Source organism: Aristolochia californica, unplaced genomic scaffold (assembly GCF_029961685.1).
Source record: "Aristolochia californica isolate CCGP_79_NKW_82.1479 unplaced genomic scaffold, dmAriCali1.0.hap1 SCAF_12, whole genome shotgun sequence".
Lineage (NCBI taxonomy): Eukaryota > Viridiplantae > Streptophyta > Magnoliopsida > Piperales > Aristolochiaceae > Aristolochia > Aristolochia californica.
This window is the reverse complement of record NW_027181793.1, coordinates 16,265,744-16,337,832: the sequence shown is the minus strand read 5'-3', so window position 1 is coordinate 16,337,832 and position 72,089 is coordinate 16,265,744. Positions and strand designations below refer to the sequence as shown.

Below are 72,089 nucleotides of genomic sequence, written 5' to 3'. Positions count from 1 at the left end.
TTCGAATTCTCTAACAATGTCGTTAACTAAATGTAAGGGTAAAAAGTTTTAACTCAAAACCATCACACAGACATTAAGAAGATCCAGATTAACTAAAAAGTTATAGGGAGGATGTAGAGAAAAACAGAAAATCCAGATTTCCAGTCTCATCCTCTCTCCATTCGGCTCACAAACTTGTGTTCTTCAACTAGTTCGAACCAAATTTGATCCAAAATAATCAGTCGAAGAATAGAGGATTTGGTGTACAATCACTATGAAGAAAATAGTAATTCTCTCATGAAGAATCATCTAACAAAAGAAGTGTTCAATGAATGTTCTCTTTTAGTGTCAGTGGAGGAACTTAATTTAGTGTGCAGCAATTTTGAAACTATCAAACCTAAACATGCAAACACATATAATCCTATAAGACAATATATACTTCTTAATATCTCAAAAACATATGTTTCTAGCCACAAGTTTGTACTGAAAAACAAATACACGACTATAGTCATCTCCTAGTACTTAAAAAGACATCAAAGAAGGGTTTAAATCAACACCATAGAAGCTAAAGAAAGAGTCGTTACTGATGTCACTACAGGGCAAAAACACGCTTTCATCATGAGAGTACTCCACCATACCAGATGTCGGAGCAGCTACCGATTCTTCTTCCTTCTTCTCCTTCTCCCTAACCTGTCGATCTGTTTCCTGAAACATATTCATGTCTAGGTTGAAAAAGTCGGAGAGCTCATTTATGTTTTCAACGACCATTTCTCTATCAGGATCACGAGGCATTGGAACGTCGTTTAGTAAATGATTCTCAAGTCGCTGGCAAGCTAACTCATCTTCATCGTCTGAGTGAAGTACCAAACCAGTTGAAGAAGCCATGGGTATTGTTGCTGCTTGAGCAACGTCTTTTCCCTTTAATGATTCTTGGGGTTGGAGTGCATTTCGCCTGTAACCCGATGAGGACGATGCCGCATTGACTGGAGCATTAGTCATAAATGGAGGAGCTTGGGATTGCTGACCATGTTGAGGAGGAGTCAAAGCAGGATTGATGTTGTGAACGAGAAGGCTTTGAGTGACCTCAGGCATAGCCGAAATGCTACTTGTGTTATGAAACTGTATTGGTTGAGTGAGCTCAAGTGCAGGTGCAGAATTAGTATTTTGAAAATATTGCAGTGGTCGAGTGATGTTGGAAAAACATTCTAGTGTTGGTTGAGTGGCCTGAAGTGCAGGTGCATAAACACTACTGTTGTGAGAATATTGTATGGGTTGAGTGATCAGCTCTGAATCAGGTGCAGAATTATAGAATGGAATAGAGCTCCCTATACCAGTCTGGGTGAACTGATTTGTTGGGTGTGAAAAGTTGGAGTTGACCTCAATTCTTGATGAAAGATGTGGTCTATGAATGACTAAATTTTTGGGATAAGTTGGGTATTGATTACCCAAATGAGGGAATGACCTTTGACTCAAATATAACAACCTGCTATCACAGAGAAGAAGGTTCATATACTGCCTTTCAAGTTTTCCTGGAGGACACTGAAAGCTATGTATCCTGACAAAGAAAGAAATCATGGCTTGCTATGAGTTAGCTTAACTATGGAAAGATTATTATTATGAGACCTGGAAAAGAAAACGTTACATACCTATATGTACTTGCTTGACCACTTGTGAAGTCCTCTGTACTTTTCCAATACTTGTGTCTTTTCCGATCGGCCGACATTTCTTGGAAGAACGATGGCGATTTTGAGATCTTCCAAAGATATTAATCCTCACAATATCAATAAAAGCTGATTTTTTTTTTAATTTCATTAAGCTATCTATTCTTATATGAAGCAAGACATCACCTCAAGGTCAAGAACATTAGGCTCTCCTTTTTCCATAGTGGCTTTAAGTGCGATAATGTCGCTCCATTTGATTTCAATTTGTTTCCTGTCCTCATTGAGATTCACCTCCCAGACTATTTTACGTTTAGCATAATAAAATTTTGCAACAAGCTCCCCACGAGTATGACTATCTATCTGCAAAGCATTAAACCATTAACTTCTAAAAATATATTTAAATTCTTTTGATGATCATATAAGAAAAATATAAATTAGTCAAAGAAGCAATACCTTCCAAGCACCAATCTTTAGGGAGTTGAGGACGACATCTGCTGATGTTTTTCCACCTCTTAAAGGTGCAGGTTGTGAACTAGAGTTGCTTGATGCTAATTCTTGAATATCCGGTCCGGTCTTTTCATTACTACTCCTTTTCGGAAGACCTTTGTTTTCCCTTTTCTAGGAATCATGAATCAAGAGAACCATTAGTTGGAAGAATTTCTTGCAAAAAAAAAAAAAAATACTGAAATATTTTATGAAAACTCGTGTCTAGGCATATATACAAAAAATACATAAACCCATTTTTCTGAAAAATAAAATGAAACCAATTTTTTTTCATGCATGATAGATATGATCATGTAGAATGTGAACCAGTTTTATAGGAGTCAAATTCATTTGGGTTGGTCTAGTTGGTAGAAATCGGTTTGACTTGGACCCAAGAGCAAGACTGGGTTAGAAGTATTCGTTTGATCGGATTAATTGCACAAGGAACTGCAAATTTAATTGTTAGCATGAAGCTTATAATTTTGTCATTTCAAACTTATGTAATAATAAAAATTATATTAATAATGAAAAAATTGTACATATTAATAAAAATTATTAAAATTTGCTTTCTCTCTCTCTCTCTCTCTCTCTCTCTCTCTCTCTCTCTCTCTCTCTATATATATATATATATATATATAGAGAGAGAGAGAGAGAGAGAGAGAGAGAGTAGTGTTATGTTGTTTGTGAAAAACAATATAAATTTTCCTTCATATGTGTTTGTTGCAAGCACTAGCTTAAAATTTGATGAAACAAAGAAAAACTATTTTTTGTTAAAAGCTTCTCTCATGGTAAGATAGCCTAAGAGTATTCACTTTCCATTGATTTTTTGGTCATAATGACACTAACCCACCCCAACTCCAAAAGAGTTAAATGCTCATTAACAAAATGGCCTGAAAAGTTAAAATATCTTCAACTAAGTATTCTCATAAAGAACAACAGTTAAAATATTGAAAAATAATCTCATCTTTGTAAATATAGAACTATTCATTAATATTTTATCCAACTTCAACCCATCATGAAATGTGAAATCTATCCACCCATCATGAGGTAAGAGATCTATCTGTCCATAAAGAAATATGAGATCTATTTTGCCCCCACAACAGCCACAGATCTATTTAACCACAGTGAATGAGATCTATTCACCCATCAAGAAATATAAGATCTATATATCCACCCTTCATGAAGTATCAGATCTATGCATCTATCAAGAACTATGAGATCTATGAATCTATCAAGAACTATGAGATCTATGCATCGTAAGTGAAATATGAGATCTATCGACCCGTTGAGAAATATGAGATCTACTCACATTTACGTCAATGGATTTTATAGGAAAAATGAGTTTCATTCACCATTACAAGTCAAGTGTGTTACATGCAGGTCACTTATGCCATAGAACTGATGGTAGATGCTAAAATAAACGCAAACATAGAAGGAGAAGAATCTGTGACAGTCAAAAGAAAACGAATCCAGGTAATGAAGATCGCATCTTTCCTGTTTAGTAACACAAGAAACATGCATTTTTACAAAGAAACGAAAGGATTTTGAGAAGGTAAAATAAAAAGAAGAGATCATATGCCATGCGATGAAGAAACAAATGACAAAAGGAGAATTAGAGAGCAGACTGTAGGAGGATTCAGTTCAGTCTTCTTACTCGTTGCGCCTTCAGCTGATCAATCCGAACTCGTTTCCTCTCACTAGCTGCAACATTAACAGCAGCTAATTCCGGTCGTTTCTCGTCGGAAGTACTCCCACGTTCAGCGGCGGCAGTAGCAGCAGCAGCAGCGGCGGCGGCGGCGGCGGAGTACTTCTCGTAACGCCTTCGATCAACGGCACGACTGCGGATTTCAGAGGCAGTGGCACGCCGACCCATGTCGCCTTTGGTCACAAAATTGAGTGCCGATGTTTCTGTTCGTTAGAAAAAGTTGCAGAAAACTCCGTTAGAATGGCGAAGACGAAAAGCAGGAAAAATGTAGACGATTTTCGACACAACCGAGAACTGAGAAACTTACCCATGAAGCGAAAGAGAAGGCTACGAAGACTAACTCTGAAATGGTGGCTGTGAGGGAGAGAAAGAGAGACCCATTACCTGGTCTTATAGCGAGTGAGACGAGAGTGTCACCGGCCATGGAACGACGCGCGTGCGTCGGCCTTGTAACGTCTTCCTTGCATTCGCTCCGCGCGTTCTGACTGCCAGTAAATCTGTCCTCAGAGAATCTCCTCGTGGCACTCAGTTTCTGGAATTTGTTGACAGTTACTTGAAACCACCAGAATAACATATATTTCCCAGCATGTCCTCTCCAATTTTGCATTCGATTTTTAATGTTTAGCCTTGAAGAATTGGTCCTTGTGCACTTCTTATAACAATGGTGTAAATTACTATGGGTGTGGTTGCATCAAATTTGTGAGCCATTATTGGGTACTCTTCTTACAAACTACATAATAGATAACTGGTACAATCATATTAATTAATTTACTAAATTCAACACTTTGTATCTCAATAACGGAATAAACGACTTTGTCGCATATTGTCCTGTTCAAATCAAACCGTTAAAATACGTTTTGACAACTTTTTATACTTTGTTTGGTAGTTAAAGAATAGAAGTTGAATTCTTTCTAGTACAACAGAATCACGATCTGTCGATATTGTTCTGACACGTTGACTTAATGTATTGATCTCATCTAAAATATTAAAAGATCTAAGAAGTAATTAAGAAATAGTTGGATCTACAAAAGATTTGTTTTGTTTTATCGTGTCGATGACTTATTCCCAATCAATGTAAACTCTGACAGCCATGCAAGCATTAGAAACAAATTAGGAAGTATTTTTACATTATAGCCACTAGTAAGTAGAAGGAAGGAATTTTTTTTTGATAAATTATAAGAATATATATTATGATATTATGTAAAATATTGAGGCATACATTGCAGGACTAGGCTTGGAATTACATACTATGTTACATCTTTCTTAAAAGGAGAAAGATTATTGATGATACCCACCCATTTTCTTCTATCGTGTAAATTACTATGTGTGTTCTTACATAAGTGTTGTATCAAATTTGTGAGCTATTATTTGGTATTCCTTCTTACAAACTACATAATGGATAATTGGTACTATCATATTAATTAATTTACTAAAGTCAACACTTTATAGCTCTATAATGGAATAAATGATTTTGTCAAATATTGTCTTGTTCCATTCAAACCGTTAAAATACATTTTGACAACTTTTTATACTTGTTTGGTAGTTAAAGAATAGATGTTGAATTCTTGCCAGTACAACAAAATCATGGTCTGTCGATATTGTTGTGACACGTTGATTCAATGTACTGATCCCAACTAAAATATTAAAAGATCTAAGAAGTGATTAAGAAACAGTTGGATTTATAAAAGATTTATTTTGTTTTATCGTGTCCCTGACTTGTTCTCAATCAATGCAAACTCTGACAGCCATGCAAGTATTAGAAACAAATTAGGAAGTATTTGTACCTTATAGCCTCTAGTAACTAGAAGGATGTAATGTTTTATATTTTTTAAATTTTTTATAAATATAAAAACATAAAATAATGATATTACATAACATATTGAGGCATACATGTTTCATTGAAGGACTGTGCTTGGAGTTACATACTATGTAACATATTTCTTAAAAGGAGAAAGATTATTGACGATACCCTTCCATTGTCTTCTTTCAAAATTGTGAGCCATTATTGTTATTTCATCTTAAAAATTAAGTAATGACGTATTTTTATGTTAATAATTTATTAAATTCAGTATTTTACAATTATATGTAATAGATATAATGGTTTTGTCAAATATTTCCTTATTTGATTGAAGCTATTAAAATGTGTTTGTTAGGTTCATAAATGGATGTAACATTTGTGTTCATATGGTAGAATCACTATTGAGCAATGTGATTGTGGCACATTGTTAAATGTATAAGTTTGCCACATGAAATATTATAGTTTTTTTAAAAAGCAATCAAGAAACAATTGGATATGCAAAGAGTTGTTTTGTTTCATCGTGTCGATGATTGTAAAAGCCATGCAAGTAGCATGTATTTTTTTACAAACTACTATTGAGTGAAAGTTTTTTATGATTAGTTTCTAGTATTTATTTCTAAATTATCTTAAAATTTTTAAAAATTAAACATATTGACGTATATATATATATACATGTTTAGTTGTAGGACTAAGCTTCGATCTAGCTATATGCATGCTAGGAGATAGATGCTTGCAAAGTTGTGATTTTATATTCCACTAAAGATCTATTTCACGAGTCAAAAAAATTCACATGCAAACATAATATAGAGCACATGATAACTATCATACAATATTGTTTCGCTTATGTACAAACTTTGGTGTGGGCATGGGCAAAAACTTAAATATTCAAACTCTTTCAACAAATATAAAAACTTAAATATTCAAACTCTTTCAACAAATATTTGAAAACAAATTTAATAGCACTCAAAATATTTTGTCATGTTTCTTTGCCATCACTAGAGAGAATCTTTCATTTTCAGTGATAACACAACTTTAAGTTAATATGTTATAAAAACTAAGTCATAAATAACTGCAAGTCTAATGTCATATATTCTAATTAAAAGTGCCAAACATAGACCTATTTGTTTCAAGTCATTAAATTATGTTTTTTTCATTATGTAAACTTTGTTGTGGTAGAGAAAACTTCGGATGTACCATACTTTAAAATTCAAGAAATTTTTGTTTATCTAAATTAGATTCTAGGGCACCAAGAATTAACCTTGTGGATTCTCTTAGTTAGATTTGTGGAAGAAGGAGTCAGACAGAAGAAAAAGGGGCTGGAACATTAGAAGAGAGAATGAGAGAAAAGAGGGATGCTTAAGGTTAGAGCATGAGATACTCCTCCCCCTCTCCCTTGATCTTTATTTATAATATTCACTAAAGAAAAATTACTCAAAAAACATCACAACTCGACCTTATCTTATGTTTAACTCTCCAACACTTATCCTCAAGTTGATGCATAGACATTATAGACACCCATCTTAGAACACGTGGAATGAAGAAATCCTACTACAATTGCCTTGGTGAAAATTTTAGCAGCCTAGTTGTGAGAAGAGACATGCTCAATGCATATAATGTTAGCTTGTAATTTTTCTTGAATAAAATGACAATCAATTTCAATATGTTTCCTTCTTTCATGAAAGATCGATTGGAATCAAGACAATCTGGGTAGATGCTTGATTGTTGCAATGATGTTTCATTAGTATTTTCTTATGAAATCCAAGTTAAGAGAGGAGAGACTTCGCCCATGACATCCCACTAACAACATATGTCAGTACTTTGGATTTTGCTTTTGCAGTAGATTGTGTGACCACATTTTGTTTCTTACTTATCTAGGTCACCAAATTACCACCAACCAAAGTACAGTTTCATGAGGTAAACTTATATCATCTCGGAAGCCATCCCAATCTACATTATGTAGAACCCTTGAGAACATGATGTTCATGACACTTGATGAAGCCTTGTCCAAGAGATTTCTTCGGATTTCAAAGTATTCTTGACAATGGTTGCCATGAGACACTTGATGTTTGTGCAAATGCTACTGACAACACTCACAGTAGAGGACCTGTTAGATCTGATTATGGTTTAATAAATTCACTTGCCTATCAATCTTTGAAACCTTCCAACATCCATATTTTCAATAGAGACCATACTTAACTTCACATAAGTGTCCATTCCTACAGGTTGACATCCAAGCACAACTATCTCTTTGAAATTAAGTACATATTTTCTAAGAGACAAAATAATTCCATACCTGGACTATAGCACTTCAATTCCAAGGAAGCATTTAAGTAGCCCTAAGTCTTTAGTCTGAAATTCTCTATGTTTCCCATCTTTCACCATTTAGATTCCATGTAGATCACTTCATATGAAGATAATGTCATATACTTAAATTGTCGTGAGTATTACTCCCTTTTTAGTATGTTTAAAAAAATTTGAATGATCCACAACACATCTCCTAACGTCAATCGAATGACTACTCTGCTATATTTATCAAACCATGCTCAAGGTGATACAAGAATTTCTTTAATTTGCTCTCAACTTCCACAAAACTAGGTGGTTGATCTATATATGCCTCCTCTTGGAGATCCTTAATAAAGGATTACTTACCACGCTAACTGCATATGAAATATCTGGCCTCGTTACACTGAGGTAAATAAGTTTTCCCACCAATTTTTGGTATTTTTCGACATCTACCTCTTCTCCAGTACTGGCAAATAATTTTGTATTTGAGTCCATAGGAGTTTCTGTTGGTCTGTATCCCATCATTTCAGTCTCCTCCAGTAGGTCAAGGACATACTTGCTTTGAGATAATATAATTCCATGCTTGGATTGTAGTACTTCAATGCCCAAAAAATATTTGAGCAGTCCGAGATCCTTTGTCTTGAATTCAGCACATATCCTTTCTTTTGTTGTTCGAATGCCCTCGGGATCACTACCGGTTATAATAATATCATCAACATATACTGCCAAAACCACCTTGCCCTTCGTTGTGTCTTTAATAAATATGGAGTGATCTCTAGAGCATCTGTGAAATCTGGTGCGTATGAGTGTTTGGCTAAATTTTTCAAACCATGCACGAGGAGACTGTTTCAGACCATAAAGAAATTTTTGTGTCGACATACGAACTCCCCCTCAACCACATACCCAAGTAGTTGCTGCATGTAAATTTCTTCTTTGATATCCCCATTCAGAAAGGCATTGTTAACATCAAGTTGATATACCTGTCAGGAAGAGTTAGCTGCCAATGATAATAACACATGTATCGAGTTCATTTTTGCCATTGGTGAGAAGGTTTCCTCATAATCAATGCCAAAACACTGTGTATAGCCTTTAGCAATGAGGCTAGCCTTCAGTCGAGCCACACACCCATCCGGATTGTGTTTCACAGTAAACACCCATTTGCAATCCACGAGTTTCTTCTCTGATGGAAGTGGGACTAGAGCCCATGTCTGATTTTCATAAAATGCTTGCATTTCTTCATCCATTGCCGCCTTCAACCCTGGATGTTTGAGAGCCTCTTAATAGGACTGTGGTACAAACATGGAGGATATAGTCGAGATAAATTGATAGCATACAGGGGACAGACGGTGATGAGACACAAAATTTGTAAAGGGATGAGAAGTAGAGGGCATGGTGCATGTTCAGGGTTCTTTTCGGAGGGAAATAGGACGAGTATCATATGGTGGGCCAAAAATAACTAGAGAAGATGGACTTACCTCGGGGGGATCTGTAAACTCAGTAGGTGAGGTGTCTGCCAATGTTACTGGGGACTGAGTCGTTTCTGTAGCATAAGGCACAACCGGCTGAGAGGAACCTGGTACTGAAGATAGACCTGGAGGAGAATTGTCAGAATAATATGGAGAGTCTTCAAAAAATATGACATCCCGGGACACAAGTAATCGTTGAAGAGTGGGATTGTAGCAAACATAACCCTTATGGGTGCGTGAGTATCCGAGAAAGATACACTTGATAGCTTTTGGATCAAGTTTACTGTGTGTTGGGGAGGAAACGTGAATAAAACATTGACACCCAAATACTTTCAATGACAGTGAAAAAGGATCATCATGAGGTAATAATAGAGAGTAAGGGGATTTGTTACCAAGAATGAAAGATGGTTACCGGTTTATAAGAAAGCATGCGGTAAGAATTGCATGCGTCCAATAAAAGTATAGACCTTTCATGGCACATAGTAAACCACGAGTTACCTCAAGAATATGACGATTCTTTCGTTCAGCTACACCATTTTGTTGAGGGGTGTAGACACATGAAGTTTGATGAATAATGTCATTTTCTTGACAAAAGAGTCAAGGTCTTTGGAGATGTATTCTTTGGCATTATCCGACCTAAGTATTTGAATTTTTTTACCAAAATGAGTGAGTACCATAGCATGAAACGATTTAAAAATCAATGGTATTTCAGAATGCTCTTTTAATAGAAATAACCAAGTGGTACGATTGAAATCATCAATAAATGTAATAAAATACTTGACTTGAGAAATGTTTGAGACGCTCAAGGGTCCCCATACATTAATATGAATTAAGAAAAATGGAGTGACACTTTTAACCTTTGGAAGGGGTGAGTATGTAGACCTCTGATGTTTACTCATTTGACAGACTTCGCATTGAAACTCTGACCTTGCTTTAAGAGTAGGGAAAATATGATGAAGAGATTGTGCAGACGGATGTCCCAACCGGTTGTGCCATAACTTGGTGTCAGTTTCACTTGTGGAAACGGTATTTATTTTTGTCACATCTAGGTAGTAGAGTCCCCCTTGTTCACGACCTCCACCAATCACCTGCTTCGTTATGAGATCCTGAAAAACACATGAAGTGGGTGAGAAGGTGATAGAGCAATTAAAATGTTTAGTGATCTTACTAACTGATAAAAGATTTAAAGGGAATGTAGGAACAAAAAGAATATCAGTGAGCGGAAGTGATGGTGTAACAGAAGTGGAACATTTCCGTAGAACTTTAGTTAGCGTATCGTCAGCTATGGTAACATTTTTTTGTGACAAACAAGGAGACAATGAGTGTAGTAAATTTTTTTTACCTGTGAGATGCTCGGAGGCCCCTGAGTTAATTATCCAGGATGAAGAGGAGGCAGATAGCATACCTGAAGCCGAGCAGCAGTGGAGGATGAGCTTGGAACATAACCCAGTAGTGTTTTCATTTCCTGAAATAGCTCATACTCATCATTATTAAGGGTTTTCTATTCTATTGATGTGGTAGGTTGTTCCTCCTTTGTTGCAGCACTTAATAAGGCTTGATTACCCTTCTTACGACATATCTCTTCAATGTGGCCATATCTTCTGCAGAATTTGCATTTCTTGTCTGAGAAGCACCTATCAATAGTGTGGCCAGGTTTCCCACACTTAGTACATTCTTCGTTTGAATAGCACATTTCTATAGTGTGACAAAATTTCCCACACTTAGTGAATTCTTTCCAATCTGTTCTACCATACCCATTCCTTCCACCTCTTCCAAGTCCTCCAAAATAGCTACCACGAACTCGACCACGGTCAAATGATGGTCCCTTATGCTCGGAGTACATAGCGGATGGTATTGTAGGAGTAGATGAAGAAGTGTCTGGAAGACGAAGTAATGTGGCACATACAACATCAAATGTGGGGATGGCGGAAGAGCTAAAAAGTTGACTCTTAGCAACTTCAAGATACAGTTTGATGTTGGCAAGACATATGGCGTGGAAGTAGGCTAGGTTATTTTCCATTCTTTAAGAAGCCCTCTAAAATGAGCCAAATATTCATGGATATTATCTCCTTGCTTATGGTAAGCATTCTTTGGAGAATATCATATGGTTTGTGTAAGTTATCGGAGCTAGAATATAGCTTAGTACATATCTCAAAAATTTGTTTAGCTGTATCAAGATGAATAACACTATTGGAGACATGTTCTTCCATGCTGTTTATAAGTCAACTAATCACCGAGGTATCATTCTTCAACCGCTTGTTGTAAAAAATATCATCTTCATCAATAGGTGGTCCACAAGTGGTGAGATGACCATGGAGGTCTTTTGTTATAAAAAATCAGCAAACCGATGTGGAACAGTTCATAAAATTTGATACCCCTCGTAAGGGTACAATAGTAATCTTGAGTATATCACTCTTGTGTCCCATGTATTCTTCAACCATAATAGGAAAAAAATCTTCAATCAGCTACTAGTTAAAAACCAAGTATAGGTCTTTAACCAAAAACAACTAATGGAGGAGCTTTAGCATAACGGCTAAATAATCATATTTCTGAAAATCTTCCAAATAATCACTCATAAAAGGCTAAATATCATTCTTCTTTATCTTGGAGTCTTGTTCCCACAAAGTTATAAAAATTTTCAACCTAAACTGGTCACAGTCAACAAAATTTTCAAACAGACAAAAAACTATCTTGAAGACTTCTTCTAATCCGAGATGAAAAATATTTCCACAACTTCATGAGATGAAGTAATGAATAAAAATCTCTCTAAACCATCCGTTTAATATCCAAAAAACCAGTAGCATAAAGAAAAAAACTTATCTCATGAGCTTCGATCTTGCTTCATGAAGAGCCTTCAATGATCATATCTTCTTAGAGCATTCCTTTGACATGGGGATCTTAAATTGGTTGCTCTGATACCATATTGATTTTAGGACCCCATGAATAATAAATCAATCAAGTGGAGAGAGAAGAGAAAAAGAGAAGAGGGAAAAAAGAGCTCTCGGGTAGAGAGAGGAGAAGAAGAAAAAACTAAAGAGAAGAGAAGAGAAGAGAAGAGAAGAGAAGAGAAGAGAAGAGAAGAGCTTCACGTGAATGAGAAAAGAGGAGAGAACTACTCGATTTTTTTATTGACTTTGATTGAATACAAGCTCCTCTATTTATAGTGGAGGACTATAAATTCAACTCAATTTAGAATTTACTCAAATTCTAACTTACCTAAACTCTAACTTACCCAAATTCTATCTTACCCAAATTCTCACTTACTCAATTCCTTCTTTCACGAGCTGGCTAGGCTGAGGATGCCAGCTCATGCTATATTCTTGTGGGTTCCATTAGATCTTCCAGGTCATGGGACAAAAATGCCATCTCGTGGTATCTTTGTGGGTCCTACTAAATCTTTAATTCTGCCAACTTATTCCAGCTCGTCATCGAACTCATTCTAGCTTGTGTGTTGACCCATCTTGGCTTCTCACGTCCTCGTGGTGGGTCCCACCAGCTCATGCAACCATGGTGGGTCATGTGTCTATCGGCATTGCTCTGAAGTGTCCACCTCTACCACCGTGTCCCTCCACAAGACAACGACTCTCAAGTGGTAGAGTAATATATGATATTCATAGGAGAAGTAACATAAATATAATAATAAGTTCCTCCGTCATGGACTTCCAACTAGAAATATTTTTTATATTTTTTATGGGGATGAAGTTCCTCCGTCATGGACTCCCAACCATAAACAGTTATGATATTTTGTTACGGGGATGATGTTCCTCCGTCATGGACTCCCAACCACAAATAATTTTGATATTTTTGACGGGGATGAAGTTCCTCCGTCATGCACTCCCAACCACAAATAATTTTGATATTTTTGACGGGGCTAAAGTTCCTCTGTCATGGACTCCCAGCTAAAAATAATTTTGATATTTTTTACGGGGATGAAATTCCTCCGTCATGGACTCCCAACCATAACTATTTTTGATATTTTCGACAGGAACAATAAATAATGGTATGAGGCTACATCTTCTTCAATAATAATGTCTCATCAAAAGAGACATATAGCAGTAGTTGAAATGGGCTTGGGCCCATTTAACACGACCAAGAATAATCCTTGTAAAATTTACCCATTAAATAATCTAATGCACATATTTGTACCAAATAATATGCTAACCAAGGAATAATCTGTCAATTCTTCAAAAAATAATAATCCAGCCATAGAAAAAGATTTATCGAGTTGCGTCGAGTCAAATAGTAGACCAATATATCCGAGTCATGATAAAAATATGTATAAGCTTTGGTCCAAGCATGTGTACTGAGGCAGATAATAAGTGGCCCAAGTCAGCTTGACCCGGACACAAGTTGACTCGGTCCGAGTTGGTCTGGGTTGACTCGATCTGGCTGGTGGAAAAACACTAAGGGGGGTTAGTCCACAATGAAGTGGAATGAATTCCCCCACATTACTTAGTTGATTAAATAATAGCGTTAGTGTTGAATGAATTACATTGAAGTGAGATTACACCACTTCATTCGCTCAAGCAAATCGGGGAAAGCTGATTCTTACCTTGCAAATCAACAGATTGAAGCATGCGATGCGCGTTGCTCTTCCCCTCTCCCCCCGTGATCCTTCAGCTAAGTTTTTTTTCTCCTCCCTCCTCCCCCTCCCCCATCGGCCTTCCTCCCTCTCGGCCTCCCTCTCAACCTCCGTCGTAGAGCACGGGAAGCCGAGCCTCTATCGCAGAGTCTCTCGGCCACCCACTCCCGTCGGCCTTCCTCCCTCTCCTCTCCTCTCCCTCTCGACCTCTATCGCAGAGCACGGGAGGCAGAGCCTCTCGGCCTCCCGACTTCTCTTCTCTCTCGGCCTCCCTCTTTGCTCCCTCTCAGCGTACCATCAGAGCATCGCCGTTGCCCGCTGGCCCGCCACTAAGGAAGATGACGCGCACTAAGGAAGACGATGTTTAATTTTTTCAAAGTTAGGAAAAATTAAATCATCGTCATAATTGGTTTAATTATCCAATTAATTAAACCATTAGTTTTTCATTTTTTTAATATATTATTAAGTAATAATATGTAAAATATATATTATGTTATTGATAAATTAATATATTTATTTATTTATTATGTATTTATTTATTTTGTATTAAAATAGTGAGTTTTAATGTTAAACTATATCTTATGTTATTAAAAAATAATTTATTTATTTATTATATTCACTTATGTTATTTTTAACTTTTTTATTTATTTTAAATAATTTATTCTAGTCATATGTAATTATTTTTTAATTTATAATAAACTATAATCATTAAGTAATATAATATAGTTTTTCATTAATTAGGATATTAATATATTCTAATACTACACGTTAAATCACTTATAAGTGTATTAATCATGTTTATTTTGGTTAATTATCTGTTTAGGCATATATTGTATTTAAGTATATTATAAAGGATACTCATTCTCTTCTTTATATCATACTTTTCATTTGGGGGCACTAATACTGGAATCTATTTTCTAGTGCGTTTGAACTTGTCTACACTAACACCCAAAGATGAGTAGAAGTTGAATCAATTCATTTAAGTTCAATTTAATTCTTCACTTCAATTCAAGTTCTTCGTGGACTAACCCCCCCCCCCCCCCCCCCCCAAGTCTCGGGTCAGCTGGGAACTCGGTGCGGTCCGAGTTGGGCTGGAACGGGCGCGATTTAGGGTTCAGGGTTTAGGGAAAGAAGCATATAATAGGACTTCATCTACCCATATGTCATGCGAAAATCTCACTCTATTATCGTACCAAAGATGAAATTGCAACCGAAGAATGGCTTTCCAAATAGATGATGTTATATGTGGAATTCCCATCATATGGAAACCAAGAATCTAGAGAATTATTATACTTTAAGCAAAATAATTTCCTCCAAATGGATTGTCATTCCACTACAAATTGCCAACCATTTTGTCAAAAGTGCATGGTTCATAAGACAAATGGAACAAATTCATGCCAATTTACTAAATGAAAATGAAATTGGTTAGAGGTCATCACCATAAAAATCTAACCATATGGAGTCAATCCTAGACGCAGTATTGGACATGAAAAAAATACAAATAATAATTTGGTATTTTGGCTAATGTAACCATCAAGTGGGATGCCTTACCTACAGAGGTTAAAAATCATCCCTTCCAAGTTCAAAGTCGGCTCACAAGTTTCTCTACAAAATGGTACCACAACTCTTCAGTAACCAACCCAAAGGAAAAAAGGGAAGCTCCAAATATTGAACGAGAAATATGCAACTTTAAAACTAGACACTTCCACAACCAGCCCTGATCATCCCCATCAAGATTAACACAAATAAGAGATACTTTTTATGAGTTTATCCGCTTATCTGATATTGACTCATATTTTGACAATAAAGACCACAATGAAGACTTGATCCATGAAGCCCACACAATAACACATTGTATCGTGATGAAATTGATGCAAAGGTGTATTGGACAATAAAAAATGACTACCCCAAACCCTAATCTATGAAATTTTATGATATTCCAAGAAAAAAAAAAGAAGAAATGTGGGACGACAAAGCAAGCTGGAAAAGAATAATTCAAAATTCCAGAAGACGATAGTTACAAATCCCTCTTCTCACCTTTTTATAATTTAAAACACAAATAAAAGACAAAAACTTACTCTACTTTATTTAAACCCTTAAAAAAATGTTTTGTGTGAAAAAAAAATTTAAAACCTAATTAAACACAAATTACATCTTCTAACACTTGCCCTCAAGCTGGAGTTTAAAACTTCAGCTTGTTATTAACATATCATTATAAAAATAAAAGAAAAAGTATAAAATTTTCTATACTTGGTTCTTCAATGTCTTTAATGAGCTCTCAAATTTTCAAGTTGCACTTGGCCGGTTCTCAAAATTTGCATCTTCCAATCTCCTTCTTAGATATCTTGAGAAAACTTGATTGTGGTAACCATCTTCACACAAAAAAATTATGACCACTTGTAAACTCTTCCAAGTACCTTCTTTCCTTTTACTCCTCTTTCTTCTCCCCCTCCAACTCGCGATCTATGAGACCCAACTTGCCAATAACATATATGAGAGAAAAAACATTACTCCTAGCCAAAAAACAAATCTCATACTCAAAGAAATAAGTGGATTGACATCTATCAAGCACGTTTGGAAGCATAAACTCCTTGTTGAATTCTTAACTCTCCATAGCCTGTTAAAGTGATGAAATCAAAGCCAAGAAAGAAGCTCACGATTATCGACTCTCGTTAAATGTACTCATAAGCACCAAAACATGTGCACATCCTTCATTTCTTTAGAAAAGGAATGTCAAAAAAGGCTATCATGAGTAATGGATGTTGGGGCATTGTTTTGAAGTGAAAAAAAAAAAAAAAAACGAAATTGAGGAAGTAATACTAGAAGTTTCATAGCCTACCATTGAATAGAAACTCGGATATTGCTCTTCCATGACAAAATTCTAATAAAGTTACCAATTTTGCAATCAAGAAGAGAAGTAACTGCACATATCATAATAAAACAACAATACCTTTAACTAATACAACACTACTCTCTCAAAATTTTAAGTTTTTCAAGGACTCCAAAACTAGGAATCATAGGTATAAACCAAAACTAGAGAATTTTCATTTTTCACCAAAATTCAAACACCTTAACTAGACAGTAAGCACATGTATTCAAACACCTCAAAAAACATCTACGAATTCAAAGATGTGAGCATATGTCATATTGAAATGCCAAACACCTCCTTCAAAAAGAAATAAAACACAATAGCACAATAGCGATTCACCAAATAAAAAAACATACTAGGCCAGAGATAATCAAAGAAGTCATGAGGAAGAAAATATGAAACTCACGTTACAATAAAAAACATGAAACTTTAAAAAATATGAGTGATTAAGTTTGGCTACAACTCTTTGGTTAAACAGGAAATTACCGAAAAAAGTAGGACTTTAAGAGAATAAGGAGGCTCAACTCACAATGCTTCGAGAAGAAATACGAAAAAAAATTGAGAAAAAAACAAGAGCGACTTTCTCCATACTTGACCTTTGTTTCTTCATATAAAGATACCTCCCAAAATATAGCTAAAAATTACAAACATCTTATTGCTCAAGAACTATACTCAAAGACCTTTAATTTGATACCCAATTTGATATACAAAGATTTGTCCTTGAATCTTTTATGACCATTCATTTTTCATCATTTTGTTGCTTGATCCTTGCCGGATCTAATGAGAATATCTCCTTATGGAGAGATCGATTAACATTAATTTCTCTGCTTTTGAAACTAGACTTGAATATACTTTATTGAAGTACAATATAATTGCATGAAATTGTTGAATTTATGGAAAAGTGAAAGACTTCATTGACATCAATAACTTATTGTAATCAAAGTACATGAACCTCTATTTATAATAGAGGAAGGTAGTAGAGTCTAATTACCATAAAACTACCCTTGTCCCAATTACACCCAAACTCTAACACTTAAAGATAAGTCCTAACAGAATTAAATAACTCAATATAGATAAAAGACAAACATAACTCAAATTAAAACTCTTCTTGATCGTGACCCTAAGATAAAGATACTTCTGTGAGTCCTTCTTGATCTTCCAACTGATTTGATAAGAATGCCAGCTAATGGTAATCATTGTGAGTCCTACTTTTGTAGGGTTTGGGCCCATCTTGTGGGCCTTCCTTGGTCGTATGGGCTTGAGCTTATCTTCCAACACTCCCCCTCAAGCTGGGGGTGAGAGAACAAGATGAACTTCCAGCTTGCTACAAATGATGTATAGAATATTTTTTTTTATAAAATAGCACATCTTCCAATATGCCTTCATCTTCCAATACTCTCCCTCACGCTGTTGCGTCCTTCATTGACGCCCTATGACATTATTTAAGTGAGAGTAAAAATCACTCCAAGTCGGTAAGCCATTGCTTCATACTCCAGTCCTAATGCTAGATGTAGGGCACACTTCGTCTTCTATCGATAGTGTGTCTATCGGCATTGCTCTGAAGTATCCACCACCGTGTCCCTCCCCAGGACAACGAATCTAGAGTGGTAGGAGACATAAAAGCCATTACAGGGGGGGGGGGGGGGGGGGGGGGGGGGGGGTATTAAGTTCCTGCGTCATGGACTTCCAACCACAAACAATTTTGATCTTTTTGACGGGGATGAAGTTCCTCCGTCATGGACTTCCAACCACAAATAATTTTGATCTTTTTTATGGGGATGAAGTTCCTCCGTCATGGACTCCCAACCACAAACAATTTTGATCTTTTTGATGGAGTATAATAAATAATGACATGAGGCTACCTTTTCTTTAATAGTAATGTCCCCAATAGACATAATAGCTGCAGTTGAATGTAACACGACCATCTTCCAACACATATAACACGAACTAAATAATAAACTTTGTAAAAGAACCCATGAAATAATCCTATATAAAAATTTATTCTTAGATGCACAAGCTTCATCTTTTGTGCTCCCCTTTTCTTGAATATTTTGGTCACATAAACTTATTCACAACATATGAAATAAAATAATTCTTTCTTGTACTTCTTCTACTTCTCCCCCTCAAGCTGGGAGGTAATGGCAGTGATCCTAGCTTGAACCAAATATCGTTGATGTAGCAATAAGCCCAAATAACAAAGATGTATAAATAAGCTCTCAAACCAGGGAGAATTGAGATATTTTTCTGATATATCAACTCAAACAGTGACGCAAAACAAATCGGCTTAAATTCGGATTTTCAATGTAACAGAATACCTGCATGACCTTTGATTCTTCCAATTCGAATATATCTTTCAATATAGATCAGATTCACATGAAAAATTTTCATTATAAAAGTAGACTTAAATAAATTTCATCCAAGTATAACTTAACTTCATAAAATATAATTTTTAGAAGATAAATAATCTAATATATTTTGGTATCTGTCATCTTGCTGAACTAAATACTGTTTCTCCTATTTTTCCAGAATGACCATTGACTCTTCAAAGATCAATATATCCTTATAAAAAGATCATAATAAGGATTGGTTGAATAGGTAAGAAAATAGACTTACGTATATTTATTTGATATATAATTCTCCACATAAATTCTCTTTCTTGATAGCATAAAATACCTCGGAATTTGAAGTTTTCTACTACCGCTCGAACCTCTTTTTCAATCCAACCTTTGTTGCTTCAAATATCGATTTCTCTTTGTAGATAACTCAGATAAACAATTAGTTGAATAGGTAAAAGAATAGACTTATGGATATTTATTTTTATGTATATTTCTCCATATAAATTCTAGTTCTTGATAGCAAACAAATACCTCAAAATCGAAAGATTTCTACTACTGCTAGAACCTTTTACTCACTCAAATATCGATATCTGTCTGTATATAACTCCGATTGGAACAAATATGTTTTCTTTGGAATATAGACTCAAATATCTTTTCGTCAATATATAATTTTAAATATAAAAAACTACGTATAGAGGTAAACAATGCAAAGAAAATTACAGGTGTAGGGACTGAAAAAAATAACCACGAACCTAGACTAAGGGTTTAGGGTTTAGAGAAAAGGATCACATTACCTCCGTGAGTTGACCTAGTCAACTCACAGAACCTGGTCTGATACCATGTTAAATTTATAGAAAAGTGAAATACTTCATTGACATCAATAACTTGTTGTAATCAGAACCTCTATTTGTAATAGAGGAAGGCGGTAGAGTCCAATTACAATAAAACTACCCTTGTCCCAATTACACCCAAACTCTAACACTTAAAGATAAATCCTAACATAATGAAATAACTCAATATAGATAAAAGACAAACATAACTTAAACTAAAACTCTTCTTGGTCGTGACCCTAAGATAAAGATACTTTTGTGAGTCCTTGATCTTCCAACTGATGTGATAAGGATGTCAGCTCATGGTAATCAATGTGGGTCCTACTTCTGAAGGGCTTGGACCCATCTTGTGGGCCTTCCTTGGTTGTGTGACCTATCTCGTAATAATCTTAGATATGTGGGTCTTCCTTGGTCGTGTGGGCTTGAGCTTATCTTCCAACAGATACACTTCTTTTGAGGGCAATAATTGGATAGATTTTAGACTTTGCAATCTGGCTGAACTACTTACTCTTCATAAGTGAGGGAAAAGGATAGTTCCACCATGACCATTGACTCTTTATAATACTGATGTCTCTCCCTAGAAAACTCCAATTGATAAATGCTTTGATAAGTTAGAAAATAGACTCACATATCTTTCCTTTTACACATAGTTATTTCTATAAAGGCTCATTCTTGATGTGTCAAATCATCTCACAAACTGAAGCTTTTTGTTGTTGGACCTTTGTTACTTAAGATATTGTTTTCACTTTGTAGGAAACTCCAATTTCAAATTTTATTTTGCATTGAAAGCTTAGACTCATAAATATTTATGATAATACTTAATTTGTAATATGATAATTCTGGTATGATGGTGCAAATTATAAGGAAACACATGAGCAAGAAGAGGAACTCAAGGAAAAGAAATTTTCTTCTTCTTCTTCTTCCCTTATTCTCCATCATCTTCTCCTTCTCCATCTCAGGACCATAGTTGCTCTAATCCCATATGAAATTTTATCATATTACAAGAAAAAAGAGAAGAAACGTGGGAGATATTGTTTTCACTTTGTAGGAAACTCCAATTTCAAATTTTATTTTACATTGAAAGCTTAGACTCATAGATATTTATGATAATACTTAATTTGCAATATGATAATTCTGGTATGATGGTGCAAATTATAAGGAAAAACATGAGCAAGAAGAGGAACTCAAGGAAAAGAAATTTTCTTCTTCTTCTTCTTCCCCTTATTCTTCATCATCTTCTCCTTCTCCATCTCAGGACCATAGTTGCTCTAATCCCATATGAAATTTTATCATATTACAAGAAAAAAGAGAAGAAAAGTGGGAGGAGAGAGAGAGGTGGAAAAGAGTAATTCACATACAAATTTTGGAGAGGGTAATTTGGGTCCTTCTTCTCACCTATTTATAACACAAAACTAATGAAAGACAATAATACCCCTACTCCCTTTACACCCTTAGGAAAAAAAAATTTGTAAGAAAATACTTTCCTAGAACCTAAGTAAACACAAATTACATCGTCTAACTTAATTGACGACCGAAATTGAACATGACCCCTAGTCGTTCACCTTTATCTTAAAAAAGCATAGGAGATAGTGAACAACCTTAATGAATACCTTTGGGACTCTTGGAAAAACCTTTAGGGGTTGTATTAACTAGGATAGAAAAGGAAGCTAAAGAAAGATAGTTGTTATTTTGAACCTTCACCTATGATTAAATCCTAATTTTTGCATGGCAAAGTCTAAAAACCGACCAGCTAGCTCTCTCAAACACCTTTGCCATATCAAACTTATTCCAAGGTAAGCACTTCTTTGAAGTAGACACTAAGTCTAAAATATTTGAAGGTTATGGATGAAGGCACTCTAAGTTAGGCTTCTCAAAGAAGGGAGAATTTCCTAACATGATTTGCCAAAACTCTACAATTAAGTTATATGAGATAGAAAACAAACTAATTGGCCTAAAATCATTTGGATTCTCAAATGCAACCTTCTTAGGAACCTAACCTGGAATGACCCACCCCTTCCTTGGACTTTGGTTTGAGAACCGTCAGCTATGGTAACAAACTTGTGTGAAAGACACGGAGATAAAGAATGTAATAAAGTTTTATTACTTGTAAGATGCTCAGAGGCTTCTGAATCAATTATCTAGGATGAAGAGGAGGCAGATAGCATACCTGAAGCAGTAGTGGCAGAGGGGCTAGGAGAAGACCCTAGCATGGTCTTCATTTTTTGAAATAATTCATACTCTTCATCATTAATGATTTTCTGTCCAACTGGTGTTTGGGGATGGTCTACTTGCGCATCACTTATGAGGACTTGATTAGCCCTTGTTGATTCTGACTTGTCATTAGCCTTATAGCATATTTATTTATAGTGGCCATATCTACCACAGTAAGTGCATGCCCTATAACGACACTGATCTATAGTGTGGCCCAGAAATTTACAATGAGTGCATTTAATATCATCTGATCTACCATCACTATAGGGTCTATGCAGTGTATCAGGGCATGAATATTGTTTAGTACATGTCTCCAAAATATGTTTAGGAGTGTCAAGATGAATAACCTTACTAGAGACATGTTTTTCCATGCTATTTATTAGCCAACCAATTACCAAAGTATCATTCTCCGGCCATTTCATATAAAAAATATCATCTTCATCAATAGGTGGTCCTCGGGTAGTGAGGTGACCAAGTAGGTCTTTGGTTATGAGAAACCTCCTAACCGAGGTAGACCTGCTCATAAAATTTGATACCCCACGTGAGGGTATGGTGGTGATTTTTAGTGTATCACCTTTGATATTCATATTCTCATCCGTCATGATAGGCTCTTCTTCTTCAAAAAACTTCAAATAATATCACCAAGTAGCACTTCTTCAATCAACTCGGTATATGTAAATATAGCATCAATGCTAAATATTTTTTTTATTTCAGAAAACCACTCATAAGAGACTCAATAGCAATCTTCTATTAACATGAAAATCTTATCCCACGAAAAAAAATTTCAATAATCTAAGCATGGACTGGTCTCTGTAAACAGAATTTCCAAACAGATAAAATTGTTTTGATAGCTCCTTCTAGATAGAGGGGCATGCATATGCATAACATAATAAGATGAAATTATTCACATATTCATCCTTGAATCATCATCTAAAAATGAGAATCAGTAGCTTAAAAAAAAATTTGAACACTTATCTCTCGGCTTGTGTTCTTCTTTCATACAAGAGCCTTCTTTGAGAGGTGTTGATCATCACTTCTCTAGAGCATTCCTTTGTCGAGGGATCCTAAATATGTTGCTCTGATACCATGTTGAATTTAGGATCCCTTTTCATGATCACAAACAAGAGAAGGAAGAAATAAAACCAAGAAAAGGGGAGGAAAGCTCTCGGTAGAGAAGAGAAAAAAATAAAAGAAGAAGAGTGGGTTGCGCCAAGTAAGGAGAGGGAAAGAGAGAACCAACTCGGGATTGAATGTGTGACTTGATTAATTTTGACTTATAAGACCTCTCTTTATAGTAGAGGAGGAGGTAGAGTCCTTATACACCTTATCATTCAATCCTAATTATATTCCAACTCTAACTCTTCAATATAAGTAAGTCTATTTAAACTAAACAACTAGAACATCAACTTGAGTAGAACTAGGAGTCCTTTATTATTCACATGAGGGGAATGGATAAGCCAGCTTGTAGCCATATCCTTGTGGGCCCCTCATGATCTCCCAGTGCACCTTGATAAGAGTGCCAGCTCGTGAGATCTTTGTGGGTCCCACTTGATCTTCAAGTCTTCTAAATCAATTCAGCTTGTGCTTCTTGCTTCCTTAACTCATGCTTGCTTTGGGAGAGGACTCTTCTTAGTGTCTCACATCCTCTAGGACTCTTCTTGATGACCTACGCCCTTTCCCACCAACTCGAGCACCATGGTGGGTCCCACATTGTAACAGAAGGCATTGACTATACTGAGATTTTTTCTCTACTAGTGAAATTGACTACTATTAGAACGGTGCTTGGACTAGTGATAAATGAAGACTTGCACTTAGAGCAGTTCGATGTAAAGACAACCTTTCTTCATGGTGATTTGGAGGAAGAAATTTACATGATGTAGCCACAAGGTTTCAAAGCACAAGGAAAGGAGAAATTGGTGTGTAAACTTCAAAGAGCTTGTATGGTCTTATACGAGCTCCAAGACAATGGTATAAGAAGTTTGACACCTTTATGAGTATTAGTGGTTTCTTGAGGTGTCAGACTGATCATTGCTATTATGTGAAGAAGCTTGATGACTCCTACATTATTCTACTGCTATATGTTGATGACATGTTGATAGCAGGTACTTGCAAACAGGAAATAGATAAGTTGAAAAGGGAGTTATCCAAGAAGTTTGCAATGAAGGATTTGGGTGCTGCAAAACAAATCCTTGGGATGAGGATTACTAGAGACATTGATGTCTTGAAACAGTCACAAGAAGAATATGCGAAGAAGGTATTGAGTAGATTCAACATGAATGATGCAAAACCAATGAGTTCTCCTTTGGCTAGTCACTTTGATCTATCTAAGGAGCAGTCACCTTCTACAGAGCAGAAGCGAGCCAACCTGGTCAATGTTCCTTATGCTTCTACTATTGGCCATCTCATATATTCCATGGTGTGTACTAGACCAGACATAGCTCATGTAGTGGGAGTTGTGAGAAGATATATGAGTAACCCAGGTAAACAACATTGGGAAGCAGTGAAGTGGATTCTCAAGTATTTGAGAGGCACTATAGACTCAGCCTTATGTTTCAGAAAGTTAGACTTGGGAGTAAAAGGTTATGTAGATGCTGACATGGCTGGAGACATTATTGACAAGAAGAGTACCACTGGATATGTATACACATTAGGTGGTACAACAATTAGTTGGGTCTCTAAGTTGCAGAAGATAGTTGCTTTTTCCACCATTGAGGCAGAATATGTCATCGTGGTTGCAGTCTTGTTGGGAAGAATTAGGTCTCAAGCATGGGAAGATTGTGTTGTATTGTGACAGTCAGAGTGCTATTCATTTAGCAAAGAATCTTGTTTATCATGCCAAAACAAAGCAAATACAAGTGCGTTATCACTTCATCAAATCGGCTCTGGATGATGGAGTCTTAGCACTTGAGAAGATTCAAGGGAGTCAGAATCCGACAAATATGTTGACCAAGACAGTTACGATCAAGAAATTAAAGTTGTGTGCAACTTCAGTTGACTTCTCTCTGAGGATTGAGAAGTTGTTGCCAATATAGAGGATATATTGATGTTAGATTAGTCTCCAAGTGGGAGATTGTTAAGTTGTGGATCCTAATTGACACCTTATGTTGAGTTGGTCACGAATCAATGATATATTGACTATTGTTTCATTAAGGGCAGTTTGGGAATTTTATTCTGGTAATGTGGTTGCTATAACTTTCTCTTTCAATTGGGGGGCGTCGTTATTAGGGTTTTACGATCTTAATCTGAGCATCTCGAGTTGCAGCCCAAGAGGTTAGAGAGAAACACCTATAAGTGTGTGATTTCTCTTGTAAACTATTTCATTTGCATAGTGGATTACTGCAGTAGCAGAAGACAAGACGTAGTCTCACCTTGACACGAACCTATACAAATCTTGTTGTGCTTTTCCATGCTTGTTTTCTCTTCTTCTATGTTTATTATTATTGCTCTTGTTAATTTGGAATTAGGGCGTCTAATTCCTAACATTATGGAAGGCGGGTTCAAGTCCACCTGATCAAGGAAGGCCCACACATCCAAAAGAGGTGTGTTAGAGGATAGTCTCTAGCCCACATGTCCAAGAGATTTGGAAGATGGGCTCAAGCCCACATTACCAAGGAAGTCTCATATGTTCAAGAGAGGTGGCATGATGGTAAATAAGAAGTCATCTCATAAATATAGCACTGATGTTATTAGTTTAAGTTTTATTGTCTCTTCTTCACTCTTCTAAGGTGAACAACATAATTGTAATATTATAGTTTTACTCATGTATAAGAGCTTCAGAGAGAGGGTTAGGACACACTTCCATAACCTCATTCTTCCTCATGTTTTTTCCCCAACATATCTTTTCTCCTTTTGTCCATGATATTTACAAATTGTCTAAATAAACAAATATTTACCTTTTTATCTAGGGTAAAAAAAATTATAAGAAAATAATCCTACAAGAACCTAACACAACTTGATTGTTCAAACTTAGAATTTCATGATATTTAATCACAAAAGAAGAGGATTAAGAGTTGAGAAGAAGAAGAATTGTGGAGAGGAAGTTTTAGGAGGGGAAGAGGAAGAGTGATGAATTTGGAAAAAAATAGGAGGAAGATTAGGGTAATAGACTTATCCAAACCCTCTCCCTTAAGTTGTATTTATAGATATCAAAAGTATTAATATTACAAGAATACCCTTCAATCTAGTAAGAGTGAACAAAAGACATAAATCATGTATGAGATGAATCTTTATTTACCATCATGCTACCATTGTGTGGGCCTATGGGCATTCTCCTTGGCCTGTGGGCTTGAACTCATCTTCCAACACTCCCCCTCAAATTGGGAGTGAGAGAACATCATAAATACCCAACTTGCAGTAAATGGTGTATAGGATCTTCCCGTATAATATGGCAGTCTACCATATCTTCCAACACTCCCCTTCAAGCTGGTGCTCTATTTGTTATTTTTCCAAGAGATTCAACTGACAAAATATAATAGAGAGTAAAATCACTCCTAGGCATAAGACATCACTCCATACTTCAGTCAAATGGTCATAGTAAAAAATACTTTCTGCTCAATTTCACAAGCGGAAAAGTAGCCCTATTGCAGGGCACAAAGTCTACCCACTTTCTCAAGGTAGCTAATAAAACACCTCTTGGTGAATAATAGATTTGACTCATGTTGGATATTGGGCACACTCCTATCCTCTGTAGGTAGAGGGTCTATAGGCATTGCTTAGAAGTGTAGTAATAAATTACTTCATCACGGTGTCCCTCCATATGGCACCAATTGTCAAATGGTAGGAGTAAAAAAGCCAAATAAGGGGGTAAAGGATAATCACCGGAAGATAATATTTTGGGGCAACCATATGCTTTCTTCTTTATCAGAATAACCAATGTTTACCACAATCAACAACCAAGAAGTCATTCTTCAATAATAATATCTAAATCATAGAGACATAATAGTAGTAGCTGAAATAGACTTCTGCTTAAATAACACGTACCAAATAGGCAGTTATATAGCAATGGATAACTAGTAGGTATTAAAAGTCCTTAAAAGCAATAAGGATACATAAGATAATCTGCAACAAGTCCATCCTTGAATAAGGAAGTTATGCACCAAGTAATAGGTTGAGGATAATCCAAGATAATAATCCAGGGTAATAATAAAGTCCTTAAGAGCAATAAGGATACATAAGATAATCTGCAGCAAGTCCATCCTGGAATAAGGAAGTTATGCACCAAGTAATAGGTTGAGGATAATCCAAGATAATAATCCAAGGTAATAATCAAGTCGGTGTCAAGCCAATAGTAGATAGTAGCCTTGACAGTGAGTGAGTGAGTCAAGTTGAGTAATAGACAACCAATAATAAGTTAAACCAAGAGCTATTTGATAATCAATAAACCAAACTATCTCTAATGTGCTCATCCTTCATATGTCTCCCTTCTATTCTCCCCTCAAGCTGGGAGATAATGTCAATGATCCCAGTATGAAGTCAACAAATATTTTACAAACTCAAGTGCTAATCTACCTCTTGTATGATCAAGCAAAAGAAGACAAGTATCAATAACTTCACTAACTCAAATATTGTAAACCAAGTAACTCAAGCCAAAAAAATATTTCAATATTTTTTTGCCTTCTTAATTTTTTAGACAAGGATACCAAATCAAATTCTTTGTAAAAATACCAACAAAATATCAAAAAATCTTCTAATAGGGTGTAGTTTCCTCCTTCAATTTGTGCCAACTCAACAATCAAAGAAGACAACTTTCCTTGCCTTTTTTCTTGAAATCTTTAGGCAAGTCAATCATTGACAAATAAATCAAGTAAAGTTTCAAAAAATTAGATGCTCTTCTAAATATTCTTTCCAGACATTATTAGTTAACAAACAAAAACTTTCCAAGGGTATATCATGAGATGTTTTTCTGATATTGTTGATCAATAACAGCAACTTAAAAAGTTAAGTAAAAAATTTGGTTTAAATTCGGATCTTTGCATGCAACAGTATACGGACCTGACCTTTGATGCTTCCAATGCGAATATCTCCTAAAATATAGATCAGATTGACATAAAAATTTATCCTTTTGAAACTAGACTTAAATACCTTTCAACCATATATATATATATATATATATATATTTATAAAATATAATTCTTTTGAGATAAATAATTTGATAGATTTTGGACTTTGTAATCTAGCCGAACTGAGTACAAATTTTTTTGGTCAGTATGACCATTAACTCTTCTTAGATTGCAGAATGAGAATTGTTTGAATAGGTAAGAAAATAGACTTACATATATTTATTTTAATATATATTTCTCTATATAAAATCTCGTTCTTGATGATATAAAAAAGCTCGAAAGTTGAACCTTTCTATTGTTGCATGAAAATTTTCTATTGATTTACCTTTGTTGCTACATATGTTGATTTATCTTTCCAAAAAAATTCTGATTTCAACAATTCTTTTTGTTGGAAGATAAACTCAAACCAACACGAACAAGGAAGACCCACATATCTAAGATTATTATAAGATGGGTCACACGACCAAGGTAGGCCCACAAGATGGGCCCAAACCCATAAAAAGTAGGACCCACAATGATTACCATGAGCTAGCATCTTAACACATCAGTTGGAAGATCAAGAAGGACTCACAAAAGTATATTTATCTTAGGGTCACGACCAAGAAAAGTTTTAGTTTGAGTTATGTTTGTCTTTTATCAATATTGAGTTATTTAATTATGCTAGGACTTATCTTTAAGTGTTAGAGTTTGGGTGTAATTGGGATAAAGGTGGTTTTATTGTAATTGGACTCTACTACCTTCCTCTATTATAAATAGAGATTCATGTACTCTGATTACAACAAGTAATTGATGTCAATGAAGTATTTCACTTTCCATAAATTCAACACTTTTAGAGTTGGAAACTAGACTCAAAGACCTTTCCAATGGTATATATATATTTTTATGTGAAAAATATGGAAAAAAGATTGAAAAATTAAGAAAAAAATGAGAAACTCCTCTTGTTACTTTTTCTTTTTCTTCTTTTTCTTCTTCTTCCCTTTCTTCTCCATTTTCTCCATCTTCTTCTCTTTTTACATCTTAGATCATTGCCTACTCTGATACCACATTGAAACTTAGGATTTCATGATGTATAATCACAGTAGAAGAGGATTAAGAGACGAGAAGAAGAAAAAGAAGAGTTGTTGAGAGAAGTTTTAGGAGGTGAAGATGAAGAATGACGAATTTGGAGAAAAGAGAAGGAAGATTAAGGTAATAGACTTGTCCAAACCCTCCCCCATAAATGGTATTTATATATAGCAAAAGTTCTAATATTATAAGAATACCCTTTACCCTAATAAGAGTGAATAAGAGATATAAATCATAAACTAATTACGTCAATGTTATCTTTATGGGATGACCCTTATTTACCATCATGCCACCATTGTGTGGTCTTGCGGGCCTTCTCCTTGGTTTTGTGGGCTTAAGCCTATCTTCCACACACTTGGATGTATGTGCCTTTCTTGGTCGTGTGGGTTTGGGCCTAAAAGCTAACTAAGGTCTAGGTGTGTTTACTTAACCCAATGAGAATGGGTCCAAGTTTGACTTTGACACTACGATTATAGGGTCTTGTTTAATTGCTACAAAATATGAAAAGCAAAGTAGCTTAGATTGATTCAACATATTTAAATATGATCAAACCAAGCCAAACAATTGGACATTCTTATATTTTACTATTTATAGGAACTTGTCTGCTAATATTTTTCCAAAAAATTGTATTTTTCTTATATAGTTATATTTATATCTTACATAAACTACCTAAACCTGAAGGGTCTAGGTTTTGGTCAACCGATTTAACAAATTAGTTTAAGAGTTTAAATCGACCTGCTAAGGACTCGATCTAAACCTAACCCATTGCCGCATCTAGGTAAAAGTAGGGGAAACAATTTTATCTAATGACCAATTCTAGTTTTGTGTTTGTTCATTTAGAAAAAAGGATTCAAAATAATATTGTTTATATGTCAGGATTTACTTATTTACCGTTTTGTGAAATAGATTCGATATTGATAAATATTATCTTGCATACAATTATCCAATTATCCAAATAAATAGATAAAAAACTTTGTGATTTTTTGGCCTAAGATTTTGTTGTTATACATTGTGAAGACCTATTTATTTATTAAATAAGCAGGTAATTAAAGAACTTTACCCCTTCATGTGAAGTGGATTAAGGAAATAACCCATTCTATTTGTTGTGATCCCTACTTTTACATGTAGCATGAAGTGTGTAAAATAGTAAATCTTGAGTAATTGGACTGGATAACTGAATCAGCCTTGTTTTGATGATTATCCTTGAACTTTTTATTTCCACGTTCAGTCCGTGGCATGAGCGTACGCCGTTATCCAACTGATATTTGCTGCCAGTTTGGATTTCCGTCGCAAATCAACGAAGGCGTAATGGATGGCGCAGTTTGCGGATGACGAAACTCCGCGTGTAACCACGGGCCCGAAGCTTTTAATTGTTCCTGTTTACATGACAGAATTAAATGAGAAAAACCACGAAAAGCAGGAAAAGAACAGCTAAAAAATCTCTTTTCATTTTTCATATCTGATCCGTTGAGGAAAAGAAACTGGCCCCAGAAAAGCCCCACCAACCGTTGCCGATCATTTTTCTGCGGGCTCTTAATTTTGTTAGGTAGGGGGGAGAAAATACCAGAGCTATTTGTGTTCCACATCTGCCCCTTTTGTTCTTCTCGTTCACTTTCCGCCGCCAATGCTCTAACTGGAGGGTAGCTAATTTGCAATTAGTGGAGCAAGAATGGGAGTAGAAGTGCTCGCGCTCTCCCTGCCATCCCCCGCTTCCCAATGTAAGCTGTTTCTTATTCGTTCTTCTTCTCTTCCGACTACCCATTTCTTTATGTTGCCAAATTTTCTATTTGCCTCGTTTTAGTGGCTTTTGGAAGAAATTAATCTTTTTTCGCTAGCTTTTAGTGGTCATTTGGATATTTAAGGCTGATTACTATTACTGTTTTTTTAACGATGGTCATGTCCTTTCTGGCCTTATGTTCTAGTTTGAGATGTATTGTTTTGATGGTTGTTTCTATCCTCACGTTCTGATCAGTGAACCTTTTGCCTATGTGGATTTCATTACATCATATATACTATCTTTGCAGCTCTGTAAGTTCAGGGAATTTTCTGAGTTCCCAGCTTTTGTAACTAGGGTGTGCTTCATTGTCAATTGAAGTTCTACAACAGTGTATTTCATGCATATCGTATCTAATTTTCCATGAATGGCAGGGGAGCGACTATCTTCATCTCATCAAGCAAGTACTCGGGGTGTAGTTGAGATAGGGAGCGTAGAATTAAGAGCTACCGCTGTTACTTCTCAAGCTCCCGTGTCATTCAGGTATCTGTTTTGTTCTAGAATTCTGGTAGATGATACGAGATGGCACATTTACTTTTTTGCCAGAACAAATATTAATCTTGTTTTAATCACGAGTAGGTTAAATTCTAACATAACATTTTAGTCTATGCTCGATGTTCCAGATTTTGTTTCACAGTGTGTAGATTATAAATTCAATAAATAAAAGGCAAAGCAATCCAAGTTTATGATCTTCACAAATTAGGAAGACATTTCTTTTTCTTTTTCAACGAGATTATTTGCTATTCAAAAAACTTAAGGAGAATATTCTTACTTTGTGTTATTAATATGTCATGTATTTGAAAATCAACTTATCTAAGACATTTCCTTTTCCTTTTCAATGAGATTATTTGCTATTCAAAAAACTTAAGGAAAATATTCTTACTTTGTGTTATTAATATGTCATGTATTTGAAAATCAACTTATCTTTTTGAGCACTATGTCAATGAACAGGTTAACCTGCAATGGTTGACATGGTTATAACAAAGGATTTTGTGAAAGGAAAAATGGGATTAGTGAAACCTAAGTACATTCCTTGTACTCATATTATGTTTCCTTGTTCATTCCTCTTGCCACATTGTAAGATTTTTTTTTTTTTTTTTTTGCCTTAAGTAGAGATTTTGTATAGTTCTTATTAACATGAGGTCCTATCCATCCTAAAATAATTAACTAAGTTACTCTCCTTTTATGTGTGGGCCTTCCTTTATGGCTTTTAGACATGGAAAATTTGGGTGGATACCCATGTACAAGCACATGTTGTGATACCATGTGAAAATTACAAAACCAAAGAGTATAGGAGAGAAACAGATGAAGAAGAACAGGAGAGGAGGAGAGAAAATCGTGTGTGTCTCTTTCCTCGACTCTAGCCTTTATTTATGATAAAACTGAAAACCAAACTTGGAAAGTACAACTCTTCTTAGTTAAGAGATTTAAACCCAAGTCCTAGAACAACACTAACTAGGGAGCATAACAAAATAAGAAACAAACCAACCTAGAAAACTAAACTTATCTCCTAAATACCAGGAGAGTGACATGTCTACCACTGGCCAAAAGATGGCCTTGAATTTGTATTTAGTGACTAACATTTTTAGCTTGTTCTCCGGTTGCTTTGGTTCCATAAGGGATGCCTTTTCATGATATGCGTTCTCATTCTCATCCCTGCCTTGACCCCGTGACTTGGTTGACTTCCTAACCCTGTCCCCACCATTTCAATGTAATCTTTAGCCTGTCTCCACCCACCCTAGTAGTCCCTTTAGTTTTTCTTATTTCTGTCTGAAATGAATCGTCGAGTGTGTAATCTTTTTTAATCTTACAATGGTTATTGATTTCAAGAAAAAAATTCTTCAGATAAGGAAACAGAGCATATTTTCTGCATGATGATTTTACCCTTTATTTTTATAAAATGTTTTGTCAGTAAGCAATGGATGTAATTTTTTTTGCGTCGCGATGGTTATAAGTAGAAATTTTGTTGTTGCATGAGGTAATAGTGGTGTAAAAGAGGAGGAAAAAGAAGATAGAGAAGTGTTTTGAGAGAGAAAGAAGAAAAAAGAGAGGAAGAGGACTGCTTCCTGCGGCGGTCTCACAGTACTCATTAGGGGTCAGAATACGACCCTAACTTCCTTTGTTTCTTTCTTAAGAGAAAACTAGTACAATCCCAGGAATGCCCTTCCGACTAATGCATATACCTTATGACTCCAGAATACAGAATTAGTACAATATAAAATCTCCTATCACTTTCCTACTAAACCTAGGAGAGTGGATGAAATTACGCAACTATCCTCAAGTTAAAATGACCAAAATGACCCTTAGGTAGTAAGTTATTCAACTAAATGCAATAATATCACTAATAGCCTCAGTTAAACAAAGGGATACTTGAGGTAGTAATTACTTGGTTATTGCAGGTTAGTTTAGGATGAAAAAGGATGAGAAAAGTTGAAAGTGACTTCTCTACAACTTTATAGCATGCATTTTTAACCTTAATATTTAATCTTGTTTATATTTGAAATTAACATTTTTCTTGAAATATGTTTGAATTTAACATTCAACTGCAATTTCTAGAATTCTAGAAGACATTATCGAAACTAGTTTTTGAGCTTATTAAGATTGAACTCAGTTTCATCACAAAATGACCAGCCACCTGGGAAGCCTGTTGCTCGACTTTGAACAACAACTTTTCTTAACTTATTTATGTGGAACTATTCCTTCTTTTTTTTTTTTTTTTAAAATGTTGATAATTTTATTTCAAAGAAAGAGAAGTTACATCAAGGGAGACCTCCCCTAACAACCAGAGATTGAAGAGGGGGGAGCTAATTTAGTGCACAAATTAGCAGCCGAATTGGCTAATCTAAGTACATGAGACCAAGTACAAGAAATGGTGGATACAATGTCCAAAATATCAAGAAAAATCTGCCAATGATGCCATGGGGGGAAAAATGAGGTGGAGCACCATCCGATGACAATCTTGGAGTCTCCCTCCATAATAAGGGGACAACTGAAGTGGTTTTGAAAAATTCGCAAGCCATGAAGGAGACCGGAGAGTTCAGCAGTGGGCGAGTCAGCAATTCCGAGAGGGCCAGAGAAAGAGAGGATGGTTGTGCCCCCTGGGTAAAAAATCACCCCACCAAACCTACCCAAACCTGGTTCCTAAAGGAGCTACCATCAAAGTTTAGCTTATAATATCTGGAGGGAGGAGACTCCCAAACAGTAACTCTGCAGGGGGCAGCGGGGATAGACATCTGAGCGATAATCTTCCAATTGATGCGGACCGGGGCACAAGAGAGGTAGGCAAACTCTTTTCAAGAGCGGATCTAGGTAGATATGAGCCCAGTGGCAGTGAAGGAAACCTTAGCAGTAGAGCGGAAAGTACAGTCAAACCGTCTGGAGTTCCTTTCCTTCTAGAGGCACGAAGGAACGAAAACAATGTAGACAACCAACAGAAGCTTGCCCAGGCTGGGCTGGCGGGTTCCAAAAGAAAAAACGATGCATGGTGCTCAGGTCAAGCGGGTTGCAGAATCTGAGTTCCATGTTGTCAATCATGTAGGTCCAGACCTTCCAAGCCAAGTCATAGTGGAGGAGGAGGTGATTCACCGTTTCAGCCACCGTCCCTCAAAAGGGGCAGAGAGGATCAGAAGTGGTGTTGCCACTCCTAATAAGGTTGTTTGCAGTAAGGATCTTGTTGTGGCAGACACTGCAAAGGAAAAATTTCACATTGGGCAGGGCCGAGAGGCACCAGGCAAGAGCAGTCGGATGTGGGGTTGGAGGTCAGGTCCATCCCATAAGATGACGGTAGGCCAAGGAGACCGAGAATCGCCCACTGAGGGCGAACCATAATTCTATTGAGAGTATCAATCAAACCACAAATAGAAATGACTTCCTCATCAATAAGACCGTGTCTAAAGCAGAGATTTCATGAGCCATTTTGCCAAGTGTCAGAGACAGATAAGTTGCGGCTGGTGGTAAAGATGAAGCAAAAAAACCATCACCCGACCACCAATCCGTCCAGAAACGCAGATTGGAGCCATCTCCAACAAAGGACCGAATGGTAGTGATGAGAGAGGAGAACAAACGAAACATGGTCTTCCAGATGGGCGAGAGATGACAACAGTTGCCGCCAGTGAGCCTTCTATCACCAAGACACCGAAGCTTGAAGGCAACCATTGGCTTCCACGAAGCTCCCGAGGAAGAGTTGAGCTTCCAAAACCACTTGAGCAAAAGAGCATGTCCCATTTCCTTGGTGTGCCTGACCCCAGCCCTCCCGAAGATTTTGGCTTACACACTTCATCCCAGCTGACAAGGTGATAATAAAACTCATTTCCAGTGCCATGCCACAGAAAACGTCTCTTGATCATGTCAATGTGCCGACTAATAGAGGCGGGGCAAGCTAGGAAAGAGAGGGAAGTAGTTGGGAATACCCACGAAGCATGATTTTAATAGGATCAATCTACCAACCTTGGAGAGCATCTTACTGTTTCAAGAGGAGAGGTGTCGCTCAAGCCGCTCAATCACAGGAGCCCAGAGACTCATCCGGGGTCTACTATCAGTAAGAGGAAAACCTAGGTAGTATGTGGGAGCAATTGCAACGGAACATCCTAGAGTCTCTGCCATAATCTGAAGCAGGGGGGGGGGGGGGGGGGGTTTATGTGATATCCCATTATGGTTGACTTTCCCCAGTTAATTTTCTGACCAGAAGTGATCTGAAAAAGGCCGAGAAGGGCCTTAATGTTGCGGACCTAGTCAAGTGTGTTGACGCCCGAGCAAATGGTGTCATTCGTGAACTGGAGCAGAGGGATGTCAAAGCAACTCTGTTTAGAGACGGCCTCTAACCAACCAATGCTGTGGGCATAGTAGAACATAGAGGATAAGTGCTCAACTATGATGTTGAAGAGGAGTGGGTAGAGGGGGTCTCCTTGACGAATGCCTCGAGTGCCCTGGAAGAAGCCACAAACTGTGCCATTGAGGAGCAAGGAGTAAGAGGCTGAAGAGATACAACTGCGGATCCAAAATCTTCATTTGTCTCTGAAGCCCATACGTTGCATAATGTTGTCCAGGAAGGACCAACTAACTCAGTCAAAAGCCTTCTCGAGGTCCAGCTTAAGGACAAACTGTGGCCGGCCCATCTTGGCAAAATGATCCACAATTTCATATGTGGCCATAGCTAAGTCAAGTATATCACTGCCTTTGATAAAAGCACTCTGGCCTCGGTGGATGATGGTAGGTAGAACAACCTTGAGACGAGGAGGCAGGATGCGGGTGACGATCTTGTAGGGGCTTGAAACAAGACTGATTGGCCGATAATTTTGAGGGCACTTCACAATAGTTTTCTTGGGGACCAGAGCAATAAGAGAAGCACCCATGCTCTTAAAGGTGATTCCACGATCATAGAAGTTTCGGACCATGGAAATGATGTCCGACCTCACAGCGGGCCAGCAAGCCTTGTAGAATTCCCCGTTGAATCCATTAGGCCCTAGGACCTTATCCCGGGAGAGTCCTAGTACAGCATCCTCAACCTCCAAGTCAGAGAAAGGAAGCTCAATGAAACTCATTCTTTCTCACATCTAGGCTTACACATACAAAGCTCAATCTTATAACCAACAATTTTTCTTAACACTTATATATGTCAAATTATTCCCAGTAACAGAGGTGAAATTTTTATGTGACATTTTTTATGCTTGTAAACCTTTCTTATTTCTCTTCCAACAACATATCTAGTTATCATTTACTAAACATGCTTACTGTTCTATGGGTAATAATGTTAAAATACTAAATTCATATCCATGTGAGACATGTTCATCAAAACCGGCCCCCACAAAAACCTCATGTGAATTTTTGTTTTAAGAACCATCTCTGCCACATGGAGTAAATAACAAATGGTATTTTCTCAGTATCCTCTTTCTACCAGTCCAGATTACCTGCAGTCCAGTCTCATGACACTATGCCTGCCAACATATGGAAGCTTCTTGGTCCATCCAATGCTCTATTCTTCAACTGGTGTTCCATACTAAACTTTGTAAGTGTGGAAGAGAACACTGATCACCTTCTCATCCTCTGCCCCTTTATTCACGAAATCGGGTGCCATTTAAGTTAACTCTTCAATATCAGTACCTGCCTTCCCAACTCCTTCAGAAATCTCATTCTTTAGTGTGCCTTTATTCCCCCTTCCTGGCCTTGGCAATCTCCTCTGGTGCACCCTCTTCATCAGTGGCCCTGGTGTATTTTGAATGAGAGGAATAGGTGCACATTCTCTGACAAAGAAGTCATGAAGAAAATTATGGAAAATTATGAGATTTACATTTTCCTGTCTTTGAACTAAAATGGAATTTGGAGTTATGAGTTAGCTCCTCTTTTTGCTCTCTTAATAAAATCACATTTCATAAAAAAAAAAAAAAAAGGAATTTGGTGGGTTTGAGAGTTGCACATTTTTGGAAAATGGGCAGTTACTACTGGGACATTAAAGTCAATTTCAAAGGGTGTTTTGTTGGTAATCCAAGGCCTGCAGGATATGGGTATCTCTTCCGTGGCTCCTTCCATTCGCCATTCCGTGTTAAGGGTGATTCAGCTACTATTATCAGCTTTTATGGCATGCATACCCTTCCTCTGTCAACTCATGCACATCATGGAAGAAATCAGTGACATTGCAAAAACCCTTCCCATGACTTGGCTCCACACCACAAGATCAGTAACATGGCAGCTGATACTCTTGCCATGGACGGACTTTCACTCGTGGAGTTAATTGTGTGTGGTCATTGATTGCTTATCAGTTTTTTTCATTTTATTTCTATGTAGTTTTATTTTTCTTTTGTTTTCTCCTCTCTTGAGTTTTAATTGCATTGTGGTATATCTTTGCTTTGTTGCATTACATGCCTCTTCTCTTCTCTTAATAAAAATTGTCACTCGCTGCTAAAAATAATTTAAAAGAAAATCTTCCTCTATGCTTTATTTGGGAAAGGTTAGGATAGTTTCCCTGTTTAACCTGACCCATTGCCAACCTCTGTCTGAAGCTGTTCTATTGTTCCTTCTTTATGCCTCTTCGGTTAGAAGGTGACTTTGGAGTGGTAATTATTTGGTGTCATGCGGTCCTTGTCTTGGTGGTTTTGTTGTTTTTTTATCTCTAGGGAAGCTAATATGTTGGCTGGTTGCTTTGCTGGTGGCAGAGTTCATTTTGCAACATCGTCTTGTTAGGGACTCCATTCTGACTGTTCTCAACTAGAGATTGTGCTTCTTCTCATTTTTTTCAGCTGGATTAAACACTATTGGGAGGTTCTGTGAATTAATTTTGATTGCATTTGTTTTTATTTTCTTCTCCATGGGGAGGTTCTATGAATTAGTTTTGATTGCATTTGTTTTTATTTTCTTCTCCATGGGGAGGTTCTGTGGATTAGTTTTGATTGCATTTGTTTTTATTTTCTTCTCCATGGGGAGGTTCAATGAATTAGTTTTTATTGCATTGTTTTTATTTTCTTCTCCATAGGGAGGTTCTGTTGTTTAGTTTTGATATCACTTGCTTTTATATTCTTCTTCATAGGGAGCTTCCATTGATTAGATTTGATTGCATTTTCTTTTTAACTTCTTCTACATAGGGAGCTTCTGTTGTGTTGAATTCTTTCATTGAACAATTTCTTTTCTTTTTTTTTTTTTTAATGAAAGGTTTCGTCTCGCTGTTATTAAGAAATTATGCCAGTCTTTGATTCTGATGTTTCTCTTTCTCAAAGGTTCTTCACATTAGGTTCATCATTAGTTAATTCTTGATGACTTCCAAAGGATAGCTTCACAAGCAACCTCTAGTGATTTTACATATTTCAGGTCACCCATCTTAGGTCGGAGTGATTCATGTTTCTCGAAGAGTCATATAGTTGCTGGACTACTCCCTGGATGGCATGAACCACCTCCAGCAGGTTCAAAGCGATCATTCAAAAAACTCAGTTTGCCTTCAGGCACACTGGTGGCATCTGAAACTCAGGAGTCCAATAAACCGTTTGTTGGAGAGGAAAAGGTGGGTGTTTTACTGCTTAATCTTGGAGGTCCTGAAACTCTAGACGACGTGCAGCCTTTTCTGTTTAATCTTTTTGCAGACCCGGTAAGTGATATCTGCTTTTTATTTTGATTTTTGATTAACTGCAACATCACAATGTTCTTCTGCTCCCTTGTTATGACTGGGTCTTCTCAAAGAGTTTTGTTTATGCATGTTTTGATAATTTACGTTTATCTTTCTGTAGATTAAAGAAAATGAGTTTACCTTTTGAATAAAAAACGAGTATACTTTTGATCAGTAATTTCCCTTTTTATGTAATCTTCTTTGGCTTTTACTAGCTGTCAGTGTAGACCCTCTTTTACATTTGCTTCTTTGGAATGTGAACCAACTGTTTAGGGCTTTAACTGGAAGGTTATCATACTATGGAAATGGGCTTGCTGCAATAGGATAAAAACATGTTCTTTTTAACCCCATATTCAAAGTTATCTTTGATGTTAGGCTGCTAGAGAAGCATAAGTTTGTTGCCATTAACATAAACTTGCTTAGCACTTAAGACAATGGGCAGCATAGTGTGCCTGTTCTTTCTTGGAGTTTATCTCTAGTAATTCTTCTTGTGTTGGCTGGTGCAAACATTGACAGGATATTATTCGTCTACCAAGGATGTTTCGTTTTCTTCAGAAGCCCTTGGCACAGTTCATCTCTGTTCTAAGAGCACCCAAGAGCAAAGAAGGTTATGCTTCCATAGGTGGTGGTTCTCCTCTTCGGAAGATAACTGATGCACAGGTGTGGCTGATGTAAAGTATAATGTACTTTCTTTATCAGCTTTCATTCTGTGTAAAAGTTATATTTGTTTGGGATTCGTATTCTTTAGTTGAGAATTACTATGTCTTTTTCTTGGTACAGATGATTTCAATTTCTAAATTATTTCAGAGGTACAACAAGCTAGATATGGGCCCTAATTCTATGAAAGAAAAAAGGGTCAACAGGATCATTATGAAGAACTTGGATTCAAGAATTATTTTGCATTGTATTGCTGTGATAGGTGCTTCTCAATCAAAGAAAGTATAAACGTTTTACTCTTTATATTAGCTAATAAGTGCAAAACTTTAATTTCTTGAACAAAGGGTATTAAGTTCAGTTTGTAAGGCTATATAGTGTCTTTTTTCTGTTTCTATTCTTAGTTAAATAACCAATTAACTAATAACTGAGAAGGGACATCTTTGCAGTTGTAGAATGGATAGTTAAGTGAGGTACAAAACTTCCGTTTTGTAAGGGAATAGGTGACCACATTGTTTCATACACTACCCTTAGACCTCTTCCTCATCTCACTTACAGAATTTGAAAGTGAAGCTATTGTGTTTCTTCTCTTTTCTCTCGTTAATTAGCTAACTTTTATGTAATTGAGAGATATGGGGCATTTTAGATGAATGGTTGTGTAGAATTGTACAATTGAAGAAGTAAAGAGGGGAGGTAGGAAGAAAAAGTGAAGAAAGAAAGTGGAAAAAGCTGCATTCAAAGAGAAGCAGCTGTCTGGGATCAAAGTCGATCCCTGTTCTGTTTCTGTATTACTTACAAGTAAAAGACAGCGAAGGCCAATGTGGAGCAACCGCGAGATTTCAGGCCTATTTGTCTCATCTCTAGCTCATACAAAATCATTGCTAGACTTTTGACATGCTGTTTGAAGACCTTCCTGCCCTTAGTGATACATAATGGCCAAGGGGCTTTCCTCAGGGGCCGGAATATTCATGACTCGGCTACGGCGGCTCATGAATTATTTGACCACTTCTCTCACTCCAGTGCTCCTCATTTTGCTTTGAAGCTTGATCTTGATAAGGCCTTTGACCAGGTGAACTAGGATCTTTTGGATGACTTACTAGGTTGGATGGGGCTCGGTGATCGGTGGCATTTCTAGATTAGGAGCTGCATCTCTTCGGCTTCCTACTCTCTCTTACTTAATGGGACTGTTTGCAGTTTCTTCAAGGGGTCCTAGGGAATAAGACAAGGAGATCCACTCTCTCCTCTTCTATTCAATGTTGTTGCTGAGCTCCTATCTTCTATGATCTACAAAGCTAAGTATGCAGGGTGGTTGGATCCGATTAGTTACATGACTGAGTTTGATATGCTTCTTCTTCTGTACTCGGATGACATGCTCATTTTTTATGTTGGTTCACTGGAGTATGTAGTGAAGATCAAGGCCCTGGTTGGGTTATTTGAGATTGCGTCAGGACAGAAGGTTAAGTGGTAGAAAACCACACTTTTGGGCCTCAATATCTGCCTGACATGTCTTCAATCAATGGCGGATGTGTTGGGATGCTCAGTATCCTCGATCCCAACCATATATCTTGGTATCCCCCTCTTTACCTCTCGCATCAGTAAGGATCTTTGGATCCCAGTTATTGAGCGGCTGGAACCGCGTTTGGCCACATGGAGAGGTTGTTTCCTCTCAAAACCTGGAAGACTTGTCCTTCTTAAAGCTTGCTTGGCCTGTATTCCCAACTATTTCCTCTCCTCGCTCCACTGCTTGGCTTCAGTCCGTGTGCAAATTGGCAGGTTGATGAAAAGGTTCCTTTGGCATGGCACTTCTTCTGACTTTTTAAGTATCATCTTGTGGGATGGAAAGATGAGTGCATCCCCAAATCTAGGGGAGGGTTGGGTATATGGCTCACCAAGAATATGAACAACTCTTCTCCTTAAGTGGATTTGGAAACTCAACAATGCTGGTAGTAATCTTTGGAAGGCGATGGTGTCACATAAATTCAACCTGCAAGATCACTAGTGGACTTCGGGAGGAAGGAGAGCTTCGTTTTCTCCAATCTGAAGAGCTATATTCCTTCTCCTCCCCCTTTTCAGCTCGGTCTTCACTTTTATGTTGGCAATGGTCGTATGGTTCGTTTATGGGAGGATTGGTGGGTTGGGTCGGAACCTTTGAGGGCCTCCTTCAGTTGTGTTTGGCGAACCTCTTCCCAGCGTTGCCTCTCTGTTGTCAACGCTTGGAGATTTGGATCCTGGGATCTTTGCCTCCGTCATGGGCTGGATGACTCAGACGCTTTGCTTGCCTTATACCTCCTGGAGACTGTCTCTTCCTCTAGGCACAGGGAGACCATTGGTGATTCGATGAGGTGGCCGGAAGCTAGTGGTAATTTTTAGTCTCTTCTGCCTACTCGCTCATTATGGATGGTCTTCATCAATGTTTGATCATGAGGTGGCCTTCATTTGGCATGTAAAAAATAAGAAGAAGAAAGGTTGAAGAGAGAGAATGAGAATGAGAGATCTTGGAGAAGAAAAATTGAGAAAAGAAACTGAAAATTTGTGGCTGGACTTCCTCTAGCTTCTATTTATAGATTTAGGGTTGAGTAGGTAGGGTCAATTTACAACATTGCCCCTACTTTAAGTGAAAAACATTAATTATCTATATCTCCTATTCTATGCGTCCCCTTTACATGAAATTTGGTCCGTAGACATAGTTGGACATGTAGAATAAAATTACATCTAGAAATATAAATAATGACAAGGTAAAATGACCAAACTGACCTTGTTCTTGTTTTTCAACACTCTCCCTCAAGTTGGAGAGTATATGTCGAACAATCCTAGCTTGCCACAAAAATTCAGGAATTCAAGCTTTTTTAGTGCTTTAGTTAGGATATCGCCTAGTTGACCACTATACCGAACATAAGGAGTAGTGACTTCTTTCCTCTTTACTACATCTCGGATGAAATGACAATCTACCTCAATATGTTTTGTTCTTTCATGAAAGACTGGATTATTTGCAATGAAGATTGTTTCCTGGTTATCACAATACATTGTAATAGGATCTTGCTGATCAAGGCCAAGCTCCTGGACAACAGATTTTATCCACATTAGCTCATTGACAGTGTGGGCCATTGTTCTATATTCCGCTTCTACACTGGACCGAGCAACAATATTTTGTTTTTACTTTTCCAGTTGACTAAATTTCCTCCCAAAAATACATAGTATCTAGTGGTTGATTTCCTGTCAAGCTTGGAGCTTGCATAATCAGCATCAGAGAAAGCTTCAATCTTTAAGTGATTATTAGGTTTGAAAAGGAGGCTTTTTCCTGGTGCTTCTTTTAGATATCTCAAGATTCTTTGTGCAGCTTCTAGGTGAATTTTATGTGGATGCTCCATGAACTGGCTCACTACACACTGCAAATAAAATATCTTGTCTAGTAACTATAGCATAGATGAGTTTGCCCCTCTAGCCTTTGATATATTGTTTTATCTTTTAGTTTTGTACTTTGAACATCATGAAGATCAAGTCCTACTTCCATAGTTGTATCCGTAGGTTTAGCCCCCAGAAGACCATATTCTTGAAGCATATCAGTAACATATTACCTTTGAGTCAATGTTGTTCCTTCTTTGCTTCTCACTACCTTAATACCTAGAAAATATTTCAACTGACCCAGATCTTTAGTTTGAAAGTGATTCACCATATGGGATTTAGCTATGTCAATACTTGATTTGTCACTCCTAGATAGAATGATATCATCTACATATTCCGGTAAGATAATAATTCCAGATGATTGTTTCAGAATAAATAATGAGTGATCACAATGGCTTCTACAAAATCCCATAGATATAACCACTTGACTAATTTTCAAACCAAGCTCGCGGACTCTTTTTAAGCCATAAGGAGCCTTAGTCGATATACCTTATGTGTTTCCCCTTGAGCAACATACTCTGGAAGTTGCTCCATATAGACTTCTTCCTCAAGGTCACCATATAAGAAGACATTTTTAATATTTAGATGTAATATAGAGCAACTATGATGGACTGCAACAGAAATAAGTATAGGAATAGAGGACATGCGAGCAATTGGAGAAAAAGTCTCAAAAACATCCGCCCCAAATGTTTGTGTATACCCTTTTGCAGCAAGATGAGCCTTATACCGTTCACCTAATCCGTCTGAGTTATATTAATAGTATAGACCCATCGACATCCAAGTACATCAGCAATTGGAGGTAAGTCACATAACTCCCAAGTCCTTCTATCTGTTAATGCTTTCATCTCAACATCCATGACATTCTTCCAATGAGGTTGCAACAAGGCCTCCTTCACTGAAGAAGGAATAGTGCAAGTGGAGATGGACCAAGCAAACTTACGATAGTTATCAGACAAGGAATCGAATGAGACAAAATGAGATAAAGGATGACGGGTACCTTTACGAACACTTTTTCGAAGGGCAATAGGCAGGTGCAAATCACTTACCTTAGGATTAGGAGACGATGAAGAATCATGGTCGGATGTGTGGAGGGGGTCTAAATCAGAATGAGAAGGTTGTTGTCGGCGTTGATATACCTACAATGGTTTTTTAGTAGGAGCATCTCGTGACGCTGGAGCACATTCATCAACTGGAAGAGGAACAACCGGAGTAGGTATAGAGGGTTCAGGTGGAACCAATTTAGATGTAGAAGATTCAAAGAAGGAAACAATAAAGGTAACATCAACAGAAACAAATGTTTTCAAGTCCATAATTTTTGCTAAAGGAGAGCAAGAGAGAGAGAGAGAGCGATTTAGGCAATTTTATTCGCGTAACATGCACCGATTGTGATTTCGCTTAACATGCGTTGAACATTTTGAAATTGTGAATGTGCGCCAAAATCCAAAAGGCTAGAGGGCACCCCGGACAGTCATCATTCCCACGGCCGGCTACTAGACCACTCCCGACGGCCACCGCCACTCTGGCAGGGCCACTGCAAACATTTCCGACACCGGTAGAAGACGCGACGATGCTGCGACGAGAAGAAATGTCTCTCCACGGCGAGGAAGAAAAAACAACAAACGGTCGGATCTGTCTAGGCACCGCTCCGGCAAGCTTCCTGAATCTCCGACGGAAGACTACGAAGCTTCCTGGATGATGGTCTCCTAACGAAAGAAGCAAAATAATATTTTCCGCTTCAATTACGGAAAATGTAGAGTTATCGTCGAGAGGGTCGTTCGAAAATCTGGTCCGGTGATTTGTATCTCCTCAACCAACGGATCAAAACTCTCATTCATCTGTGTCCCAGTAGAAGCTATCCACAACTTCAAGCTTCAATTCCAGAGAGCAACCACAGAAACTGAGAAATCCCGTAAACTCTGGTCACGTGACTCGATTTTCCTCTTCACAGGACTCCAAAGCCTCTCCCTGGCGCTAGATCCAGCAAAATCACCAATCCTCCCTAGTGATGCCAGAGTAAGATTCCCACACCTCTCCTCCCCGCAACCCCAACCCCCAACATCCCCTCCTGCTCCTCCTCCTAACAGCACCCCCTCCTCCCCAAAATTTCCTGTTTTGCCCCCCAAAACCATACCTCAGTCCCCCCTGCTCCCACATAAACATTTGAAATCATCCAGATCCCACCAAACCTTCTCCATGACGGGCGCAGAATTTTGATTCGCTCCATTTTCATCCAAACATCCCCCGGTGTCATCAAATCCAACATTCTCCACTGGCTGATTGACGAATGGTATGATGCTCTCTAAGGATGGTAGATTGATCCTCTTAAACTCCTCATGGCTTGCAAATTTTTCAGAACTGCTTCAGTGGTCCCCTTATCATGGAGGGAGACTCCAAGATTATCATCAGATGGTGTTCCACCTCATCCTTCCCCCCATGGCGTCATTGGCAGATTTTTCTTGATATTTTGGACATTGTATCTACCATTTCTTGTACTTGGTCTCATGTATTTAGATCAACCAATTCAGCTGCAGAATATTAGATTCCTTGTTTTTGACAAGCCAAGTCATCACTTGACTGTCTTCAGCCTCCCAATCATCATCCTGAAGAACAGGAGGGTCATCTCTAATAAATTTCAAATTTTTCCTGCCCTTCAAATACATTCTAATAGATCTGGACCAAGTATGGTAGTTATCACTATTCAACTTATCAGAAGTGATAGTGATAATACCTTTACCATTAGGATAATATGACCCCTTTGCTGGAGTGTAAACCTCAAGATCAAATAAACAGATTAAATAAACCCTTCAAAAATTCCAAATCAACCAGTTCAAGTGGGCCCCCCCACGTAAAAAAAACACAATTAGGGCAGTTATAAGATGTGCCCAGATCAAATAGCCCAGAAAATCCAACAAGGGAATTAAATTCAGAAGAAAAAGTGCACTGGAACCTACACATGGCTGATGTCAGCAGTTACAATTCTGGAATTTTGGCGCACACTTCCAAATCAGCATGAAAGAGCCTCTTTTTGCAGTTTAGAACATCAAAATATGTTCTTAGAACAGTAGGACTAATAACCCTAGGGTCATGGCAGAGAAAAAAGGAGAAAAAATGGATTTTTACAAACCAGTAACCAAAAACCTTGAAAAAGATCTTCCTTTATGTAGATTTATGCTTCAAAGAGGAGAAAAAACTCACAAAGATCCTTCCCAGATGTGATCTACTACTCTGATACTATGTAAAACGTAAGAAGAAAGGTTGAAGAGAGAGAATGAGAATGAGAGAGCTTAGAGAAGAAAAAATAAGAAAATAAACTGAAAATTCGTGGCTGGACTTCGTTCAGCTTCTTAGATTTAGGGTTGAGTAGGTAGGGTCAATTTGCAACATTGCCCCTACTTTAAGTGAAAAACCCTAATTCTCTATATCTCCTATTCTACATAAAATTTGGTCCGTAGACATAGTTTGATATGTAGAATAAGATTACATCAAGAAATATAAATAATGAAAAGGTAAAATGACCAAAATACCCATGTTCTTGTTTTTCAACATAGCACTGATGTGCTCCCCTGAAGGTCAAATTTTTTCTATGGGGTGCTGGTCTTAACAAGATCCTTACTGCTGACAATCTTCGTCACCGCGGTAACCATAGTGCTTGCGCTTCATGCCCCCATTGTGGCCTTGTGGATGAGACTATCAATCATCTTCTCATCTCTTGCCCTTTTTCATGGTCGATTTGGATGAGTATTATCAGTCGGATTGGCTTTCAGCTATGCTTGCCTCAGGATCTTCTCTCGGTCTGCCGCTTGCTCCTTGGAATCTCCTTGCCCGAGTTGGGCAAAATGCTCATCTCTGGTTGTGTGGCATGGGGCATTTGGATGGAGCATAACAATAGGCGATTCGGCGCCAAATTTCTCTCTTAGGATAGGGTTGCCTCATCTATCATTGGTTCCATCTCTACGTGGCTCCACTCCAGAAAGGAGTTCTCCTCTCTCCAAGGTTGCCCTCTCAAGGACAACTGGCACGCCCTTGCCCAGATGGGCTCACCAGCTAGACCTCCTATTATGCTGGTGTGGCAACCTCCTCACCTGGGCTTCATCAAGTTGAATTTTGATGGTAACTCCTTTGGCAATCCTAGCATGGTGAGCTTTGGTGGCATGTTTCGGGACTCAAGCGGCAATCAGCTCATGTCCTACTCTGGTCCCATGGTCATCTCTGACTCCACCTCTGCTGAGCTCCAAGCCCTCCTCAATGGCCTCACCATTTTTCGGCATAGTCTCTCTAGACCTCTTCACATCGAGGGAGATTCCGCGGTGATTATTGGATGGTTCTCCTGCCCCTCTACCCTGCCATGGCAACATTGGGATGCTTTTTATTCTATCATGGATATTATCCCCCAAATTACTTGTATTTGGTCCCATGTTCCCATATCTACTAATTCTGTGGCTGATGCCCTAGCTAAGTAGGGAGCCTCTCTCCATTCCCTTGTTGTAAGGGGTGTGCCTCACTTGTTTGTTTGTTCATTCTCTTTGATTAATAAATTATCACTTCTTAAAAAATAATAATAATAATAATTATAGAATGGACAAGAATGTCCTTCCCTAACCTCATATCTAATATAGCTCATAATCACCCATAAAAGTAATAAAAATTGCATCCTTAGCATCTTAACTGAACTTCCTACTAATAAAAGCACTGACAAGCATTAAAAAAATTATAAAAATGCCCTTGAACTCTAACACATTTTATGGAACAAGGTAACAACTTGTTAACAATATTATTTAAAGATTTTACTAAGCATGTGGAACCAAAACCTTGAGGACATACACCAAATACTTAGTTGTGAGGTTATAACACTTGTATAGGAAAACATCCTTGTAGAACAAATGATGACATGGTACTAATCGAATAGCAAAAGGTTATGACCTCTACCTCTCTTGTTTCCCAGTCCGTACCAACTAAAAGATTATTGCTCAAATATCGATCCCCTCTGCCTCCCCGTCGAGTTGTTGTTTGGGAGCCTTCCCCCACCGGGCATTATAAGCTAAATTTTTATGGTAATGCCTTTGGGAACCCTGGGTTTGGCGGGGTATTTTTTATCCGGATGGCACTGCCATACTCTCTTACCCTAGCCCTCTGAAAATTGTTGACTCGACCACTGTTGAGCTCTCTAGTCTCCTTCACGGGTTGCTTATCTTTCAGGACCGCTTCAGTGTCCCCTTATTGTGAAGGGAGATTCCAAGGTCGTCATCGGATGGTGCTCCACCTCATCCTTCTCCCCATGGCATCATTGGCAGATTTTTCTTGATATTTTGGATATTGTTTCCACCATTTCTAGTGTTTGGTCTCATGTACTTGGATCAGCCAATTCGGCTACCGATTTGTGTGCAAAGCTTGCCCCCTCACCTCTTCAATCTCTTGTTGTTAGGAGAGGCCTCCCTTGATGTATCTTCCCTTTCTTTGAAATAAAATTATCATCATTTAAAAAAAAAGAAAAAAGGTTATGACCTCATCCTCGCAAAAGGACTTGGGAACATGCATTTAGAACAATAAAGTGTGTGCAACCTCGACATTGGGCTCCATACATCAGAATGAATTAGTTCAAAAACACTAGAATTCTGACTAGAACTTGTTGGAAAACTAGCTCTATGGTGCTTCCCAAGTTGATGTGATTCAGACTCAAACGAGAGATCAAACGACAAATAAGGAAGAGATGAATGTAGCTTAGCCGGTGATGGATGTCCAAAGTGCTCCTTTCCCATTTGATGCACATTGAGTTTTTAGTTTCTTTATGGCTTTTATGTTTTGTACATGTGCTTGAGTTTCTCAGCACCTTTGCTTTTTGTCTCTTGTAATTCTCCCCTTTTCCTTCTTAATGAAATTCTCGCTATTCTAAAAAAAAGGATGGTGAAGTGTTTGTTGAGAGTGCCACAACCTTTAGAATAGACACATCATCTAGGGTAAAGAGCTCACCTTGGTTATGCCTGGAATTAATTTCGTTTGCAAACCATGAAAAACACAGATGTAGGAAAAAAGGTTACAGAGCCGTTCAAAGACTTAATAATATTACATACTGACAAAAGGTTCACTGGGAAATTTAGAAGAAATAAAACAGAGGACAATTGCATGTGTTGTATAGTATGTACAGTACTCTCACCACGAACTTGTGAAGTGGACCCACAACTAAGGTGACAATTTTATAGTAGTGTGAAGGAGATATAGATGCAAAACAAGGTGGGTTACCTGACATAAGATGCTTTGGAATCAATGACTTATGAGGGGCTAGTGGACATGTTTAGTGCAGTCATACCTGAGCTTGCCATAGTGGCATTAGAAATGGAAGAGGATCTGATGTCTTGTGATGTGGGGGATGATGATGTGGATGTCAACTGACCTAGTTGCTGAAGCAACTGTTGAATCTTTCCTTGGGTCTCATTAGTTGATATTGTCTCATTTTCAATCACACCATAGTTTGCCCATGCCGTTTTTCTAAAGTTATCCCAGCACTTATTAGAAAAATGGTAGGTCCTTCCACAATAGACATACACTCTATCACCACTTCCACGTCCATGACCTACATTGTCTTTACCACAACCTTGTCCATCCCTCCATGGCCTCTAGGAGTTTCAAACCTAGTGAGGGCAGAATTCAGACTGAGGGCTGTAGCTTTGGTTGTTTTAGTGTGCTTCTCACTTTTAGGCACCACTACACTTTCAGGTTGGATAACCTGATTTAATGCCTTCTAAAGTGTAGTCACCTCATCATTGGCCAACATTTGAGCCCGGATTGCATCATGACTCCAACCCAAATTCTTCTAGGAAATAAGCAACTTGAATTAGATTCTTCTCTTTGCGAAGTTGAATTGCATTTGTAATAAAGGGGTGGAACACACTAATCTCTTGCAAGACACCTCATATCTCAGTAAAGTAGTCACTAACAAAACAGTCACCCTGTTTCATGCTGAACTAAATACAAATCATAAATTTTGAATAGATTGCTCTCTTGAGATAAATGGATTCGAGTAAAATCCATATTTCCTTAGAAGTTTCACAACTCATAACCTGGTCACTGAACCTGGATCATATACTATTAACAAGCCAAGTCATTAGTTAATCATAGGATTAGGAGGATAATCTTTAAGGTACTTGCCTTTCTCTTGGCTTTTAAAAACATACGGACAGATCTGGACTAGTTTAAGTAAATCTTTCCACTTAGTTCACTGGGGTAATTTGAATAGACTGAGAATCTTTATTTTTAGAATATTCAAAAGGTTTAGTTGGAGTAATAACCTCTCTAGATCAGCCATTTTTACCACAACTCAATAGGACAATTCGCAATAGACAGCAGAATAGATTTCCTCAGGGGGCATCTGAATTCCTAACTTTTTTTTCTCCTCTTTGCTTGTTAAGCTTTTGTAGCTTTCATAGCTTTTGATACCCTTCTTTTTCTTTTCTTTTTTATGGGAAGTGTGAATTTTATAAAAAAGAAAAAGAGGAAAAATACAACCTATAGGGTGGGGCCACCCTCCATAATTGTTCTTGGGTGCATAATCCCAAATCCGCCAATCACCTTGTGGACTTCCTAGTTTTTTTTTTTAAACGATGCTAATTTTTATTAAGACAAAAGCTCAAAAGAGCAATTTACAAAGGAGGGAAGTCTTCCCAAACAATGAGAGATTGTTGGGAAGTTCTGAATTTTGCCAATTTATCAGCCAAAGAGTTGCCTGATCTAGGAATGAGATTCCAATTACAATGAGTAGAAGATACAATGTCAGCAATACTATCAATGATGGGCCAGTGGTGCCAAGGGGGGAAGTTGTCTTTGGAACACCAACTAATAACGGTCTTCGAGTCGCTTTCAATGATTAACTTGCCATGGAGACGATCTCTGAAGATTTGGAGGCCGAACAACAGAGCACTAACTTCAGCAATATTAGAATCGGCAATGCCCACCGGACCAACATAAGAAAGAATAGGGTCTCCATTGTGACCTCTGAACACACTGCCTGCTCCAGCCGGCCCAGGACATCCAATAGTACTACCATCCAATGGACTTCCATGCTTTTGATACCTTTCTTCTTCTCTCTCTACTAATTTTTGTTTCTCTACCCATATTTAGGTGCTTTCCAAAAGCGTTTTTGAGGCAGTTCTCCAATATATTGTTAAAGTTGGGTACAAGTCCATCCCAAAATGACTAGCTGAAGTTAGGAGGTCTCTTAAGCACAACATTTTTCATCTTTCTAATCTTAGATCCATCTAAGACTATTCTTCACATTTCCCCTTACTATTGGTCCCTCTTTCTCTATGATTCCTATTAAAGTTGGGTCAAGGTCCATCCTAAAATGTCTAGCCGAAGTTAGGAAACCTCTTTCTCAATTAACAAACCCAATATTTTCTACTTATTGATCCATGTGGGACTACTCTTTAGAACTCCCCCTCACGTGTGGGCCTTCTTTGTGGCTCCTAGATGTGGAGTGTTTAGGTGGAGCTCTATTTATGTGTCTTTGCTCTGATACCATGATAAAGTTGGGTCAAGGTCTATAAAATGGCTAACTGGAGTTAGGGGAACCTCTTTTCTAATTAATAAATCCAAGATCTTTGTATTCACTGATTCATATATTAATAACTCCTACATGTGGATAATTTTGGGAGAGGCCCACATACAAGTATCCACTGTAATACTATTTTAGATGGAAAACTAAAAGAGGAGGGGAAGGAAAAGGTGGTCGAAGATAATCTGTTTGACCCCTTTTACTTTATTTATTATGGTGAATTACAAAGTCTCCTATTTTAAGTAGGGCACCTATTTTGGAATTTAACTAAAACAAAACTTATAGGAACAAGTTTCTATCGATGTAGGATTCTTATTTCACACAGTATTCTCCAGTTAACATTTATGGCAGTATGATAGGCTATCTAACTTTGGAACCTCCCTGCAATCTCTCATTGTTTGGGATGGTTCCCCCTCCTTGTAATCTTGTTCTTTTGACCCTTTTAATATAACTCAGTATTATTTAAAAAAATAAATTTACGGCAGTGCCATGATATCCATTTTACCATAAAATAATAAAATTATTAGAAATATCTAAATGAACACTAATCATTAAAGCATGACATAAAAATAACCATGATATCCATTTTACCATATAATAATAAAAATATTAGAAATATCTAAATGAAAACTAATCATTAAAGCATGACATAAAAATAAATCTAGAAAAGAAAAAAAGTCTTACGTCAGTCTATTCAAAATTTGTGGTTAAATTAAAAATCAGGTGCACCAAACTTAGGTGGACTTGGATCTATACTTTTTTTTCTATATGAATATATATGGGTAAAAGGAGTATGGACTCTACCCACTTTTCATCTTACTTTTCCATTTCGCACAACAAAAGTTTGTTCTTGTCCCTCCCTCCATTGTCTCATCTTCGTCTCCAAGCTCCCTCAAGTTCTTGCCTTTGATAAGGTGAAATCCATCCTCCATTGTCTCTGCCTTTATCATCCTTGTGAGCATGTTGAGTTATTGTGTAATCGGATAGAAGATATCAGAACCCTTTACCTAAGGGTGTAAATTTTATACATTAGATAACTGGAAACATCAATTTTGGACAATCGGCTCTGTGATTTTGCAATCAAGTTAGCACCATAGGTGGAGATATTAATTTAGAAAAAAATTGTGATCTCAATAATTCATCCATAACTGGAAATATTTATTTAGGAAAATTTTGTTATCTCAATAATTCATCGATAACTTGAACTGCTGGCCTATTCTGCGAGTTGGATCTTATGCCCTCTTAAAAAATGTACAACAGAGAAAACCTCCATGAATACTTTTGCAGGACCTTTACCCTATTATGTGCATGGAGTATGCTTACTGTATACAGGTAAATCTGGACATGGGAGTTGAACTTCCATTGATCCCTATTACCTTGACTTGACAAATTTGCACTGTCACCCTATCTTTGACCATGTATAGTTTTTTACTCTTTTTTATAAAAAAATGAAACATTGGTTTGTTCTTGTGCTTTACTTTTAGCTAACTGTTTTAGGCTGAAGAGCTGAGGAAGTCACTTTGGGCCAAGGATGTCCCTGCGAAGGTTTATGTTGGGATGCGTTATTGGCATCCTTTTACTGAGGAAGCAATCGAGCAGGTAATTACTACATTTTGGTTGAGAAATTTTTCATCGAATTGCAATATCATCTCCTGCTTGGTTTAAAGGAGAATTATACAGTGTGACACTTCATTAATACCAACTTCAACTTTTTCAAATAAAGTATATTGTAATTGACTTGAATTTGGTGTGGAATTTTCTATTTTGTGATATAATTATTTTTTTTATATTCCTATTAAACAAGCATGCTTTTTAACTTCCACTCAGTATCGTAAATACATTGAAATGCCTGTGTATTAGATTGTAACTTGCTTCAGTTCCCTTAGATCATGTTCCTCTTTCTAATCAACCTCTCTTCACTAATTTTCTCACTTCCTCTTGCCCTCTTACTTCAGTATCTGTCTCAATGAATTTTCTCTCTTCCTATACCCTATTTTAGACTCATTTATTATCATCCACGCCTAAGAAAATTTGCCATGGCTCAAAATGTTGATTACCTCCGGTGCTACAGATTCTGACCCAAGAAAAGATCCATTTAGAGGCTGCATAGAATATTGAGGTATCTTAAAGTGGAGTCATGAGAGGCATATTATATGAACCTTATGCAGCGTCTAAGTTAGACAAAAAGTCCACCAGTGGTTGCTATATGTTTTTTGGAGGAAATTTAATTAGCCGGAAGAGCAAAAAATAGATTGCGGTGGCCTGGTCTAGTGCAAAGACAGAATATCGGGCAATGGCTCATACTGCTAGTGAACATTTATAGGTTAGATCAGTTTTAGCGGAATTAGGCTTCTCCACAAAAGTTGCTATGGTTAGGCATTGTGATAATCAAATTGCCATCTTCATTATTAGCAGTATGACATGCAATAAAAGGACCAAACATGTGGAAGTAGATTGTTATTTTATTCATGATAATCTGATGAGTGGTGTAGTAGTCACCTTGTAGTTTGTCTATTGATCATATTGAAGATTATTATTTTATTTTTTTGTTGAAGACCACTTGTATTCTCATTTATATGTTTGGAAAACTAAGAAAAAAAGAAGGTTTAAAGAGAAGATTAGAGGACCAGGGAGAGAAGGAAGTGGACTAAAGAGATTGTGTTGAATTCAGTCTCGTTAGGGTGTCTGGTCGACCCCTACTCTTATTAAACTGCTTTAAGTGAATTACAAAAAAAATATCCGTATTGCCCCTATAACACATATACCGCTTACAACATTAAAACAGTAACAAAAAATGATAAAATTACATCATTGGACTTCCCTAATTAACATATTACCAAGATACAATATATTATAGTAAAATTAGCAAAATACCCCTGAACTCTAATACTCCCCCTCAATCTAGGGCATATATATCTACCAACTCCTGCTTGGAACGAGAATTGATGAAAGGACACTTTACATATGGATAGTCACTTTTCCGCTTAACACTGCATCATGAATAAAATGACAATCCACTGCTACATGTTTGGTTCTCTCGTAGAATATTGGATTGCTAGCAATGAAGATTGCTGCTTGGTTATCACAATTAAGTTCTATTGGACCTCTTCCCCCTAGACCGAGTTCTTGCAAGATAGATTTTACCCACATAAACTCACTTACAGTATGTGCCATTGCTTGATATTTAGCTTCAGTGCTTGATTGGGTAATTATATTTTATTTTTTACTCTTCTATCTAATAATGTTACGTCCCACAAGTAGGGGTGGCATCGAGTCGTGCCGAGCCCAAACCTGCCTATGTTTGAGCCGAGCTTGATTTAAATATTTCGAACTCGAGATCGAGCCGAGCCTAGGCTTGAGCCTAAAATTGTTATCGAGCTCAAGCCTAATAATTTTAACCGAGTTCGAGCCAAGCTCGAGCTTTAACATTCATTTAAAACTTTTCAAAAAATACATGTCTCGAGTTCATGCTCAAACATACATTTAAAATTTTTCAAAAAATACATGTCAAATAAATTGTATATAAAATTATGCATACATTTTACATAAAATTGGGAATGACCTCTACTTAAAATTGGGCATAAGGGTGGCATCGAATCTAGTTGAGTCCGAACCTCGTTCAAGCCGAGTTTGATTTAAATATTTTGAACTCGAGCTCGAGCTGACCCTGGCCTCAAACCTAAAATTGTAATCGAACTCGAGCCTAATAATTTTAGCGGAGTTCGAGCTCGAGCTCTACTCGAGTTTGAGCATAACCTACATTTAATACTCTATATAAAATATATGTCAAATAAATTACATATAAAATTATGCATACATTTTAAAAAAAGAATGATAGGGGAGGTTCAGGATTGGATTTCAATAATGGATTAAAACGCACCAATATTAATCTTTTTTACTCCAAATGTTTGTTAAGCACCTAGCCAATACTACCCAAAAGACCGGCCTGTAAGGAGCAGAAGACATAGGTACTTAACCCCAAGACCATAATAGTACCCCGCCCTTCCCCGAGCCGACGACCGCGGAGGCTACCACAACAGAGCAATCGGAGCCGGGTCGAACCCGGGTCAGTCCAGGCGCGTGACCACCCGCATCCGCCTTGGGGGCGCCGGGATTCAAAGTCGGGATGCAGCGCTAGCTCTGATACCAAATGTTAAGCACCTAGCCAATACTACCCAAAAGACCGACTTGTAAGGAGCGGAAGACATAGGTACTTAACCCCAGGACCATAACAATGTTGTCTAGCTTGTTTTGTAATTTTTTAATCTGGCCATAAATTTACTATGGCCTCCTTAGTGCCCCTGGTTGAAAATTTATATTCTAGGAAAAACTAGAAATGTTTTTCCTATGATACATATTTCCAAAAAAACCTTTAAATAAAATCCTATTACTATTAGTGACTTATTACAAAATTACAAGAAGTATTTTAAAATTTTCTTAGGAAAGTTAAATGGACCTCTTATTGCCTCTTCTAGGGAAATAAATAAAAATTAATAATCAATCTAATATATTACTATTCTTATTGATAAATTTGTAATCAAATAAAATGTCAAACACAAAATTACAATGAAAATCGCCTCATGCTAAAACTATTACAACATCAACTGTTAAATACTTATTCAAAAAATTTCTATATGGTTTTTTAGCCCATCTTGGCAAGAAAATCTTACTTAGAAAATTATATGATTTTTTAATAAGAATTTTCAATTAGAAAAATGTTTACAAAAAAATGAGACACTAATAGTCCCTAGAAACTTATTTCTTATAAAATGTATTTTCAATTTCTTCAAGAGCCATGAGGAAGGAGAGTTTAAGGAAAAGTTTTTTTTTTCACTTTATGATCTCGCTCGTGTGAAATCATCTACAAGCAGGGGGGGGGGGGGGGGGGGGGGGGGGGGGAGATTATTTCTCCTCTGAACTTAGGTATCTGCCGAGACGACGCGGAGGAATGGGGTTACAGCGCCGGCGAGGACCTGTCGTCGGGGATGACGACTGCGACGGAGGCGGTGGTAACGGAAGCAGCGGTGATGGAAACAGAGGCGAAGGCAAGGGGAGGAAGAAATCGAACGGACGGTGACAGAGGCGGCCGACGAGCAGCTGTCGACGGCGACAAAGGCGGCAACAACAGCAGACGGGAGAGGCTCGGCGGTGATGAGGGGAGGAACAATTTTCCCCCCCTTCACTCCCGGTCCCGACTCAACTCGTTAACGAACCGTCGAGCCGAACCAGGATTCGGTCGAGCTCGGCTCGTTAATTTAAACGAGCCGATCCCGGATCTCGAACTCAGCTCGAGATCCAAGGATACCGAGCCGCTTGCGAGCCGGCTCGGTTCGAAGCCACCCCTACCCACAAGCACACTGTCTTGTAGTAGATTTTTTGTCTAACTTTGATGCCGCAAAGTCGGAAAATGAAAAACATATAATGTTTAAGTGTCCATGTGATTCATAACGCTACCCTTTAGGAGCCCCTTTCAAGTACCTCAAAAATCTTTGTGCTTCACAAGAGGCACTTTCCTAGGAATATGCATAAACTGATTTAGAACTCGAACTACAAATGATATGTCTGGTCTAGTAAGAGTAGCATAAATTAATTGGTTCACCAGTCTCCAATACTTAGTTCTATTTGTATGTGGTGGTCTATTGTCATCAAGCTAGAGTTCATTTCTATCGTTGTGTCTGCAGGTTTTGGACCCACTACTCCATGTTCGCTTAGTATTTTAACCACATTCTTCCTCTAGGATAAAATTATACCCCTCTTGCTTTTGGCTACTTCAATTTTCAGAAAGTATTTAAGTGTACCAAGGTCCTGTCTCTCAAAGTGCTGCTTGAGATGTGTCTAATGTCCTCAATACTTCAATATCATCTCCATTGAGCATGATATCATCTACATATACCACTAGCACAACAATATCAGACTATCATATGAAAAATGAACAGGGAATGGTCACAGTGACTTTTGATGAACCCAAATGACATCGCCACCTTATTGAATTTCTCGAATCATTTGCGTCAATTCTGCTTCAAACCATAATATAACTTTCTAGAGCTTACACACCTTCTCCCCTTGAGCCACATTTCTTAGACGTTGCTCTATATACACCTCCTCGTGCAAGTCTCCATACAAAAATGTATTTTTTTATATCAAGCTGGTACAAAGACTAACCCGTATTTATTGCTAAAAAAACCAAGATCCAAGTAATACTAAGCTAAGCTATTGGGAAAAAGTGTCAAAGACATTTATACTCTATGTCTGGGTATATCCCTTAGGCACTAACTTTGCTTGATATCGTTCCACACTGCCTTCAACATTTTACTTAACTATATAAACCCATCTACAACCAATGACAGTAACCCTTGGGGCAGATCAATCAAGACCCATGTTTTTTGAGCAACCAAGGCATATTTCCTCATCCATGGCCCTTTTCCACTTCGAAGAAGCTAAAGCATCCTATACTTTAATAGGAATAGAAATTCTTGACAAAGATAAGCAAATGATCTATATGTAGGTGTTGGAATTTTAGGAGAGAATAATTTGTTGATTGTTGTTAATTGAGTACATTAGGTTTCTATTTATAACAGAGAGAATACATAAACTCTTTGAGTTGAATTAAACTATCCTTATCCTAGTTACATCCTACGAACAACTTTAAAAAATAAGCCTTAAAACAATTAAATAACTCTAACATTTAAAAGTTTAATAATACTAACATTTGCCCTCCTCCAAAGCTTCTTCTTATAAGACTCTTTTCCAGGAGAGTCATGTAAGATTCTTCCCTATTTGTTCTTCAACACTCCCTCCTCAAGTTGGAGTTTGTAACTTCAGCTTGCAAAGAAAAATATTCTTGGTCTTTAATCTTGGTTTTCAATTTTCTTTTGCTGAATTTTTTTTCTTATTGATTTGCTTGCCCATGCAGATTAAAAAGGATGGAATTACAAAGCTTGTTGTGCTACCATTATATCCTCAGTTTTCAATTTCAACTAGTGGGTCAAGTCTTCGGTTGTTGGAGAACATATTTAAGTAATAAGTCTCACCACTATCTGACTCTTGTGATATATGCAAATCAAATTTCATATTAATATGCGTGATACTATAAAAATATTCTGCTACCTGACAATCTTTTGTGCTGTTATGGCTTCTTTTTGAGATCTTGACATATATTTGGATAATTAGGGAAGATGAATACCTCGTGAACATGCAACACACAGTTATACCTTCATGGTACCAACGTGAAGGGTACATCAAAGCAATGGCAGATCTAACTGAGAAAGAATTACAAAAATTTGATTTCCCTGAAGAAGTAATGTCCTTTTGCACATATCTTTCAATTTTTGTTATAAGAAAGCCACAGTACTGAGATTATTTAATTGCTGACTCAAAAATGTGTAATAGGTTATGATATTTTTTAGTGCTCATGGAGTTCCACTTGCTTATGTGGAAGAAGCTGGTGACCCATACAAAGCAGAGATGGAGGAGTGTGTGGACTTGATTATGGAAGAATTGGAGAAGCGGAAGATAACAAATGCATATACATTAGCTTATCAGGTGCATTTTTTCTTTGTAATTTCTTATGCATAACTATGTTCTAAGAAGTGCTCCCAAAATACTAACTAATAATTGTTTTATATTGGCCACAGCCCATAAGTGACTTGAGGTACAGATTGTTTTTCATAAATCCTGATATCTACCTCAATGGTACCTTGTTTATTTATGGAGCATCATAAGTAACATTGGCCTGAACTCGTTTAGAGTCTGAGATAATATACTGGTGGGATACAGTCGGAAATATGAGACTGTGTTGACCATTATAAGCTAGTCTTCAGTTTATCAGAAATATAATATATGAAAGGATGATTTCTTCTACTTATCCATCGGCATCTCTGTCCTCCAATCTGCTTATTTCTATCTAGACCTCTAGAGAGAAATTCTTTTGATGTCCTAGTGTCTAACGGATGTTGAAAAAAAAAAAAATTATGTGCTTACCACATACCAACAATCCTTTGTGGCAAAAGTATTTTCTGCCAGTGTCGCAGATTGGTACCAAAGAGTGATGGTATGCCGAATGCAGATCTTATAGGAGAAAAAGAAAGTGTGCAAAAGAAATCCCGTATAGCCTATGCCACTTGCAGTCAGAAATAAACTGAAGCATTACATATGCCATGCTCATGAGATATAGTTTTTTTTTTCTGACAGAATCTCTTGAATTTTCATTTTGTCAATTTTTTTTATTATATGTAATATCTACTTGATATAATTCAATTTGGCCACCTGTATATTTTCTGTTTTCTTCTTCTTATGCCACAAATTCTTAGCATATTGGCATTCTTACTTTTACAGAGCCGAGTGGGACCTGTTGAATGGTTGAAGCCATACACTGATGATACAATTATTGAGCTTGGCCAAAAGGGAGTGAAAAGAATGCTTGCTGTTCCTATTAGGTCTACAGAGTCCTCTTTTTTAACTCTACTCTTTTGATTTGTAAGGTCATCATAGAGGTTAAGTTTGAGCATGAGGTTCTTTGGAAAATTTCTTCTGTAATTAGGCTGGGAAGAGGAGTTAAAAGTACCACAAAATCAAGCATAACATAGAGTTGACTCAATCTAAAAGAGAAGCATGTATAGTTATATCATGTAAAGCAGAATTTTCACAATTGTCATTTTGTACGTCTAATATGCAGCTTTGTGAGCGAGCACATTGAAACTCTTGAAGAAATTGATGTAGAGTACAAAGAGCTGGCTCTAAAATCTGGCATAGAGAAGTGGGGCCGCGTTCCAGCCCTAGGAACTGAGCCAACATTCATCTCCGATTTAGCAGATGCAGTGATTGAGAGCCTTCCATATGTAGGAGCAATGGCTGTCTCCAATCTGGAAGCTCGTCAGGTCTCTCTCTCTCTCTCTCTCTGTATATGTCTTTTTTATCTCTCCACAATTGAATGCTTTTTTGAAGTCAGAAGAATGCATACCAACTTTTGCTCTTGCTTTTGACTGAATGACTTCTATTTATCTCTCTGTCCCCTATTCTCTTGTCCATTTGTCATTAAGATTGATTGCATTTTGGTACTGAATGATTTGTAACATTGGCATTTGCTGTAGTCACTTGTTCCTCTGGGCAGTGTTGAAGAATTACTGGCTGCATATGATTCACAACGCCGAGAGCTCCCAACCCCAGTGACATTTTGGGAGTGGGGTTGGACAAAAAATGCTGAAACTTGGAATGGTAGGGCCGCCATGTTAGCCGTACTCATTTTGGTGGTCTTGGAAGTGACAACTGGTGAAGGGTTCCTGCATCAGTGGGGCATTTTGCCATTCCGTTGAGAGCCTTCTTCTCATTCTACTTGACAAGAAACACAGCACAAAGGATGGTGGCCTTTTATCAGTGTTAATTGTTTCTACCATTTTCTTGTGTCGAAAATTGTGATTTTCAAAGTGCCATTGACCGCGAAGATCAAATGAACTACTTCAGCTATAATGTATGAGGATTGCTACATACAGCCTCCGGTGCTACGGGCGTTACATAAAAAATAACACCCGATACACATCAGATAAGTTGTATATTTTGCTCTGCAAGTTATCCCTTGTGATGAAGAGATGTGTAAGGAGTAGACCGTTTCAGACTGAAAAAAAAAACAAAAGAAGAAAAAGAAGGGATGGGGGTGACCTTCTCCTTGTCGTCCGGAAGGGGATTTTTAACCTTAGCTTATTGGCTCTGATATATTTTTGTACTCAACAATGTCTATGTTTTGTAGAGTTCTCTGCAACTGACTGTGAGAGTTTTCTCTCATAACTGAGAGTAGTGTTGTTAAGCTGAACTTGTTTTCTGGTTGAGTGAGGTGATTGCATCTGATTTAACGCAGTTCAATTGGGTTTGATAAATCAGTTGAATTGGTGATGATGTTAGATATCATTAGTAAAAAAATTTAAAGTAAAAACTATTTTAAAAAGGATCAAGGGAGGAAGTTTCCTTTGATGGACTTTTCCTTCCCTTCCTTTTTTTCTTTGCTAATGGGCAGCGAGGTTCCCCATCCCCTTTTCTCTTCATTGATTCACCCCACCTCATCTTGGATAGCTGGGAGGTAGCTTTAGTCAATGCTAAATATGGAAAAAGAAAGTGGCATCAAGAGTCAACGAGAAGGAAGGAGATTTTCCTTTGCACGGTCCATTGGCCAGCTGAGTTTGTTCTTGTAAGATAGTTTAGCGGTTAAATTGTGTAAAAAAGTGCAAAAATCGAGAGAGAGAAGAGAAGAGAAGAGAAAAAAGGAGGCAAAGCTTTGAATGAGCTGCTGTGGGGGTTGTGCATGATCCCCAATATTATTTATTAGGTTTTAAGTCGTAAATTTAGAAATAACAAAAATGCCCCTCTTACATAGAAAATACTTATTTGCTTATGAATATAAAAATTTGTACATAGACTAAATCAAACATGGTGAACAAGGTAGTGTCATAATATAAAATATTTTATCATGTAAAATGACTAAAATACCCTTGAGCTAATTTTCTCACACTCCCCCTTATGTTGGAGTATATATATACATGAGGTCAACTTATCATAGAAGTTCATAAATTCACGCTTTCCTAATGGCTTGGTAACATCTCCAAGTTGATCAGTTGACCTAACATAGGGGGTAATCACATCTTTCTTCATTACAACATCTCTGACAAAATGGCAATCTATTTCTATATATTTTGTTCTCTCACGAAAAATAGGATTGTTGGCAATAAATATAATGGTTGGTTATCACAAAACATAGTCATAGCTTCATTCTAATGGAAGCCTAACTCCCTAAAAACTTATATCACCGATATGAGTACACTAATAGTACGTGTCATAGTTTTGTATTTTGTTTTTGCATTGGATCTAGCTACCACATCCTGCTTCTTACTTTTCCAATTTATTAAGTGTCTTCCACAAAGACACAATAGCCTTCCGTTTAGTTTTGACCTAACATAGTTGGCATAAGAGAAAACCTCAATTTTCAAGTAATCATTATTTTAAAAGAAAAGACCTTTCCTTAGTGATCCCTTGAGATATTTCATGATCCTTTGAGCTACTTCAAGATGGATCTTCCGTGGGTGTTCCATGAATTGGCTTACTACGCTGCAAAAGATATATCTGGACGCATAATTGTGACATATATAAGCTTCCCAACTAATCTCCTGTATAATGTTTTATCATTTAATTCTACACCTTGGTCATTGTGCAGATTGAGTCCAACTTCGATCGGAGTATTTACCGGTTTAGCTCCCAATAATCCATACTCATGTAGCATATCAATTATATACTTTGTATGAGATAAAATTAATCCTTCTTTGCTTCTTGCAACTTTGACACTCAAAAAATACTTCAATGCCCCCCAAGTCTTTGGTTTGGAAGTGAGTAGCAAGTAGCCTTGTAACTTCTTCAATTTTACGAGATAATATAATATCATTCACATATACAAGTGTTAGAAGATATAGACAAGCTTGGGTGTTATTGTTGTAATTATCTTATATTTTTTGTCTCTTCCTCAAGCTTGGGAAGGGTATGCTTGTAATATTGATACTTTTATCCCCTATAAATAAAGCTTAAGGGGAGGGATTGGATAAGTTCCATAACCCTAATTCTGACCCCACTCATCCTCTCCTCTCTTTCTCAATCGTCCTTTCTCCTTCCTTCTCTCTTCTCCTCCTCTCTTCTTCTCCTTCTTTCTTTTCCTCTTCATTCTCTCAACCTTGAAGACGTGCTAGTAATGGAGTCCTAAAAACAATATAGTATCAGAGCTACATTTTTAGTACTCCATCTGAATCTCATTTTTGTGCTTGGTGGATTACTTGTACCATGAGGAATAAGCAGCAACCCAAGAGTCCCATTCTCCGATGTTTTCTTGGACTTCACACCTTCATACTGAGATTTTAATATTGAAAATTATAAATTTACGGAAAGATCTTTAAGTCTACATTCCAACGCAAAGATAATTTTTGAATCGGAGTTTTCTACAAAGAGAAATCGATATTTGAAGCAACAAAGGTCATATTGTAAGAAAGGTTTGAGCAACAACAAAAAACTTCAAATTTTGAGTCATTTTATACCATCAAGAATGAGACTTTATATGGAGAATTATATATCAAAAGTAAGATATGTAAGTCTATTTTTGTACCTATTCAATCAATTCTTAATAGGAGTTTTCTAGAGGGAGATATCGATCTTGGAAGAGTCAATGTTCATGCTGGCCAAAGAAGATTGAGTACTTAGTTCAGCCAGATTACGAGTTCGGAATTTAAAAAAGGTATTTGTGAAGTTTTTTAAACTTTCCTTGAGGCCTTGAACATGTTGTGTTTGTGCCTCTTTTATGCATACGTGTTATATGGATTTATCTTACATGATACATCCCCCTTATACATGAGAAAAAGTTACGGTCTTCCATGATCTTACAAGTTAAGAGTGGAAGTATGTTCCAGATGTTATGCTGCTATTTCTCCTTATAAAATGACCCCTTTGTATGATGAATTGATTTACATTGAATGTTGGAGCATTGATGATGAATTTACTCCAGTTTGTTTTGTCAAACAAAATAGAAAACACTAGTTTGCTCTTTGAAATTTATGTCAGAAACAAGAGGAGAAGGGGCAACAACAGAATGATCCCCCTTGCTTGTCTATGTTTCATCTATTGTTTGCATTTGGTGCATCAATTTTTTTGATTTTTGAATCCAGAACCTAACCTGGACGTGGATTTCCAGTTTGCAATAATTTAGGAAACATATTGTTATTGTTGGTTTGATCTTCCATGATTGCAGCTTTGAAATAGGCAAGTTTCAAGATAGAAAGTTATTTTGCCTCAATCAGAATTCTCAAGATAGAAAGTTATCATATTGCTACACCTACCCTTCATTTGAAATATGTCCTATAGGAGTGCAACCAACATCTAGTGTTGATTTTCAGGACTCCATGGATTTAGTTCATGGGAAAAAAAGGGACGACATGTAAAACGGGAGGAAGAAAGAGGTTATGGATTTGTTCCAAATCCTCCCTTTAAACTATATTTATAGATGCTAAAAGTAACAATATTATAATTATACCCTTCACCCTAATAAGAGTGAAGAAGAGACATAAAACATAAACTAATTACATTAATAATACCCTAATTACATCATATCTTCCAACATTCCCCTCAAGCTGGGAGGTAATGGCAGTGATCCCAGCTTAAAACAAATAATATAGATGTAGTAATAAACTCCTCTATCACGGTGTCCCAAGGATAAGTACGACACCGGACACAAACTCTCAAAGGGTAGAAGTGGGTGATAAGTTGAAACTAACCTCAAATGATTTCGAACAAATATAGTGATAATAACCACTAAAATGGGTAATGTCTATTATTCACAAGACGACAATAAAATACCTAAAGGTACCAATAAAAAGTCTCAAAGGACTTGAAACACCCACATAAATAAAAGTACCAACCAAAGCAATGCTCCAAAAGGGTGGGCCAAAGGGGTTAGTGAGAGTCAAATAAAGGAAGATAGGAGAAAGTCTGGAAAATAATAATAGAATAAGTGATTTGTGTTTTTAACTACCCTTAAAGTGAGTAATCTCTTTGTTGTGCCCTAAAATTGAACTTTTTTTGCCTTTGAAATTGAGCGGAGTGTGTTTAAAACTATGTCTTTTTTGAGTGGTGTATGGAGCTTTGTCATATGACTAGAAGTGATTTTGTTCTCCCACATTGTGTTTTATCCGAGTTGGGTCTCTATATCCTTTTTTATCCCCAACATGAGGGGAAGAAGTAGAAGAAGAAGTACGAGAAAAAGGTATTTTATTCCACATATTTTGCTAATTTTTATGTGTTGGAAGACATCTTAGAGTGACATCAAAGTAAATACCACCCCCACACAAGGAGGTGGCAAAGGAGATAATTAAATGGTCTTCCCATAACGATGGCACAAGGGTGTAATTAACAAAGATGATGTATGTCTACGTATATATTTTCTTTTACAAAGCTTGTAACCCTGAGGGCATTGTAGTCTGTAAACCCCCTTCGACAACTATAAATAGATGTTCGAGGCAAGGGGTAGATTACTAAGTCTCTCCTCTTCTCTCAAATTCATCCCTAGCCTTTCTCTCTTCTCCCCAACTCTCTCTCTCTCTCTCTCTCTCTCCATCTCTCTCTAGCCATCTCTATTTTTCTCTCTTTTCTTCTTTCTTCTCCTTTCTTCTCTTCTTCTTCTTCTTCAACTCTCTCACCACCTTGGTCAAAGACCTTGTCATGGGATTCTAAATCCAACATGGTATCAGACCAGTGGATTTAGAATCCCAACATTAAGATGGTGATTAAGATTATCAAGCTTCAGTTTGGGTACTTTGAAGAAGCAAAGATTAGGTTGGGCCAAGATAAGTTCTTCATCCTTGTTATTTTTCTCTCTCCAGTGTCATTGGTATTGAGGCTTTGATTTCAGAAAGTTGAGCAAGGGATGATATTTCTAGTTTAATCTTGATAGAAAGCTTGAAAGTTATTTCTCTTGCTTTGGTGGTAACTCTTTCATGACAATTTTATACTTAAAAGTTGATTTGGTAGTTTGGAAAATACATGTGAACAAGCTCTTATGATTTACATAATTGAAGCTCATTGATCTGATGTGTTTTTGAGTTGTTCATTTGGTTATATGATGCTCATCCATGAAGAACTAGTTTTTTCTAAAAACAAATTGATAGGATGTCGAGATCTCTCTTTTGTAGAAGAAGATGTTGAATCCAAAAATAATTCAAACTCCTCATGATTGAGTTATTTCCTAGATGATCTTGCCTAAAATCTCTCAAAGAGAGGAAATGTGGCATGCAAGTTGGCGTGTGCAACATAGAAGAAAAGTTCCCTTTGTAATAGAGATTTGATTTCGAGTCAATTTTGTTTAGAAGATTGAATATATTCCTGTAATTTATATTACAAAAAAATATATTGTTAATTTTCAGGACTCCAAGGATTTAGCTCAGGGAGAAAAAAAAAAGAGACACCCATTGGGAGAAAACAAGAGGAAGAAGAGGTTTTGGACTTATTGTCCTAACATTCCCTCCTAAAGCTCAATTTATAGATTAATGATCCTAAAATATTACAATAATGCACCTGGAAGTTTAACCTAATTACATCAATGTCATCTCTATAAGATGACTATTTATTTACCATTCTACCATCATTGTCTAGGCTAGTGGGCTTTCTTCTTCGTCTATGGGCCTTGAATCCATCTTCCAACACATTTGGATATGTGGGTCTTCCTTTGTCGTGTGGGTTTGGGCCCATCTTCTGTTGAATTTAGGATCCCTTTTCCAATATTCTGGTCAAGAGAAAGAAGAAAGAAAAAGAAAAAAAGGGAAAAATAGCTCTTGGGAAGAGAGAAGAAAAAGAAAAGAGAAAAAAGAGGTCTGCGCCAGGCAAAGAGAGAGAGAGATTAACTCAAGAAAGATTTATGTAACTTGATTAATTCTAAATTACAACACCTCTATTTATAGTAGAGGAAAAGATAGATTCCTTATACAATTAGTTTTTCAATCTCCTAATTACATTCCAACTCTAACTCTCTAAGATAAGTCTATCAACACAATCTACTAGAAGACTAATATGAGTTGAACTAGAACTTTTTCTTCAATCACATAAATATAAAGGAGGAGGCCAACTCGTGGCCTTATCCTTGTGAGTGCCACATGATCTTCCAACTCATATTGATTAGGTTTTCAGCTCGTGGTATCTTTTTGGGTCCCACTTGCTCTTTAAGTCTTCTAACTCATTTCAGTTTGTGCTTCTTAACCCCTTAACTCGTGCTAGCTTGGGTGAGGACTCTTCTTGGTGTCCACGTCCTCATGGTGGGTCCCAACAGCTCATGCGCCATGGTGGGTCCCACATTGTAACACTCCCCCTCAAGCGGGGGGTGAGAAAACATCATAAATGCCCAGTTTGCTGCATATGGTAGACATAATCTGAGTGACTAGCTTGGTGAGAATATCTGTAACTTGACTTTGTGATGATATATGCCTTAGAGATAAAAAGCATGCTTGGAACTTTTCTCGTATAAAATGGCAATCCACTTCAATATGCTTTACTCTTTCATGGAAGACTAGATTTGAAGTAATGTGTATTACTGCTTGATTATCACAATAAGATCTATCAGAGCTTCTTTGTAGAATCCCTATTCAGTGATAAGAGATCTTATCCATAGGATTTCACTAATAGTTTGTGCTATGGCTCTTTATTATGCTTCTGCACTAGACCGTGCTACTTTATTTTGCTTCTGCACTAGACTGTGCTACTGCATTTTGCTTCTTGCTTTTCCATATAACCAAATTCCCTCCAACCATCGTACAAAATCCTGAAGTAGATTTTCTGTCATCCGGCCTAGTCTGCATCTGAGAATCCTTTGATGTTGAAGTGCCCTCTTCCTGGAGCTCCTTTCAGATATCGTAGTATCCATTCAAGTGTTGGCCAATGACTAAGTTGTGGCTTGTGCATCTATTGATTTACCACACTTACTGCATATGATATTGTTAGGGACTCAATAACATTGAGTCATCTACTTTACTTTTATTATTTATGTTGCTTTTAATTTCGAATTTTATTGATTTGTAATAAGACTTAAAGATAAAGGTAGAATTGGGTTTTGATAACCCTAACCTATGTTGATGTTAATTACCCTATTTAAAGGGTAAGGATGGATAAATAAAGGAAGTTTGGAATTAGCATAAACTAGGGTAATTTAGGTTCTTGCTAGGCTCCCTATTCTAGGGTTCTTGGTGTGAACTCTCTTGGTGGTTTGCTGCATCCATTGGGGAGTCTTTGAGGAGATCTTGGAAGGAAAAGGAAGAGGAATCACCCTTCTCTTCCAAGTTTCAAGAGCAATCTACCTCTGCCACGAACCAGCAGCAAGAGGGGGAGGTTTGCGTGAGCCTTTTCATCAAAGGAGGAGGCTTTTGAGTTGCTGGTTGGAGGAGATATTCAAGAGGTATTTCTGATTACCTCTTCCGTGTTTGGGAAGGTCTTCTCTGGTCTCTTTTACATATAAGAAGTAGATGCATGGTTTTAGGAATTTATACCTGTTGACGTGAGTTATAAAATAGGGGTTTCATATCTGAGTGGTTAAACATTCCTTTAACTTGCTGGTTGCATCTATAATTGAGAAAAGAAAACTCCTTTTCAATCCTAACGTAAGAGGAGAAGTAGAAGGGAGTTCTTTTCACAAAAACGTGTTAAGAAACCCTCAAACAGTGTTGGATTCTTATTCAACTCACCGAGTTACTAGATCCATGGCTAGGGACCATAACAACTTGGTATCAAAGCAGGGTAACCCGACAGAGAGAAGCACCAATGAATACTTTGAATTGCTTGAAAGAAAATTTGATATTGTCCTAGAGAGGTTCTCAAAAATTGATATCGATATGGAGACCTTGAAGGGAAGGATGGATAGCATGGAGAATGGACTAACTACTGGCAAAAAATTTGCTGCATTGGAGGAGAAGTTCACTCTCAGTTTGGAAACCTTGAAAGGAAGGATGGATAGCATGGAGACTGGTCTGAGCACTGGCAAGAACCCAATTCCGGGAGACCATTCGCAGATCAGAGGGGGAGATGAGTTTACTAGACACACGAGTTTCTCGGGTCAGCAAGGACCCTTCATTCCGGGGGGACACCTCAACCAGGGGGGAGGCACTGTACCCCTCGTTCTAGATCAAAGAAGAGGGGACCATTCGTATAACAGAAGGGGAGATGAATTTCCGAGGCACACGAGTTTCTCCGGACAGCAAGGACCCCTCATTCCGGGGTGACACTTCTACCGGGGGGATGCACTGTTCCGAGGTATACTAAAATGGAATTCCATACTTATAATGGGTCAGAATACCCTTTGATATGGTTGTATCGATGCGAAAAAAAATTTAGCCATCAGTGAGTCCCAACCTATGATCGAGTCAACGTAGTTGTTTTCCACTTACTAGGGGAAGCACAACTTTGCTATCAGCTAGTTGAGGTTGATAGCGAGGTGGTAGATTGGGATGAATTTAAGCGACTGTGCTCTCTCCGTTTTGGTCTTCCGGCTTACAGTAACCCTTTAGGAGATTTGGTTTAATTAAGCCACACTGGGGTCGTGGAGCAATATCAAAAATTGTTTCAGGAAAAATTAGCACGAGCCAGCAGTATGGTACAAGTGGATCAGCAAATTGCGCTGTTTACAACAGGACTGACTGAGGCGTTAAAGCTTGAGATGGAGCTTTATGCACCTATTGACTTATCCAGCGCTATGAATATAGCTCGTGCTTTAGAACTGCGACAGCAGGCACAGCACAGACGACCTCCATGGTCAGGGGAGCACAAATAGATTGGCGTCAACTAGCCACTTCATTTCTTATTTTGTTCTTGATTCCTTTTATTTAAAACACAATATTCAATGCTTAATTTTCCAAGAACAATCAGCCACCTCGTGGATCTAAAAAAATTCTCCAAAAAATAAAAAATCGGGTAGAGTTCTTCAAATAACTCGGTTAATGGAGAAACTTATCATAAAAGCTAAGTAATTAGATTTATGAAATCCAAAGGATAAAAAAACACTCATAATAGGCTCAAGAATAATTTTCTTCATTAGGAAATCTTGTTCCCACAAAGTTATAACCTTTTATGCAGAAAATTTCAACATAAACCGATTTTCAGCCAAGAACTTGCAAATCGACAAAACGGCCTTGGTAAACTTTTCTAATCCGAGATGCATAAATCTCAATAATTTTATAAGATGAAGAAAACAATAAAATCATCTCTGAACCATCTTCTAAAGATCCAAAAACCAATAGCATGAAGTAATAATAACAAAAATGAAAAACTTATCTCACAAACTTCAATCTTGCTTCACAAAGAGCCTTCTATAAGTAATTTTGATCATAGCTTCTTAGAGCATTATTTTGATGTGGGGATCCTCAATTTGATGCTTTGATACCATGTTGAATTTAGGACCCCGTGATTGAAACCTCAAACAAGATGAGAGAGGGAGAAGAAAAAAAGCAAAGAGAGAGAGAGAGAGAGAGAGAGAGAGAGCTCGGGTAGAGAGGATAAAAGAGAAAAGAGAGAATTTTTTTTTACGCTGGAGAGAGATTCTTCACGAATTGAGAATTGGAGAGCTTGATTAAACCCTTCAATCAATACCCCTATTTATACTATTTTCATTACATATTTAGAGATAAGATAAGATCTCTAATATCCCTAATTACATTAATCATGATTATCCAAATCTACATAAATCAAGTGAAGATAAATCAATTATATTAATTAAGGAAAATTGCCAAATCTTCAAACTTATGTGATAAGGATGCTAGCTTATGTGATGACTCATCATGCCACCTCACGTGATCATGGTGGGTCCCACCTTGTAACAACTCTCACTATTGCTCACTTCCCAGCTTTACAACACCTTGCCATTTTTATTTTTTTTTATAGATCTTCCAACTACAACCACACTTTTCCTTCTTTTTCTATCATACAACCTCTTATTCAACTTTCTGACTTTGGGGACTTCTCTTTCCTATATAATGGCACCATCTAATCTTCCCTTGGTAGACCTATTTTTCCTTAAAGCCATAGAATACCAAAATATTCTCTTGGTGGGTTAGAAATCATTATAGGGGGGGGGAGGTGAGGTGTGTTTAGTCCGCTATGAATTTGAATTGAAGTGAAGAATTAAATTGAACTTAAATGAATTGATACAATTTCAACTCATGTTTGGGTGTTAGTGTAGACGAGTTCAAGTGGCTAGAAAACAAATTCCAGTGTTAGTACCCCCAAATAAAAAGTCTGATATAAAGAAGAGAATTAATAACCTTTTATAATATACTTAAATAGAACATATACTTAAACATATAATTAACCAAAATAAACATGGTTACTACACATATAAGTGATTTAACGTGTAGTATTAGAATATATTAATATCTTAATTAATGAAAAACTATATTATATTACTTAATGATTATAGTTTATTATAAATTAAAACAATAATTACATGTGACTAGAATAAATTATACAAAATTAATAAAAAAATAAAAAATAACATAAGTGAATATAATAAATAAACTTAATGATTTAATTAATTATAGAAATTGGATAATTAAACCAATTAATGATTACAGTTTATTATAAATTAATATACTAATTACGTGTGACTAGAATAAATTATTTAAAATAAATAATTTTTTTAAAAATAACATAAACGAATATAATAAATAAATAAATTATTTTGTAATGACATAAGATATATTTTAACATTAAAAATCACTATTTTAATACAAAATAAAAAAAAATAAAAATAAA

The 72,089-nt window shown here is 37.1% G+C and overlaps 2 protein-coding genes across 3 annotated transcripts; one reads left to right on the top strand and one right to left on the bottom strand.

The window, feature by feature from the left end:
* Positions 1–458: 458 nt before the first annotated feature.
* On the bottom strand, positions 459–1,907 carry LOC137945184 (uncharacterized). The gene is made up of 3 exons (XM_068790956.1): positions 1,827–1,907; positions 1,626–1,732; positions 459–1,534 (listed from the first exon to the last, which is right to left on the bottom strand). Exons 1-3 carry the CDS (start codon positions 1,860–1,862, stop codon positions 502–504), a joined length of 1,176 nt encoding a protein of 391 aa, XP_068647057.1. The 5' UTR covers positions 1,863–1,907; the 3' UTR covers positions 459–501.
* Positions 1,908–30,874: 28,967 nt separating this feature from the next.
* LOC137945791 (ferrochelatase-2, chloroplastic-like) lies at positions 30,875–61,612 on the top strand. Of its 2 annotated transcripts, none has more exons than XM_068791815.1 (11): positions 30,875–31,045; positions 31,476–31,584; positions 38,881–39,172; positions 39,707–39,850; positions 53,289–53,390; positions 58,705–58,808; positions 58,962–59,088; positions 59,181–59,333; positions 60,126–60,226; positions 60,466–60,667; positions 60,881–61,612. In XM_068791815.1, the coding sequence occupies exons 1-11, from the start codon at positions 30,997–30,999 to the stop codon at positions 61,100–61,102; spliced, it is 1,605 nt and encodes a 534-aa protein (XP_068647916.1). In that variant the 5' UTR covers positions 30,875–30,996; the 3' UTR covers positions 61,103–61,612. The 2 variants fall into 2 exon arrangements, with proteins under 2 accessions (XP_068647916.1, XP_068647917.1); XM_068791816.1 differs by having other exon boundaries at positions 30,876–31,045; positions 38,899–39,172.
* The last annotated feature ends 10,477 nt before the right edge of the window (positions 61,613–72,089 follow it).

Bases quoted from the DNA above. Each gene is read 5' to 3' on its own strand.
- LOC137945184 (XM_068790956.1), bottom strand. From the start codon at position 1,862: ATGGAAAAAGGAGAGCCTAATGTTCTTGACCTTGAG. The intron at 1,733-1,826 runs GTGATGTCTTGC...TATCTTTGGAAG, and splicing joins CTAATGTTCTTGACCTTGAG to ATCTCAAAATCGCCATCGTT. The intron at 1,535-1,625 runs GTATGTAACGTT...TTTCTTTGTCAG, and splicing joins GGTCAAGCAAGTACATATAG to GATACATAGCTTTCAGTGTC.
- LOC137945791 (XM_068791815.1), top strand. From the start codon at position 30,997: ATGGGAGTAGAAGTGCTCGCGCTCTCCCTGCCATCCCCCGCTTCCCAA. The intron at 60,227-60,465 runs GTCTACAGAGTC...TCTAATATGCAG, and splicing joins ATGCTTGCTGTTCCTATTAG to CTTTGTGAGCGAGCACATTG. The intron at 60,668-60,880 runs GTCTCTCTCTCT...CATTTGCTGTAG, and splicing joins CCAATCTGGAAGCTCGTCAG to TCACTTGTTCCTCTGGGCAG.